The 72,089-nt window shown below is 38.9% G+C and overlaps 3 protein-coding genes and 1 pseudogene across 5 annotated transcripts in view; 2 read left to right on the top strand and 2 right to left on the bottom strand.

Annotated features, from left to right (window-relative positions):
* Positions 1 to 10,516: 10,516 nt before the first annotated feature.
* LOC123779642 (large ribosomal subunit protein eL39-like) lies at positions 10,517 to 13,613 on the top strand. Its single transcript, XM_087860069.1, has 2 exons — positions 10,517 to 10,685; positions 13,534 to 13,613. The coding sequence occupies exons 1-2, from the start codon at positions 10,517 to 10,519 to the stop codon at positions 13,611 to 13,613; spliced, it is 249 nt and encodes an 82-aa protein (XP_087716195.1).
* A 1,738-nt stretch (positions 13,614 to 15,351) lies between these two features.
* LOC123796748 (cytochrome c oxidase subunit FA4 pseudogene) lies at positions 15,352 to 15,647 on the bottom strand (annotated as a pseudogene).
* Positions 15,648 to 33,944: 18,297 nt separating this feature from the next.
* On the top strand, positions 33,945 to 35,521 carry BEX4 (brain expressed X-linked 4). Its single transcript, XM_045804239.2, has 3 exons — positions 33,945 to 34,072; positions 34,473 to 34,550; positions 34,928 to 35,521. Exon 3 carries the CDS (start codon positions 34,933 to 34,935, stop codon positions 35,293 to 35,295), a length of 363 nt encoding a protein of 120 aa, XP_045660195.1. The 5' UTR covers positions 33,945 to 34,072; positions 34,473 to 34,550; positions 34,928 to 34,932; the 3' UTR covers positions 35,296 to 35,521.
* A 35,856-nt stretch (positions 35,522 to 71,377) lies between these two features.
* Positions 71,378 to 72,089, bottom strand: part of TCEAL8 (transcription elongation factor A like 8) — a 2,223-nt gene continuing 1,511 nt past the window's right edge. For all 3 annotated transcript variants that reach the window (XM_045804244.1, XM_045804245.1, XM_087859543.1), the window contains one exon: positions 71,378 to 72,089. This exon is cut by the window's right edge and continues 266 nt beyond it. In XM_045804244.1, coding sequence (XP_045660200.1) covers positions 71,962 to 72,089 — 128 coding nt within the window. In that variant the 3' untranslated portion in view covers positions 71,378 to 71,961.

Raw genomic sequence — 72,089 nt, 5'->3', positions numbered from 1 at the left:
CCTTTCAATAACCTTTATCCTATTTGGTTTTATTTTTTTCTCAAGGCATTCCAGGTATGCAATGAAATCATCTAAAATTATAATGTTGTTTTATACTATATCGTGGCTAAATGTCTCATCTAAAAACATTCTCTGATACACCATAATTAGACAATGTAATAGTGCTTGGTATGATCTGGATGGTTGTGTCCCCGCACAAATGCATACACCATAACCCCCAACTGATGGTGTTGGGAAATGGGGTCTTTGCAAGGTGATCAGGACACAAGGGCAGAGCCCTTATTAAAAAGGCCCCAGAGAGCGTGCTTGTCCCTTCTATCATGTGAGGACACAGCGAGAAGTTGGCAGTCTGCAACCCAGAAGAGGGACCTCACTAGAACCCAACCATGCTGTCAGTGTGAACTTGGACTTCCAGCCCCCAGAATTATGAGAATAATTTCTGTCATTATAAGCCACCCAGGCTGTGGTTTTTGCTATAGCAGCCTGAATGGACTAAGACAGTACTGAAATACACGGTGGTGACAGGGAACTCCTCTGCAGGTTCTGGAATCTTAAGCCAAAATACTTATACTTCACAACAGAAATCATAGTGCTGGACTTTTGGGATGTAGTCCATTCAGTAAAATGGGACACATCTTTTGGGATGTGTCCACTCAGTAAAATAACTCAGCCTATATAATAAATACCCATGTATCCACGTTAATTAAGCAAATGTTTGAATTAATGAAGAGATGGGTGAGAGGTGTCGAGTTGTCTTCTTTCAATAATTTCAGATAGTATATGTGGATATGCTCCCTCCACGTGGTGTATGTCTTACTTTACGTGTCAACTTGACTGGGCCATGGGATGCCCTGATATCTGGTTCAACATTATTTCTGGGTGTTCTGTGAGGGTGTTTCTGGATGCAACTAGCATTTGAATTGGAAGACTAAGTAAACCAGATCACCCTCCCCAATGTGAGTGGGCATCACCCAATCCACTGAGGGCCTGAACAGAACACAAAGGTGGAGAAAGGGAGGATTTGCTCTCTCCTCCTGACTCACTGAGCTGGACATTCGTTTTCTCCTGCCCTCAGACTGGGAATCACACCATCTGTGCTTGGTTGCTCAGGCCTTCGGACTTGGACTGGAGCCACATCATCAGCTTTCCTGGGTCTCAAGCTAACAGACGCCAAATCACGGGACCGCTTATTCTCCATAATGGCATGAGCTAATTCCTCATAATCAATCCATCTCAGCCTCTCTCTGTCTCTCTGTCTCCCTTCCGTCCTTCCCTCCCTCTCTCCCTATACATATATATAGGGCAGGGCAAACTTAATGCCTCACTGCTAAAGAATAAGAGTAGGCAAATGGAAAACAGAGAAATTCAGCAAGCACCACCTTAACCCAGCAATGAATATCAACATCTCCAGGGATGTTATGTGGGTATCAAGTCCCCCCAGGTAGGTTGTGACGAGAAGGGCTCTGCAACTGTGTGGTATTCTTCCAGAAAACCCTTAATCCTCATCCAATTATGAGAGGGAAAAAAAAACAGACTAAACCTTTATTCCTTAACGCTGTCAGGGTCGTGAAAATAGTACGGCAGTCCCTCAGAGAGTTAAACACAGCTACCGTATGACCAACAAATTCCACTCCTAGGTACATACCCAGGAGAAATAAAAACACACGTCAACATAAAAATTTGTAAACAAACGTAACATATCACCATCACTCATAGTAGCCAAAAAGTAGAGAAAACCTACATGACTATCAGGAGATGAACAGATAAACAAATGTGGTATATCCATGCAGTAGCATATTATTCATTCAAAAAAAGTAATGAACTACCGGCACATGATACGATAGGCATGAACCGTAAAAACACTACGTGAAGTAGCCAAACATGCAAAAGACCACATTTTGTATGACTCCATTTAAATGAAATGTCCCGGGGCGCCTGGGTGGCACAGCGGTTAAAGCGTCTGCCTTCGGCTCAGGGCGTGATCCCGGCGTTCCGGGTTCGAGCCCCACGTCAGGCTCCTCCTCTATGAGCCTGCTTCTTCCTCTCCCACTCCCCCTGCTTGTGTTCCTTCTCTCACTGGCTGTCTCTATCTCTGTCAAATAAATAAATAAAAAATCTTAAAAAAAATAAATAAATAAAATAAATGAAATGTCCCGAATAGGCAAATCCATGGAGACAGAAAACACATCTCTGGTCCCTTGGGTTGAGGGTGGGTGCGAGATTTAATGGAATTCAAGCATAATGGGACTTTGGGGGGTGATGGAAAAGCCTACAGCTCACTTATGCTAATGACTGCACAACTCCATGCATTTACTAAAATCATTAAATTGTACCCTTAAAATGTGTGAGCTTCATTGTCTAAATTATATCCCAATAAAGTTGTTTACAATGTGATGTTGGCCTGGTCTTCTGTTGTACCTCAGTGAACACCAGCCTTTTAATAAAAAAGTCTTGGGGCGCCTGGGTGGCTCAGTCAGTTAAGCGTCTGCCTTTGGCTGAGGTCATGATCCCAGGGTTCTGGGATCGAGTCCTGCATTGGACTCCCTGCTCAGCGGGGCGCCTGCTTCTCCCTCTGTCCCTCCCTCCGCGCCTGCTTTCCTCACACTCTCTCTCTCAAATAAATAAATAAAAATTGTTCAAAGACCAATGTACTGTACGGTGACTAACATGACACAATAAAAAAATAAAATAATAAAAATAAAATAAAAAAGGTCCTGATGCATGTGTTTTGTATAAAAATGGATCTATATAAAACTGTCATTGTATCTCGGGCCTGCTGATGTCCTGGGCTCCTCCAAGCAGTGACCTTCCCCCCACACATGCCACCGCGGGCTGCTCTTGTGTGCCAAGTGTGATTTATTACTTCCACATCTTCCGACTGTGGTGGTGGCTTGAGAGTTGGTCCAGGACAGAGTCCAGGGCCTGGCCTGTGTGACATGACCTTAACGTGACTACTTTCCTCTCCGCTCTGCGGCCTTTCTCAGGGGACTCCACTTTGGGGGGACAGAACTGTAACTGGCTTTCCAGGTGTCGGTGTGGCAGGACTTCTCACAGGGCTACATAGGTGCACACTCTTTGCACCAACCATTTCCCTGTTACAGGTTTATCTTCAGGACATAGTTAAGGATGGCAGTGAAGTATTGGCTATATGGATTGCCCTCCCGATATTTTCTCAGTTTCACTCTGGGCCTGGATTCAGGAAGGAAGACCAAATGGGAAGCAACACCATGAAGGGGCAGAAGGAAACAGAGGGAAATGTAATGATAAGGAATATAAGAAACACTCGGAATTCCAAAAAACATGGGTTGTGACAATTGGTTATGTGACATCCATAGGATAGAACTCTAGTCAAACATTCAAAAACAATGATAATGAAAACACTGACGAGAAGTGATTTATTGCCTATCAGATTAGCAATCATACATGTTCTTTCAAAGTGTGGAAAAATGGAAACGCTCATGCCATTTTGTTAGCAATGCGCGTTAGTGGTAGTATTCTGAATATATTGCGTAATATGCAATTTTCTAGATTTCATAGTTTGGAAAGAATCATTTCAGGAACTGAATAAAGAGATGCTCACAAAGATACTTACATATATGTCAGCAAAGTTTCTAAGTATAGTATAGTTTATAACAGAAAAAAATGGTAAAGATAAAAACAAAATTTTTGTCACTAGGATACTGGTGAATTCAATTTTGTGCCTTCCGTAAGATGAAACACGCAGGGGATGTAAATAAATAAATAAATAAATAAAATAAAGATAAAAAATTTTGTTGTAAAGTAATTTAAAATGTCATCTTAGAAATGCATTTACATGGAAAGATGGTCATAATAAGAGCAAAGGTGGGTTATAAAGATAGTAAGTGGAAAGGATCCCTTTTTGCTTATACAGGTCTCAGCTATTTATCTAGAAGTCTCAAAAGATAAAAATGAACATCATCTTTTTCTTCTTCTCATATACAGCTTTCTCTTGAGCAAAGAAGGAGTTAGTCAGTATCCCTGGACCTTGGGTACGCTGCTTTTCCACCAGACTTCCAGAAAGCTCTGTCTTGTGGGTTTGGGCCACAGCCCCTCGCTCCCACCCTCCGGCTCCCTGATGTCCAAGCTGCAGTTCAGGCTTCTGTCAGGAGGTGGCACCAACGTACCACCTCATTCAAATTTCTCTACAAAGACGTAAAGAACCAAAAAAAAAGAAAAAAAGAAAAAGAAAAAAAACAATACCCTTTCTGAAATTTCAACTTATGTACCTATGTACAGAATGATTCTAATCCTGTCCGAAAAAACTGCTGGGTCTACAAGAAGACTGGAAAAACATTTACGCGGGGGGGATCTAAATCTCATGAAACACCAGGTGGTGATAGTATGACTTGGCAGTCAGCAAGGGCTGGCAACTGGCAACACAGGGCAGACAGGTGACAAGAGAGGCTGGGGCGTCAGAGCAGGGCCTGGACAGCTGTGCCCTGTGTCATAGACAGGGGATGACAGACAGGGGGTGGGAAAAGGACTGGACAGCCCGGAGAGCGGTGGGGTAATGGAGGGTGAACGAACGCCTTGGCCACTAGGAGGGAAACTCCACAGTGATGTCAACCTACACTGATGAGGGAAGAGAGAGATCCCTGAACAGGGATGAAGATGTGGGGACAACAGCAAATGGAACTGCTTTTCAATACATAATGAGTTTTCCAAACAGGACTGGTATCCTATTAAACAAACCATCCCTAGACATTTGTTATCCTTTGCCAAACATACTCTTTTCCCTAGGAAGAAAAATGGAGATGGATGCCACCCGGTAGCCAGATTCGGGATGTTAGCTGAGAGTCTCAGACCTGAGGGCTCGGCAAGGGAAGAGACAGATGGAAGTCTGGATATTGGCTCCACGGCCCCACCCAGAGATAGACGGAATTTGTTTCATTTAATTTCAAGTTATTTAACATACAGCGTGACTCTGGTTTCAGGAGCGAAATCAGTTTCATCACTCACATACAACACACAGTGCTCACCCCAGCACGTGCCCTCCTTCATGCTCGTCATCCATTTATCTCATCCCCCCACCCACCTTCCCTCCAGCAACCCTCTTTGTTCTTTACAGTTAAGAGTCTCTTATGGTTTGCCTCCCTCCCTGTTTTTATATTTTTCCTTCCCTTCTATGTTCCTTTGTTTTGTTTCTTAAATTCTACATATGAGTGAAATCATATGATGTTTGTCTTTCTCTGTCTGAATTATTTCTGATTTTAGGTTGATGTTTGCCTTGTAATCTTAGTTCCCTATGGATTCAAAAAACTTGTGAAGTTGCAGATTGTCTTTTGTCATAAGGGTGAGAGGTACATTCTTTCCAACTTTCTACCCTAAGTGGAAGCCAGCAGCTCTAATTTGTTTTTAATTTGTTATACTTAATTTGAAGTATAATTAACATCAGTGTTATATTAGTTTCAGGTATACAACGTAAAGATTCAACAATTCTATACATTTCTCAGTGCTCACCATTCTAAATGTACTCTTAATCCCCTCTATGTATTTCCCCCATCCCCCCTCCCCCCCTCCCCTCTGGTAACTATCTCTTTGTTGTCTGTAGTTAAGCGTCTATTTCTTGGTTTGTTTCTTTCTTCTATTTTCCTTTGCTCATTTTTTCCCTCAAATTCCACATACAAGTGAAATCATATGTTATTTGTCTTTCCCTGACTGACTCACTTCACTTAGCATAATACCCTCTAGGTCCATCCATGCTGTTGCAAATGGTAAGATTTCATTCCTTTTTTATGGCTGAGTAATTTCCATGGTATATATACACCACTTTTTCTTTATCCATTCTTCTATAGATGGATACTTGGGTTGTTTCCCTATCTTTGCTATCGTAAATCATGCTGCAATAAACATAGGGTTGCATATATCTTTTCAAATTAGTGTTTTTGTTTTCTTTGGGTATATACCCAGCAGTACATTACTGTACCATATGGCAATTCTATTCTTAATTTTTTGAGGAATGTCGTTACTATTTTCCACAGTGGCTGCACCAATTTGCATTCCCACTACTAGTACACAAGGGTTCCTGTTTCTCCACATTCTCACCAACACTTGTCATTTCTTGTGCTTTTTATTTTAGTCATTCTGATAGATGTAAAGTGATATCTCATTGTGATTTTAATTTGCATTTTCCTGATGATGAGTGATGTTGAGCATCTTTTCATGTGTCTGTTGGTCAGCTGTATGTCTTCTTTGAAGAAAATGTTTATTCAGATCCTCTGCCTATTTTTTTAATTGGATTGTTTTTTGGTGTTGAGTTGTATAAGTTCTTTATATATTTTGGATATTAGCCCCTTGTTGCATATGTCATTTGCAAGTATCTTATCCCATTCAGTAGAATACCTAGCTCTAATTTTTTAAATTGAAATTTCAATTAAAGTAATTATAGATTCCCATGCAGTTGTAGCAAAATAAAACAGAGACGTTCCACTTACATTTTTCCCATACTCCCCCAATGGTAACATTTTGTAAAACTATAGTATAGTATGTTGACCCAAATATGAACATTAATTCACCTATCTTTTCATATTTCCCCAATATTACTTGTACTTATTTATGTGTGTATGTGTGTGTGTATTAACTTCTATACAATTTTATCACCTCTGTACGTTCGTGTATCCACCACTATATTCAAGATAGTAAATGTTCCAAAACCACAGTGATCCCTCTTGTTGCCCTTTAACCCCACCCACCTCCTCCCACCCCCACACCCTTATCACTAACAACTGGCAACCACTGAGATAACCTTCATTTCTAAAATTTTGTCATTTCAAAATGTTTATATGAGTGGTATCATATAGTATGTAACTTTTCGGGGATTGTCTTTTTTCACTCAGTATAATTACCTGGACTTCCTCCAAGTTGTTGCATGCATTAATAGTTCATACCCTTTTATTACTCAGTAGAATTCTGTAATGTATATTTTCTACAGATTGTTTATTCACCTGTTTAAGAACATCTGGGCTAATTCCACGTTTTGGCTAAGATAAATAAAGCTTCTATGAATTTTAGTATACAAGTTTTTGTGCGAACATAAGTTTCCTTTTCTCTGAGATACCCAAGATGCCCGAGAGTACAATTGCCGAATGGTATGGCAATGTATTGCAATTACCTATTTAGTTTTATAAAAAAAACCGCTCAACTGTTTTCCAGTGTGCCTGTACCAGTTCCACACCAGCAATATATGAATGATTGAGTTTCTCTACATCCTTGCCAGCATAGGTGTTGTCACTACTTTTTTTTTATTTTAGCCATTCTGATAAATATGTAGTAATGACGCAGAGTGACTTTAACTTACATTTCCCTGATGTTTAATGATGTTAAGAATCTTCCTGTTTGCACACCATTTGCATGTATTTTTCAGTGACATGTCTGTTCACATTTTTTGCTCATTTTCTAATTGGATTGTGTGCTTTTATTTAAATTTTGAGTATTTTTATGTATTTTAGATATTATTCCTTGTTAGACGTATGTTGTCCAAATACTTTCTCCCACTCTGTAACTTTCTTTTCATCCTTTTTATGTGGTCTTTTATTGAACAAAAGTTGTTAAGTTTGATAACGCCCAGTTTTTAAAATTTTTCCTTATATAGATCATCCTTTTGCTGTAAAGTGAATTTGGTGAATTTTTTGCCTAGACGTTGATACAAAATTTTACTTCTATTTTTCCAAACGTTTTTTAGTTTTAGATTTAATGTCCATGATACATTTTCAGTTAATTTTTAATATGAAGTGTGAGGTTTAGGTCAAGGTTCATTTTTTTCTTATGATGTCCAATTGCTCCAGGACCATTTGTTGAAAAGGCTATTTTTTCTCCATTGAATTACTTCTGCGCCTTTGTCAAAAACCAGTTGAGCATATTCGTGTGGGTCTGTTTAGGGGTTCTTTGTTCTGTTCTTCATTCTGTTGATCTATGGGTCTTTCCCACTACTAATATCACACTGTCTTGATTACCGTAGCTATACAGTAAGCCTTAATATCATGTGGAACTCCCACTTTCTTCTTCCCTGTCAAGATCATTTTAAGTATTTCAAGGGCCTATGCCTCACCGTATAAATTTTAGAATAAGCTTGTCTATGCCCATTAAAACATTGCTGACATTTTATCATATCATATTAAACGTGTAGATTAATATCGGGAGAACTGACATCTTTACTATGTTGAATCTTCCAATCCACGAACAAAGTATGCCTCCATTTGTTTAGGTCTACTTTGAATTATCAGTATTTTGTAATTTTCATCATATGGATCCTGTACATGTTTACTAATTGTATAGCTAGGGGCGCCTGGGTGGCACAGCGGTTGAGCATCTGCCTTCGGCTCAGGGCGTTATCCCAGCGTTGTGGGATCAAGCCCCACATCAGGCTCTTCTGCTATGAGCCTGCTTCTTCCTCTCCCACTCCCCCTGCTTGTGTTCCTCTCTCGCTGGCTGTCTCTATCTCTGTCAAATAAATAAATAAAATCTTTTAAAAAAAATTGTATACCTAAATACTTTATTTTCTTTGTAGTGATTATAACTGGTATGGTGTTTTTAAGTTTGGTTTCTTCATGTTCATTGTTAGTATGTGATTTTTGTGCATTGATTATGTATTCTGGGAACTTGCTCAACTAATTTAATAGTTCTAGGAGTTTTGTTCTAGATTCCTTGGGATTTTCTACAAGACAATCATGTCATCTGCAAATAGGGACAGATGTTTTACTTCCTTTCTAATCTGTATGCTTTTATTTCTTTCTCTTGCCTTACTGCATTGACTAAACCTCCCAGGACTATATTGCATTAGAGAGGTGAGACTGGGCATCCTTGCCTTGTTCCTGATCTTAGAAGAAAAGCATTCAGTTTTCCACCATTGAATATGATGTTAATTGCAGTTTTTTCTAAATACCCTTTATTCCTTGAGGAAGTTTCCCTTTATTTCAATTTTTTAAGGTTTATTGTTATGAATGGGTGTTTGATATTGACAATTGCTTTTTGTACATGAATTGATATAATCATATGATTTTATTATTTGGCCTGCTGATATGGTGGATTTTAGTGATTGATTTTTGAAAAGTTGAACAAGGTTTGCATACGCAGAATGAAGCTCACTTCACCATGATATATAATTTTTAATACATTTTTGGATTAGGTTTACTAATATTTTGTTAAGGATGTTTGGATCTCTGTTTATGAGAGATACTGAGCTGAAAGTTTCTATAATTTCACTGTGCCTTTTTCTGGTTTTTTTTAAAAATTGGATTAACACTGGTCTCATAAAATGACTTAGGAAGTGTGCCCTCCTTTTCTATTTTCTAGGAAATATTATGTAAAGTTGGTGTTAATTCTTCAAGTGTTTGGGTAGAATTCTACAAGGAAACCATCCGGACCTCGAGATTTCCATTTTGAAAGCTTTTAAATTATGAATTCATTTTCTTACATGGTTATAGAATTATTCAGATTGCCTGTTTCCTTTTGGTTGTGTTATGATAGTTGGTGTTTTTTAAGGAATCAGTCTGTTTCATCTAAATTGTCATATTTATTTGTATAGAGTTATTTGTAGTATTTCTATTTTTTTATCCTTTTACTGACTGCAATAAATAGGGGATATCTGCAGTGATATCCCACTTCCATTTCTGATTGGTGATTTGTGTGTTCTCTTATCTTTGTCAGTCTTGCTAGAAGTTTATCAATTTTATTGAATTTTGTTAGAACCAACCTCTGTTTGCTTGAACTTCTCTAGGGTTTTCTTGCTTTCAATTTGATCAATTACTGCTCTTATCTTTATTACTTTCCCCCTTATGCTTACCTTAGGTTTATTTTACTCTTTCTTTTTCTAGTTTCTTAAATTTGGAACTTAGATTATTGGCTTTAGAAGTTTTCCCCTTTCTTTTTAAAATTGAAATGTAATTGACATTGTGTAAGCTTAAGGTGTATAACATGTTGATTTGATGCATTTATATATTGCAATATGATTCCCGCCATAGCATTAGCTAAAACCTCAATCGTGTTGCATAATTATCATTTCTTTTTTTGTGGTGGGAACAATTAAGACTAGTTTCTTAGCAGCTTTGAAGTTTATAGTACAGTATTGTTGGTTATAATCACAATGCTGTGGATTACCTCTCCAGAACTTATTTATCTACTAGTTCCAAGTTTGCGCCCTTAAACAATACCTCTCCAGATCTCCAACCTCCTTTTCTCTTTTCTTTCTTTTTCTAATTTTAGATTTTTTATTATATTAAATAAAATTACAATTTTTATTTACTTTATCACAAGGTATATTTTTCTTTATTATGTATTTTTATAGAAAACTAGTAACATTCCTGTGGATTGATAGATTAATTTTACATATGTCAGTCTGGAAAAAAGAATACTACTGTAAGATATGAGTGAAATTTATAAAATATATATTGCAGTTACTATGCTAATTACTTAAATGCCAGGTTAGGGAGTATATATTCTATATAGAGTTTTAAATCAAACAGGAGAGGCTCTCTCCTTTTCTCCACCATTGTGGTATATGTGGTCGACTGTTCCTGCCATGTGTTCCCACAAGACTTTCAGGATCAAGCAGTTCCTGGCCAAGAAACAAAAGCAGAATTGTCCCATTCCCCAGTGGATTCAGCTGAAAAATGGTCATAAAATCAGGCACTACTCCAAGAGGAGGCATTGGAGAAGAACTATGCTGGGTCGATAAGAGATCACACGTGAGATGGCACATATATTTATGCTGTATGAAGGTCACATGCTCATATCCTATCACTTTGTAACATCACTACTACTTGAACGATGACATGTTTTATCGGGGAAATGATTTTTCTGTTACTGTACTTCTGTGCCAGTTGGTTGTTGAGTAATAAATATGTGAGACCCTTTGTTTAAAAAAAAAAAGGTGAAGAGGGGCGCCTGGGTGGCACAGCGGTTAAGCGTCTGCCTTCGGCTCAGGGTGTGATCCTGGCGTTATGGGATCGAGCCCTGCATCGAGCCCCACATCGAGCCCCACATCGAGCCCCACATCGAGCCCCACATCGAGCCCCACATCGGGCTCCTCCGCTGTGAGCCTGCTTCTTCCTCTCCCACTCCCCCTGCTTGTGTTCCCTCTCTCGCTGGCTGTCTCTATCTCTGTCGAATAAATAAATAAAATCTTTAAAAAAAAAAAAGGAGAAGAAAAGAGTCATAAATAAAAATACGTTTATACTTTCATATTTATCTATGCAGTTACCTTTACTGGTTCTCTTTATTTTGTGTGTGTGTGGGTTTTAGTTACTGTGTGGTATTCTTTTATTTCACCCCAAAGGAGTTCCTTTGTTTTCTCACAGGGCAGGTCTGTTAGGAATGAATTCTCTCCTTTTGTATTTACCTAAGGATACCTTGATTTCTTCTTTATTTTTGAAGGACAGTTTTCCTGGATATCAAATTCTTGGTTCATAGTCTTTCTTTCAGCACTTTGACTATGTCATACTATGTCTGACTTCCGTGCTTTCTGATAAGAAGTCAACAGTTACTCTTATTAAGGATCACCTTACGTGATGCATCACTTTCTTCTTGGTACTTTCAAGATTCTCTCTTTGTTTTGGGTTTTTGAAAGTGTCTATGATGTATCTAGGTGTGCGTATCTAGGTGGTTTACCCTACTTGGAATTTTGTGAACTTCTTGGATGTTCATATTGATGGTTTCCATCGAATTCAGGAAGTTTGGAGCCATTATTTCCTTAACTATTCTTTCTACCCCTTTGTCTTCTCTCCTTCTGGGACGCTCATTATGTAGCTGTTGGTACAATTGACTGTGTCCCATAAGTGTCTTGAGGCTCTGTTGATTTTTTCATCATTCCTCTTTTCTTCATGTTCCTCACACTGGAGAATCCCAATTAACCTATCTTTAATTCAACAGATTCTTTCTTCTGCCAGCTCATTTCTGTAGCTGAACTCCTCTAACATATTTTTTCTTTAAGTTACTGTGTTTTTCAACTTCAAAATTTCTATTTGGTTGTTTTCTAAAATGTCAATCTCTTTATTTATATTCTATATCTTACAAGATATTGTTTCCATATTTCCTTTTGGTTCTTTAGACATATTTTCCTTCAGTTCTTTGAACACATTTATAATAGCTGATTTAAAGTCTTTTCCTAGTAAGTCCAATGTCTGGGTTTAATTTGGGATAGTTTCTATTGATTGCTTTTTTTTTCCTGTGTAAATCATATTTAACTTGTTCGTCTCATGTTGCATAATTTTTTTGAAAACTGAATGTTTTTGACAATGTGGCAACTTGGGAAATCACATTTGCTCCCCTCCCCAGAGTTTTCTTTTTGTTGTCGTTAATAGTTGTTTATTGTTGCTGCTACTGCTATTGATAAAGTTTGTTTTTTGAATGACTTTCCAAACTAATTCTCTAATGTCTGTATTCTTTGTCATGTGCCACCACTAAAGTCTTTGGTAGGTAAGCTTAATGGACATCTAATGATTGGACAGAGATTTCCTTAAATGGCTTACACCTGTGAATCTCCCAGTCTTTGCCAAGGTGCTCTGTGTGTGTGTGTGTGTGTGTGTGTGTGTGATGAAGCATGCCTTCACTCCTCCAGAAGGCAGTTTGCTAAACTAGTTTTTCCTTCACTTTCTGTTTGCGCAAAACCTCATGATCAGCCAGAGGTAATAAAATACAGCTTTCTCAGATCTGTCTTGGGCATTTACACAGCCCTATACCTATACGTGGCATTCTAATTCCTTTAGAATATGTGTGAGCTTGTCAAAGCCCCCTACAAATGCCACAATACATGATTTTCCTCTCAAGTTTTTTTTAAGGAGACTCCTGTTTGTCCTAAAAGGCACCACCTCCTTGGAAAGCTGTGATACTACACTATTACCATGGATGTATTTGACAGATACTCTGGGGATAAGGTTTTTCTCACTGAGCAAGCTAAGTCAGGTCCAATAAAGACAAGCATTTTGAATGCAGCTTGATTTTTCAGGAAGCTGCAAGACTGGTCAAATAGTAATAGCAAAATAAAATGCCACAAAGTTCACAGTTCTTACTTAGATGTGACTGATTTTCTTGGCTCCTTGAATTGTTACAGACTTTTGTTAATTTCCAAAGTTCTGGAAATATTGATTTTGGTAAGTTTTTCAGTCAGCATTCTCATTGTTTGTATAAAAGGAGTAGATTTTCAAAGGTCCTTACCCTAATAGGGTTTCTTACCAGAAGTGCTTCTTTATGGTGTACTATTAAAATACATAAATGTAAGACTTTTGAAAATAAGAACATGCATTTAATAAGATGAATTAAACAGATATTACCAATATTTAATTAAAAAGTAACAATGACATGTTCTTTCTGTTCCATGATACAGTTAGATATTTTTGTCCTTTCTGTTCATTTTCCATAATACTTGTCTGAATGATCTGAAGTCTCTAGGACACACTTCTTTTATATTATGTAGTGGAAAAACTGAATACAATCAACTTAGAAGACGATTAAAGACCACACAATGGGGAAAAGAAAGTCTCTTCAACAAATAATGTTGAAATAACTGGATCTCCATAGGTAAAAGAATGCAGTTGGACTCCTACCTGAAGCCATATGCAAAAATTAATTCAAAATTGAATATAGACCTAAATTTATAAAGCTAAAAATATAAAACTCTTCAAAGAAAACATGAGAGAAATCTTTGCATCCTTGTTTTTAGGCAATGTTTTCTTAATATGACACCAAAAGTACAAATGACAAAAGAAAAATAGCTAAAGAGGACTTCATCAAAATTTAAAAATTTCTTTGCAAAAGACATCAAGAAAATGAAAACCCAACTCCCAGAATGGGTAAAATATTTCCAAACCACATATCTTATAAGAGACTTGGACTTATATCCAGGATATATAAAGACCTTTTGCTCTCAACAATAAAAAGACAAATATTCTAATTTAAAAGTGGTCAAAGGATTTGAATAGACACTCTCCCCAAAGAAGATATACAAATTACCAACAAGTACATGAAATAATACTCAACATTATTAGTTATGACAGAAATGCAAACAAAACCACAATGAGATACCACTTTATTTCCACTGGCATGTCTATAATCAGAAAAGCAGACAATAACAAGTGTTGAAGAGGGTGTGGAGAAATCGGATCCATGATCATGCACTGCTGTCAGGAACATAAAATAAAAGTCCAGCCTCTTTGGAAAACAGTTTGGCAGCTCCTCAAAATCTTGAGCATAGAATTACCATATGTGCAGCAATTCTACTCCTAAGAGAAATGGAAACATTTGTTAACACAAAATAGGATACTTAAGCAGGATATTTAAAATAAATATTTAATCGCTTCTCAGCTTTTTGGCTAAGATCAAGTGCACTAAATATTTGAAACTTATTTAAAGTAGCATTACTAATAATAGCCAAAACGTAGAAACCACCAAATTTCCATCAACTAGTGAGTGGATAAATAAAATGTGATATAGCCACACAATGGAGTATTAATTGGCAATAAAAAGGATTAAAGAACTGATACATGCTACAACAAGGATGAACATTGTAAACATCATGCTAAGTGAATTAATCATGTCACAAAAGATCACATATTGCATGATTCCGTTTATATGAAATGTCCAGAATAGGCAATTATCTAAAGACATTGGGTTAGTGGTTTCCGTGGGCTGGGGGAAGGGGGGATAGGGATGGGTAAAGGGTTTCTACGTAGGGTGATGCAAATGTTCTAAAACTAGATAGTTGTGATGGTTGCATGACTCTGAATATTCTGAAAAAAACACTGATGTTTATTTACACTTTAATAAAGTTTACACACAACAAAGAATATTTTGATATGTAGAATTATATTTCAATAAAACCTTTTTTGCTAAATACAAGTCAAACATAAAATCCACTTTGCCTTGCAGCTCTGTTCTTATCAAGCCACATTAGACTAACTCCTCATGTCAGTACAATGTTATAACATCAAGCTAAATGTTCTCCCTGAAAAATCATTTGATCATTTAATTTGGGGGATTTTACTTACTAGCAGCACAGGGTTTTTAGGCTTGTAGGAATTTATTTCCAGCTCTCTAAAAATGTCCATCCATTTTATATCACATTGTTTTGGGGGACCCGCTGTTTGTCAATAAGGTCCTTTTCATCCATAAATTACTCATATAGGCTATCCATTTCTAAAATATCCATTATTTTTAAATACTGCATATCATATTCACTGTCATCATAAGTTAAATCTTTCTCAGGGAAAATGGTTTTATTTTTTTTCATGTTTCAGATATTTATTAATCAGGGTAAACCCCAACACAATACACCAACATGATTTTGTTCATTTAAAGGGGAAATATTTCCTGGATAAGTGGAAAATTGTACATATGGCTTCTGGAAGACCTTCGTTCCAAGCAGCTTTATAGTGAAACATTTCGTTTAAAAGTCTGGACCTTCTTTCTTCGCCTTGCTGTAATCTACATTCACTGAGTAGAACTTGTACTGATCCCTGGGACCCAGTTTGTTCCAGGGTTCTGGGTTATTCTCCCTATCCCAACTGACATCTGGATTGAACAGCGCCAGGCACAGGACATACAGAGATGCTCCAGTACCTCCTGCCCCAATAATTACGAAGAGGGGGGATCAAGTTCTGATGCTTCTTGGTCTGACCAGTGATCTGATGTAACATGGTTTTGGCAGAGGCCTTCTGTCCAGGAGAAGAATAAATCAAATCTGCAAGGCCCAGCACTAAGTAATGCCTATCAGGAAAATGGTTTTAAAGCACAGGGATTATCTGAATTTGTGGAACTGAAGTTGGATTCCAAATAAATACAGTTTTAGTAACAAAACTGAGTAAGTTCTGTTTAACTTGATGATCTTTTCTGGTCACAGTGTTGCTGGGAGGGGCCAGGGGGGTGGTTCTGAAAGTCTTATTTCCAAAAGAAAAATTTTTTTTTTCTGCGTGAATTGTCACAAAGTCACACATAACATTGAACAACTCAGGTGCAGTCAGTTTATCCTTTTCTCCACTCCTTATGGTCTCTTCAAGATCATCAGAATGATTTTGGAGAAATAGCATGTGAATTTCTTTTTAGTCTAATCCTTTTCTCCATTCATATTTTCAATGTATCTCCAAATTACAGAAAGGCATTCTTCTTTTTTTTAATTTAAAGATTTTTATTTCTTCATTTGACAGAGAGAGAGCACAAGCAGGGGGAGCGGCAGGCAGAGGGAGAGGGAGAAGCAGGCTCCCTGCCAAGCAGAGAGCCCGGGGCTGGATTCCCAGATCCTGGGAACATGACCTGAGCCAAAGGCAGACGCTTAACCAGCTGAGCCATTCAGGTGCCCCAAAACACTCTTCTTCTATTACACTTTGAAAATATGATTTTACGTCTGGCCAATATTTTAATGTATTTTCTATGGCCAGCAACAGTGATGGCTATCTCATAGGTACATGCCTAAGAAAGCTATCTCCTTCTATTTTCATAGAGTCAAAAATCTCATTGAGAACACTGTTTGCTTTGAGGAAACTGAAAAATGATCAGAATTTTCATTATGAAAGTCTCAATGCCACAGGTAAGTAAATCACACCTCTTTGTACCAGGGTCGTGTGCAACTAGTACACCATATTTAACAGGTAAGATCTTCTTGTTTGGTAGGAAGTTTATAGACTGAGTTCAATTTACCAAAATTTACATTTGTACTATCTCCAAAAGTGCACCTAGGTGAATAAAATCTAGTTGGAATTTAGAGAAGGTATAAAATCTTTTGCTCTATCTTTTCTGTGGTTACATTTAAATCTTTACAGAAATAAGAAAAGCTAGTAGAATTTCCATTTTTCAAACCAAAATACCTAAGAACTAAGGGAACTGGGGTTTTTTAAATTTTTATTTAATTTTATTTTTTAACATAGTGGTATATTAGTTTCAGGTGTACAATATAGTGATTCAACACTTCCATACATCACCCAGTGCTCATCACCACAAGTGCACTCCTTAATCCCCTTCACATATTTTACCCACTCACCCTCCCTCTCCCCTCTGGTTGCCATCAGTGTATTCTGTATAGTTAAGATTTTGTTTGTTTTTTTTTGGTCAGGATTTGAGGCATCACTTAATAACTGTAGAAAGCATGACTGTTTGGAAGATCTAACAGAATTGGTTCCACGCTATAAGAACCCTTCACACTTGTTATCAAATTTGTCAAAATTTCCCCTTTTGTTCATCCACAGGACATTTTAGTTATATCCTCTAGATCATAAAATATAATTTTACTTGCTTTCCTAGAGCTGTTGAGAGATCTGTAAGGTAATGCAATTTCCCTTGTTCGGTATATCCCAGCTAATTCAGCCGTCATTGTTTCTGACTGAGTATGGTGTCTTTTAATGGAATGCAAAAAAAAGATTGATTTAGAAAACCCTGTGTCATTCTGTAATTATGAGATTCAGTCTCTGTGTGTACTTTCATATCACCTTCTCCACCATGCTCTATTCCAAATTCTTTTCTGCATATTTTGCAGGATGTTCTGTTTTAGTGTTTACCTTCTTAGACCAGTTTTATATGTTCTTTGATCTGTCATTAAAATGGCAATCATTTAGTCTTCTTTTTTAGTGATGTCTTGGTCATGCTGCCTGTGGTATTTCAATTGTTCCCATTTTCATTATCTGAATTCTTAGAAAACAAGGTCACTATATTCACAATGTTAACAATTAAAATAGTACTATTTTGATTAAAAGCACAATGGTTAATCTACCAGCCAAGTGAAAGACCAATGTTCTCACTCACTATTACGACGCACACTTAAGCACTTGGAGTGCAGCAACAGGAAATGATCCATTATCATGAAGCACAAAATACAATTTCTAACATCAGCAGCAGAGAAAAACTAGCCCCAGGGTCTATGGAAGATGGATGCTCGATGCCTCATCCATTGACACTAAAAACAATGTTCCTTTCATCCCCTAATCTTTTTGCCACCTTAAAGATTTTGTATTTCTGTCTTTTGCACACGTTGCCAAAAACATAACTTTTCCCATTCTGAGGAGGGATTTCCCAGCCAGTAAGGATTTCAGCGCTAACACAGAGATAATTTTCAGGAAAACTGCAATGGTCAGTCACCATTGCTCAGAGCCCAAGTGGAGAAAGGAGGAGGGCCTTCATGCAGGCAGCAGGCTGGCCTGGATTGTCAGAGCCCAGGAAATTTGAGGAGGGGGCCTTCATGGTGTGGGGGACAGCAGCAGTGGTCTGTTCAAGGTATAGGTGAGGAGGCCTTCAGGATAGGAGAAGGGATGGTGCCTGCAATGAGAAAGTATCTACTTCCAGGTGATTGTGATTGCATAAAGAAGGATTGGTCAGACAAGTAAAGGTATTAAGGAAAATGGGAGCCAGTTTCCTCACTGTTGGGAAGGGAGTTACAATTATGAAAATGGAGAAAAGTGGAGTGAACCCAGTAGTGTTGAATTGATATTGAAATTATGAGTGAGAACCAATAATTTCCAAGGTGTTTAAAGAGACTTGGAAAAAATGTACATGTAAAAAATGTGTGTGTGAGTGTGCGTGTGTGTTCCCTAGCTCTGTCCACTAAGAGAACATGGAAGCAGCAATACTCCAATAGTAGTTGGGCCCACCTAGTGCTTATCTTGCTCTAAATACTTTCACTCACTAAAAGGAACCAGGGCTTCTTGAAAAAATGTTTAATTCCAGGTCTGGGACAGGGAAAACACAAAGTGACTCTGGGATATCTTGTGCCAGATAATAAGGAAGTGCTCAAAGAAGATTGAGAGGATATCCAAAGACACACACACAAAAAATCAGCCTGAAGAGGAACAATTTTGAGCATCAAAACACGTAACGGTAGGCTATATTATAGCCAATTCAATTACACAAGAAAACATGAGTTCATGATATAAATACATTTAACAAATAAATTTAAATAAATAAATTGAATTAAATAAATTTAAATAAATAATTTAAATAAATTTAAAGCTTGATGAGGAACAGGATATTTGTGTAGCATCAGATTCTTATTGATTGCAGAGAGAGTATTTTTACAGTGAGCAAAGTTGGAAGACAACACTAATCGCATGATCGAAGTACAATATCTAACTAATTGAAAAATCCAAATTACGCCCTGCCCGCTGGGATGCAATGAGAAAAACTCAGCATCATTTCTATAATATCACTACATATAATCAGTAGCAAACATCAGATGTACCCAAATCAAGATGAAGGCTACAAAATAACTGGCCCACAGTCTTCAAAAATGTCAAGGTCCTTAAAGTCAAGGCAAATTGAGGAATTTTTTTAGACTATAGAGAACGAAAGAGACATGACAACTGTCTACAGTACAAGATTCTGTCCTGGATCCTTTTGCTACGGAGGATTTTATTAGGACAACAGGGTCTGAAGATTAGCTTGTGGTAAATATTATTAATGATAATTTCCTGATTTTGATGGTTATCTAGGAGAATATTCTTATCTGTAAGACATACACACTAAAGTATTTAGGAGCTTTGGAGCATAATGTTGGCAGGTTATTCTCATATGGTCTAGGTGGGGGGCAGGGGGATTCCTTGTTTTATACCCACAACTTTTCTGTAAGTGTGCAATTTTTTTCAACAACAACAATAAAAACAAAGGGCATTTACTGTTTTCATCAGAAATGATAAAAAATAAATATGGGCTCACACTATAGATAAAGGCTGAAAGGAACCCCTTTCGGTTTTATAACATTGTTGCCATCGGTAACCTCCTCGAGTGCAGATTCAGCAGAAAGGAGAGGCAGTAAACAAGGGTGGGTTGAGGAATGATAGGGAGATTGGGAAGTAGAGACAGTGACTACATTCTTCCCTTTCAGAAGTCTGTTGCTTGTGAAAATGAGAAGAAAGAAGAGAGGGTGGAGCTTGGTGGAACTGATTTGTAGAGGATGTTTGGTATGTTTGTCTACTTATTGGAAGGAGAGACATAAGCCGGTTTATATTAATGATGCAAAAGGATGGCCTAGTAATGAAAATAGAGGATTCAAGTTTTAACAGTTCAGATGAAGTTGAGGAACGCTCAGCCTTTAGTTTTTCTGACTCTTCTGCATTGCCAGGACAATGAGCAAACACTCTCCATTCAGTATTTTCAAAGAGCTGGCTGTGAAGGATGCTCTCCTACAAAAGACCCTGCTTTAAATCTCTTCAAATAGGGGCACCTGGGTGCTCAGTCGGTTGAGCATCTGCCTCTTGACCTCAGCTCAGGTCATGATCTCATGGGTCATGAGTCTGACTCCTCACTCAGCGGGGAGTCCGCTTGAGAGTCTCTTCCTCTCCCTGTGTCCCTCCCCCGACTTGTGTGTGCACACTCACATGCACTCTCTCTGTCTCTGTCTCTCTCTCTCAAATAAATAATAAATCTTTAAAAATAAATAAATAAATAAAAATATGTCTGTTCAAATAATGTGTAATTTAGACATTAGTACTGGTATTAATATATTAATATAAATTATATCAATATTAACACTTATATATTAATAAAGTGATATTATGTTAATAACGGATGGTATGTTGATATTGATATAATATTCACCTAAATGTATCTGGCCAAACATATACCAAACTACAGAAATGGATACCACCAGGGCTGTGGGGAAGTATAGAAGTTATATTTTTCCATGTTGTTTGAATTTGCCTACAACCAGGATTTACCACTTATGTAATTATAAGAAAAATAATATTTTTAAATGGGCGGTGGAAATCTGCTCTTAAATGTATTTGCAGAATTGCTGTAGAGAGACTTACTTATTCTGAAAATACCTCTGCAACTAATGGTGAGTTGGGGCGGAAAAAGGCAGATTAGAAATCATGTATAGCATCATCCCAAATGTTGCTGATCAGAAAGCTGTCACAAGGCTCAGAGACAGCAGTGACAGCACTGGGTGTTGTGTCACGTTTCACATCTAGAAAGGTCTATCTGGTGGGTTTAAGAAACCCCTGGTCCTCCCTCATCCCCTCTTAATAACTGTGAGGTTCAAGTTGCAGTTCCAGTTCTTGTCGCTAGATGGTGAAAGACCTCTACTTTCTAAATTTTCTCCGGCGTATCTTTTTAGCAAGGAGAGAAAATCAAAGCAAAAAACATTAGTTTAAGTAGACCTTATTTTGTAGAACAGTTTTAGATTCAAGGTAAAAATGAGCAGAAAGTACGGAGATTTCCCATATACCGCTTGCTCCCATACTCCCACTCTTCCCCCACTATCAACATCCTGCCTCAGAGTGCTACATTTGTTATAATCAATGAACCTACACTGATACACCCATTATCAGGCAAAGTCCATAGTTTACATTGTCAAAGCAAAACAAAAATTTTAAAAATTAACTTTTACAAAGCAGGTTCTAAAACAAGAAGTATGAAATGAGCCTCCATCTCATACACTAGGAAAAGTTTGGAAGGATGTATGATCAATGTCGGAGGCTGATCATTCCAAAATCAATATTGCATTCATTTATCCTTCACTACTTATTTATGAGCAACCTCTATGTGCCAGACACTGGCAACCTGCATCAATACTCCATTTTCACACCTCTGCGTTCAGCCTCCAAGTTATCCATACAACTGCCTACTTGGTGTACCTGTCCTCTTAAACCAAGATTCTAGCACTGTTTCCATATCAAATAAGTTGACACAAACTGGACTCAGCCCTGGAAGGTGACTGTCTGTGGGGAAGACAATGTGGTAGCAGAGGGTGAGAAAAATCAGTATCACAATCCCTGTAATGCCTCTTTCCAGGCTGTGGAGCCTTGAAAAGTATACCTGTCTTCTCTGAACTTCAGTAGAGCTCAAAAGTATCTACTCAATTACCTTCTCTGACTATGACTCACTTTGTTTCAGGACCCATTTTGTTTCTTTCTTTTTTTTTTTTTTTTTGAAGACAGATTAGTAGGAGAGAAAAAAAACAGAAGTTTAATAGCATGATAACTCCTGTAATCATGGGCAGGACTGAGGAAAATTCAATAACTCATTTCAGGAGCCATTTTGAAAAAGAGACCCTGAGTTTGCTTTGAGTGACGTGTGTAACAGTCACAAAGCATGCTTGGACCTGTCCACCTTATATAACGTATGGGGTTCTGGGAGGTGGGGATACCCTGTATCATGTCCCCACAATATTTTAATTTTTAATTTTTTTTATTTTCATTTCTGTTATGGTTTTTCTTATTTCTATCACTTCCTTTTTAAAAAAGTTTTTATTCAAATTTCAGTTCGTTGGCATACAGTGGTATTTTATGGCACCCTGCCTGCAAAGGCTGCATTTGTATCTTTTCTAAAACTCTAAAAACAGTCAAGATCTCTCCTTTTGGTTTATTAGCATAAGCCAAAATGCATATTCTTTGAGTTCCAGTCTGGCATATAAAGAGCTTGGAAGTTGTCGTTTTGGTTCTCACAACAAGAAAAGAGCTGAACAAACTGAAAATCAACAACTTTTCCTAGATCAAGCAGACAATTGAGGTCACAAGACAAACTGTTGCCCCCCAAAGTTTGGAGAAACATACAGACAGATACAGAGGATCAGAGCTCGCCAGAGCAGAACACAGGAGAAAACCACTGCTAGAACCAGTACTGACAAAGGAAAGCACAAATTTTAATTGACAAATTGACAGAAGCTTAGCGTGGACGAGTCTGAGAATGAACAACCCAAGGAGTGCCCAAACTTAGGAAGGGGCCCCAAAACTTTCATGAGTTTACCTACAGATGATCTACCAAGTTCCCACAGTGAAGATGAGAGAAAAGTCTCCTCACACTTCTGGCAGGGGAAGAGAAAAGGAGCCACTTTGAAATGTATTCAGAGCACTCTATTCTTCTTAACAAATGCTCCCCTCAAGGGAAACTATTTTACCAGAGTCCGTTGTGGTTTTACTGGAACTTAACTGACCTGAGGGAAAGGAAATACCCAACTCCAGCACCCCTTAGTATTTGACATGCAGGCGGGAAATACCCTCTAGCCTTTCATGGGAAGGAAGGAAAATACTGAACTCCAGCCACCTCTGGCCTTCCCATCTCTCCTAACAGGCAAAAACTGAGAAGCCCTTGTGTAGGTCACAGCCCAGGATCACAGCCTCACTAAACTCTGACCAAATCAGAGAACTATAGAATGCTTAGCCTCACCCCACCTCTTACCACTACATCAATAAGGCTCTTGTATAATTATAGAGGACTACAACTGAAAGGACTGCATGTCTTAGATTTTATTTAAGAGAAGCCTCTAGGGAAGCCCAAGTACAATAGGGGAGACAAAAACAAAGATGTTTTTGGCAATTTCAGCCTCTGAAAACTATAGGAACAGCAAACAGTAAACAGAGCCTATGCCTATCCAGATAAACATAAAACCTCTCACTGAAGGCTTATTTCCCACAGCTCCATTTATCCAGAACATCATATCTAGCTTTCGACAAAGTACAAGGCATAATAAAATATAGAAACGCAGTTTGAAAAGACCGAGCAAGCTTCAGAAGCAGACTCAGATTTAGCAGGGATGTTGGAATTATCATATTGGGAATTTAAAATAAGTATGATTAATATGTTAAGGACTCTAATGGAAAAAGTGGACAACATGCAAGACAGATGGGTAATGTAAACAGAGAGATTAAAAAACTCTAAGAAGGAATCGAAAGGAGATGATAGAATGGAACAGAGTAGAAAATCCAGAAGTGAACCCACAACTTTAAGGTCAATTAATCTTTGACAAAGCAGGAAAGAATATCTAATGGGAGGGGCATCTGGGTGGCTCAGTCGGTTAAGCATCTGTCTTCTGCTCAGATCATGATCCTGGCTGGGGTCCTGTGATGGAGCCCAGTGTCAGGCTCCTGCTCAGCAGAGTGCCTCCTTCTCCCTCTCCCTTTGCCCTTCCCCCAACTCACGCCCTCCCTCTTTCTCTCTCTCTCTCTCAAATAAATAAATAAAATCTTTTTTTAAAAAAGGAATATCCAGTGGGAAAGACAGGCTCTTCAACAAATGGTGTTGGGAAAACTAGACAGCAACATGCAAAAGAATGAAACTGGACCACTTTCTTACACCATATACAAAAATAAATTCAAAATGGATTAAAGACCTAAATGTGAGACCTGAAACCATTAAAATCCTAGAGGAGAACACAGGCAGTAACGTTTTGACATTGCCATAGCAACTTCTTTCTAGATTTGTCTCCTGAGGCAAGGGAAACAAAAGTAAAAATAAACTATCGGGACTACATCAAAATAAAAAAACTTCTGCACAATGTAGGAAACAATCAACAAAACTAAAAGGCAACCAATGAATGGGAGAAGATATTTGTAAATGATATATCTCATAAAGGATTAGTATCCAAAAGATATAAAGAACTTATATAACTCAATAACCAAAAAACAAATAACCTGATGAAAAAATGGGCAGAAGACACGAATAGATATTTTCCAAAGAAGACATCCAGATGATCAAAAGACACATGAAAATGTACTCAACATCACTCATCATCAGGGAAGTACAAATCAAAACTGCAATGAGATATCACCTCGCACCTGCCAGAATGGCTAGAGACAACACAGGAAACAACAAGTGTTGGTGAGGATGTAGAGAAAGGGGAACCCTCTTGCATTGTTAGTGGGAATGCAAAGTGGAGCAGCCACTCTGGAAAACACTATGGAGTTCCCTCAAAAAGTTAGAAATAGAACTACCTTGTGATCCAGCAATTGCACTACTGGGTATTTACCCAAAGGATACAAAAATACTAATTCTAAAGGGATACATGCACCTCGATGTTTATAACAGCATTATCTACAGTAGTCGAGCTATGGAAATGAATAAAGAAGATGTGGTGTATATATATACAATGGTATATTACTCAGCCATCAAAAAGAATGAGATCTTGCCATTTGTAATGACATGGATGGAGCTAGAGAACATTCTGCTAAGCAAAACAAGTCAGTCAGAGAAAGAAATATACCATATGATTTCACTCATATGTGGAATTTAAGAAGCAAAACAAACTAACAAAGGGAAAAGAGAGAGAGAGAGGCAAACCAAGAAACAGACTCTTAATTATAAAGAACAAACAGATGGTTACCAGAGGGGAGGTGGGTGGGGGGTGGGTGAAATAGGTGATGGGCACTGAGGAGTGCACTTGTGATGAGCACTGGGTGATGTATGGAAGTGTGGAATCACTATAGCGTACACCTGGAACTAAAATACCACTGTATGCCAACGAACTGAAATTTGAATAAAAACTTTTTTTAAAAGGAAGTGATAGAAATAAGAAAAACCATAACAGAAATGAAGAGATTCTTTCTCTCCCTCTCCCTCTGCCCCTCTCCCCCCCTAAAAAAAGTGATGGATTAGAGAAAGATGCATCATGCCAACAATAGTCAAAAGAAAGCTAAAATAGCCATATTAATTTCAAACAAAGAGGACTTCAGAGCAAGGAAAATTATCAGGGATAAAAAGAGGTATTGCATGATGATAAAGGAGCCAATTACCCAGGGAGATTTGTCTTGTTTTTCATTTCCATGTGTGGAGTGGGGAAGGAGAGCCAGTACCAGAGTATAGGAGTCACTTGTATACTCTACTTTTATCTTATTTGTTCTTTTTTTAAAAGTTTTATTTATTTATTTGAGAGAGAGAGACAGAGAGAGCCCAAGCAGGGGATGGGGGTGGGGCAGAGGCAGAGGGAGAAGCAGACTCCCCACTGAGCAGGGATCCTGACTCAGAACTCCATCCCAGGACCCTGAGATCATGACCTGAGCCGAAGGCAGATGCCCAACAGACTGAGCCACCAGGCGCGCCTATCTTATTTCTTCTTGATGGAAATTGTACATATCTCTTTCTCTCTCTCCACACACACACTTCCAAGTGTTATGTGTCTAATCATGAAATGTCTGAGTCTTAGGATACGATAAGCTCTGTTTGAAATTATAAAATTGTGCCCCTAAACTTTTCTGTTTCTACCTTTTTAAATTGCCGCCAGCGGTAGATGAAAATTCTCATTTATACATCATACTCATAACAACAACAACAAAAAACCCAGAACTTTGTTTGGTATTTAGAGAATTCTAAAATAAGTCTTGCTAGTTGATGGCTGTGAAATAGTACTCTTTGTTATTTTCAACTCCATTTCCCTAATCACTGTTATAATGAACCATCTTTCCTGATATTTACTGCTCCTTATGCATTTAGGATATTAAACTTTCCTTGGTAGATGGCCTTGTTTATTTATTTATTTATTTATTTATTTATTTAGGCATGCCCTTTTTGAGCAAATATTGTGTGTCAGGCAATGCCAGTCAAAATCATCAGAGACTGTGGACTTGCAGCTAAATTCTTACAGAAGGAGGAGGCTTGTGAAAAGAGATGGATGCATACGCGGACATTCCTGGCTGTACAAAGGCACGGAAGTGAAAACCTACCCGGTGTGCTTGAGGTACACGGTCAGGAGACAGTCTGATATGGCTGGAATGCAGCCTGCATGGAGTGATGGAGTGACTGATGAGATATTCTGACTCACTTTGCAGGATCCCAAATCTAAGTGGCCATCTTTAGCCTTTACGAAAACAGAGCAGAAAGAGACCTTAACAGTTACCTAGACCTGCAGCTCCGGTTTGCACATCAGGTAATGCGGCCCAGAAAAAGCAAAGTACCACGTGGCCACCATGCATCTTTTATGCGCCTAATGGGATTGAGGGACGCAAACTCCAATCTATAGCTTTGTCTCAGACTTCTCATGGGAGCTCCAATCCTGTGTATCTATCAGAAATCTTCAATTGGAGGAAGATAAATATTAGTACAAATCCCCTACTAACCTGTACCACCCAACATGAAACCCCCTTCCCAGAAAGTATAAACTCATTCCTTCCTCATCCTCACAAGGCCACCATCTAAAAAGGAGGTCCCAATGGGAGAGTGGTGAGATTATGGTCCCTGGAGTCAGACAATCCTTGGTGAGATCTCAGTCTTTTACTCACTGTGAACACTGGGAATGATATTTAACTGCTCTCGCTCTCAGCCTTCCTCATTTTTAAAGCACCAGTGTTAGGAACCTAGTGAAGAACTTCACGAGTTGCCAGTTCCCATCCCACTGTGCCTCTTCCATTCGTTAAAAGAGGTATCCTGGACATGAAATGAGAAGTTTGACCCCCAGAAGGAATACTTGAAAAGGTGACAGCATAAAGGGATAGGCATACAAAGTCATTACATGCTCGCAAGAGTCTCTGTGCCAATTTATTATGATAGGATTGGCTGCCTGATAGACCCCTGGAGAGCGTCATTACATCATTTCCGTTTAGTTGAATGATCCTCTAGGTGAGTCTCGGGGAAAGAAAATCTTCCCCTACCTTCCTGTTTCACAAGCTTTTCAGTTGTCTTATTTTGACTTCTAGAGTAACATGTGAAAAGTCTGTGAACTTCAATCTTGAGACGCAGAAGGTGATAGGGAAGCACAAGGTGTGAGATTGACTCGGCTAAACAGAACATTGAAATGAGAGTCAGGAGGTCCTATCATGAAGGCACTTTGGAGCGGTCACTTCTGTCATCGGGCACTAAAATTAAGTTCTCAGACACCATCTGAGCGGCCATGCAGGGCTGCCTCTGCAAGGGAGAGCAGCAGCAGCTGAATCCTGCACATAGCTCTTACTTTGTTTTTTATCAGAAAAGCAAGGACAGATGGCTTCAAGCGTGGGAAAGGAGTACAAAGGGATGGCAAATATCTTGAAGCAGGCTTGCATTCTCCCCTACGCATAGGCACGCAGGGAGTCAGTCATGAGATCAGGGAGGAGCGGGATGTTTGTCGTTAGGTGCAGAAAGGGGGGACTGAGGGTTACATTCTTTCATAGCTCCTAACTTAATGCCCTGCCCCTGGGGATTGTGGGATCCTGCTCTTATCAGACCACTGCATTCAACAGCCCGAGAACAGGAACGCTGCTGACGTTTCAGCTGCATCCACAGTCACTCCTTAGGGCTTATAATATATTGTCTAAGAATAACTCCACAACTTCCCCTACACCAGCCTCATCCATTAAACAAGATAAAAATACTAAGTTCTCCCAGCCACTCAGGAGTACTTAGGATGTTAACCCTTAGAATACCGGGACCAAATCATCATCACCTTCTGTGTACAAAATACCCATTTGCTGTTTTGTGTATTAAGTGACTTTATGAATAATTCACAGAAGTAAAAATAAAGACATAATGGACAATTAAATCAGATAACTTAACAAGAATTTAAATATATCAAACCAGAATTGTATTCCTCATTTTCCTCGCTTTGAAAATACGTATACTCAAGGCATCAGCCTTTGAATACGGCTCACTCATCAGTTTTCATGCCTGAACCTGGAATATATCCATCTGTAGGTGTTGGTTTCTCACTTCTTGCTCTCTTGTATCCCCAATAAGTTCTGCCTTATCTTATTTCTAGTTCTTCTTGTACTTGTATCATCAAAACAGAAATCTTTTCAAAACATTGACAGCTCATAATTTTGTTGAAGGAAGGATAGCCATCTTCTTTGCTCCATAATTGCAAGATATTTTCATTTTTAGATTGATAAACACCAGTTAGAATGACCAGTCCAATGACTTCTTTTTTCATTTCCACATGATCTATTTCCTTCTTCTTACCTGAATTCAACATCTGTTCACTTAGAAAACTTATTGATTAAATACTGGACACATATTAAATATCCAATGTTATAAAAGATGACAGAAAATTGTCCAATGTCCTTTGAGCAAATTGGGATGTTCCTACTTCTTGTTGTAACATATCGTATGACAAGTGACAAACTGAGAACACCATTTATCATTTTGGTCCTTAGAAGCACACTATTCACTAATTGATTTTTGGGTTTGAAAAAATTCATTTAAGATATCATCATTTGAATACTCATAGTTTGAGATATCAATTTCACTATCGATAATGGCATCTAGAGTATTGCTGTCACTGTACTTTTGTCTTCTGATCTAATCATTGTAAAATGAATTCCTCTGTCAATTTACTTTTCTTTGCCAGTATGGGAAGAAAAATGAAAAAAAAATTCTCATTAGTGTTCAGTGAAAGCTGGATTAAATAAATGCAAAGATGGAGTCTCTTAATTTCTTTTGTATTTTTTGAAAAATGGTGTAATACTTTGGACTGTGCAGTAAAAAACTAAATGTGATGTGGTATTATTTTAGTATTGCCTCATTCCTGATGTAAGCTATTCCATCATTCTTGCTTTTTTCTCTTATTTTTTAGTCTTTTTAGTAGAGTTAGGAATAATTAACTAATAATGAAATAATTCTTACATTGAAGAATAGCAAATTGTTTTAAGATACAGGAAAAATAAAATCAATGAGATCCCACATGTTAATTTTACAAAGGGGCCCCTTTCTCCCATGTGGTGTGTGCAAGATAGTATGGGCTTATGTCTATTTAAAAATAAGAGATTAATTTTCTCCTTGTTCTGTGGAAGACTTCTAAGAAAGAGTAGAAATCATAAAATAGCAATCCTTACAAATAGTTTGAAAAGCTCAAAAACAAAAACTGGATCCAATGGACCCTGACTGCTTATCAAAAGTTAAATGAGATCCCATCTGGAAAAGCAATCTGAGGTCCTAGATGATTGGTTTCCCACTAAATACTCCAGCCGTCAAATTAAGATATCAGAACTCTGCACAATAGATAATAGATTAATGGTATAGAAGCAATTTTCCCTAGGAAAACACCATTTTTAAAGGTATGTGTTGGTCTAAGCATGAGCTGCAGGCTACCTTTAATAGAGTCACCTGGATCTTGTTAAAATTGCAACTTCTGAGACCTTACCCCAGACCTGCTGAATCCTTTCGCTGGGGTTTGAGGATCAAGAATCTGTATTTTGAACAATTTCCCTGGTAGATTCTGATGTTTCCTATAGTTTAAAAACAGCTGAATAGATCACATCCAAGATTTCTTTAAGTATTTTGCATACGGTGATCTCTGATTCCATCAATGGTTTTGCCATTCAACTTCAAGTACCTAGTTCTGTTTTGGTGTTTTTGATGGATAACAATCCATACATGCAACACTTGTTTATTGAGTGTTTATTCTTTGCCTACCAGGTTGGCTGCTAGGCAACAAGAGAGGAAAGGCCCTTCCCCTTAGGGGGCTTACATTCTCTTTTGGATACACATAAAGTTAACAACAACCAATGTGATTTCAGTGGGTGAAGAGTGCCCCAAAGAAAATAAAAAAGGGAAATGGGATAGAAAATAACATTTACAGAGAGGGCAGTGAAGGATGTCCAGGGCCACCCAGTTTAACAACTTCAAAGACCACCATGTACTCAGACTATGCCCGATGCCCGGGATCCCGGGAGTTGCACCATGCTTTATCACTAGAGAAGGCCATGCTATGGACATGACTTTTCATCTGAGAACTGGATGACAAGAAAGAGCTGCTGTGTGTAAAAAATCTTTTGACGCTAGACTAGGGAACAGCAGACTCTGAAGTGGGAGTGAGCATGACTTGTTCCCAAAAAAGACGAAAAAAAGCCAGTGTGGCTGGAGCCTGGTGGAAATAGTAGGAGAATTGTGGGAGTTCGGGTTGAAGGGAAGCTAATGCAGGATAAGGAGCAGTACTCAGACCTGGCTAGTAATCTCACTATATTGTCATAGTCAATATACTTTCTCAATATGTGAGAACACTATGGCACAACAACTATTCTCTGCACAAACCTTCAACACTGTCTCACACCTCAACATTCTCAACTGCTCTTTAGGCTTCTTGTTTCTTTGGAAAAGTAGATGCTATCACAGAAGAGATTGCGTATATGCTCCCACTGCCGAACCTACCAAACTACCCACATCAGCAACTATGGCTCCTACTTTCTCTCATATGACAAATCTTACTAAGGCAGCCCCTTCTCATTGCAATAATCACCCACGCTAGGACTGTGATTGTGTAATTATCCCCCTTCTCCCCTGATACATCAATATTCCTCTACCAGATGACTGAACATATTCATGAATGAACAAAGAGATGAACTCATGAAAGATGAAAATTGGGTAGTGGGGGTATAAAAGGAAGTGTTAGTGGGATTCTCAGATGATTCACCTGATCGTCTGGGTGATAGGTAGTAATGTTAGCTGGAATGGGCAACACAGAATGAATCTTTTCTGGAGGGAACATAATGGGCCATCTTGATTTCTCTATACCTTTGTATACCCCAGTGTGGATGTTAAGAATATAGCAAGATATTTGGATCAGAGACTGAGCTAGAGAGGAAAATGTAGGAATCATATATGGGTGGACGGTGATTGAAAATACAGGTATAGATGAGATGGCTACTTAATGAGAGATCATGGCATGAAAGGGTAAGGTGGCCAAAAAACTAGAACCAAGGAGCCCCCAACATAAGAGTCTTCAGTAAATGCATGGGTTGGGGGAGGGGCAAAGGGAGATAATCTTCAAGCAGACTACCCACTGAGCACAGAGCCAGACAGGGGGCTTAATCCCACAACCAATGAGATCATGACCTGAGCTAAAACCGAGAGTTGGACATTTAACCAACTGAGCCACCCAGGTGCCTCTTAAAGAGGATAATTTTTTAAAGTAATTGTATACTGTCATTACGTTGTAGAGAACTGAAACATATAAAGAGAGAAGACATCACAAAAAATGGCAGAGTAGGGAACTCAAAGTTTCCATGACAAAAATGGTCAGAGTCAACTTTTGCAGCACTCTGGAATCTAATAAAAACTTACAACAATGAAAGGAAAACTAGTTGGAGAGAGAAACTCCGGAATTGCCGTAAGAGAGTGCCATGGCATTTTAAATTGCCATCCCGCCATCCCCAACACCCTAGATCAGGTAATGAAGGTTGCTAGTACCAGAAGAAACCTTACGGACCTTATTCTCAAAGAACTGTGTCTGTGGGTCTCTACCATCTGTCAGGTCCTTCTCCCTGAAGGCACGAGGTTTATCTTTATTTTGCCTCAGAGCCTTCCCAGGAGTGGAGAGGCTTTTGTCAAAAGCATTTAAAGGCCTCGTTATTAGACACAGCAGTTTAGAGCAAAGGACAGTGCTGAGAACAAACAATAAATAGAATAAGAAAGCTGGGAGGAAGAGGCTGGAAAAAGGAGGTACATGGGAGAATAAGGGCTTTTAAAAGTTCCCCAATATACAGGGAGATTGAGAAGACCACACATATGCCCAGGATGGGAGGCAAGTGCTTCCAAGGCCTGAGGAGGCCTTCCACCTCTGGCTGGCCTTCAGACTCTGTGCAAGTAGGAAGTGAACACAAATGCAGAGTTGAAAGCGGTCTGGCTAAGCAGTGAATGAGTTCCCCAGCACAGACCAGTCTGCAAAGACTGAGAGTGTTTCTTCTTCTTTTTCTTTTACTGGCTCCAGGTATTAAAAGTAACTGTCAAAACACCAGCTGATCACTAAGCTAAGGCAACAGACTTTAGTGGTACACATGATAAAAGAATACAGACTTCATAAAAACAATTTAGAAAGGTCACTAAACAAACAGTAGCCCACAACAGCTAGCAACAAATCCTGAGGAGAGGGAAGAATATGATGCCCCGAGGTGCCACATCATAATATTCAAAATGTCCAGTTTCAACAGCAAAAAATTATAAAACATGCAAAGAAAGTATGGCCTATTCACAGCAAAAAGGAAATTAGTAGAAATTGTCCCTGAGGAAGTTGGACTTACTAGGGGAAGATTTTAGGTCAACTGTCTTTAATGTGCTCAAAGAGCTAAAGGAAACCATGGACAAAGAAGTAAAATAAACCAGGAGAATAATGTCTCACCAAATAGGGAAAATGAATAAACAGGAAGAAATTATTAAAAGGAACTAACAAAAATGCTGGAGCGGAAAAGTATAGTAGCTGAAATTAAAAATTCAATAGAAAGGTTCAACATCAGATATGAACTTGCAGAATACACTCAGCGAGACACATTGTAGTCGAACTGTCAAAGCCAAGGACAAAAAGAGTATCTTGAAAGGAGCAATACATACTAGGTCTTATTTAGAACCTGATCCAAACAAACTATTGAAAAAAAACTATGACAGAATTGAGAATTTGAACACGGATTGGACATAAAACAGTATTAAGGAATTATTGTTAGGTGTGAAAATGTTATTATGATATAAATACACATATATTATATATATAAATTATATAAATATATGAGAGTCCTTATAGACATGTACTTTGAAATACTTATGCACAAAATGATATTACGACTGGGATTTGCTTCAAAAATAGTTTCTAAGAGTAGGAAGTGGGTAAGGATACACATGAAATATTACTGGCAATGAGTTAACTGTTGGAGCTAGGTGATGAGTACAGTGGCTTTCACTATACTATTTTATTTTTGCATATGTTCGAAATTTTCCATAACAAAAGTTAAAATAAAGTCAGTGTAAACTATAAAAGAACACAATTCTAATCGAAAAAAGAACAAAACAAAAAGGTACTAAGAAGAATTAGAAAAAATTCCATCTATTTCTTGCCCCCTCCCCCCACATACACATTTTGGTGTAGAGAAAACGGTGAACATTGGTAGCCAGGAGGACCACAGGTTGGGAGCAGGGTGGGTGGGACATCTTGCTCACAGATGTTCTTGCATTAATTTTGGTTTTTTTTTTTAATATTGCCTTAAAATGCAATTATCTTCACTACTGAGGTTTTCTGCACCCCCTTAAATTTTGTGCGGGCGTCCTGGAGAGGGGAGGGATGTATTTCGCGAGCAGAAGAGAGCAAGAAGCAAGTCCCCAGGGAAGAAGTGGGAATGGCCAACAGGTCCCTGAGAAGATACTGCCCTTCCCCAGCAGGCAGAGAAAGGCCCAAGAATATGCAAAGAAGGGAGAGCCACAGAGCCCAGGCCGGTGCTGTTAAGAAGAACGCGGCAGCAGGGAGGTGCCGGGCGGGCCAACCGGCTGGGCGCCACCTCGCGGGCAGAAGCCTGCACGGGCTGGGGGCGGGGCCGCTCACGGTGACGAAAGCCTCACGTGACACGCCGCCGCTGACTCCCGCGCCCAGCTGCAGCGTCAGACCGGCCCTCGCTCGCTCACTTCTCGCTACCTGCTCCCGGTGGCCCTGAAGACGTGCGCGCCAGAGGCGGCCCCAGAATCGGAGGCGAAGGGGAAGCAGGTAAGGGACCGGGAGGAGGGGGAGCGTTCCCTGGGCTTGCTGTGGGACAGCCCACGCGGCTCGCGGAGCCCTGCTGGGGGTCCGGCTGCCCCAGGGCGAAGCGGCGCGAGGACCGCAGTCCCCACGCCCCACAGCAGCCCGCGTTTGGCCGCTGCAAAAGGTAGGCCGAGGGCTGGACGGCGGTGAGGCGATGACCCTTCGGAAACACCTGCCTGGTGCACGCCGCGTCCCGCCCCCGTCCTTCTTGGTGTAGGAAATGGTGATCAGCACGGGGGATGGGCCGGCTGGGTGTGGGGGCGAGGCGGCCGTGGGGGGTCCGGGAGGGGCTGGGTAGCGTCGGGTGGGCGCGGAGCGCTCGGCTGCAGCAGCCCCGGCTGCCCCCCACCCCGGTCCTCTGCAGGTGTGCAGGTCTAAGTGTCGCGGCGGCGCACTCTCGGCGAGAATCGGGAGGAAGAGGAGACTGCAAGGATAGGCCCAGGTCGGTGCGGGGCACAGTGGGGCCGGGAGGAACGTGTGGAAAGCCTGAGACCCCAAATTCCCTTCCCACCCCCACCCCACCCCGGCCCCAGCCGGTCCTCCATCTTGGTGCCTGCAGAGGCCTGGGCAGGGATCGGCAGGGAAAATGGTGGGCTTTGGGCGAGGGAGGGGAGAGGAGCGACAGGGAGGGAAGGGGCAGGGCTCGGCCCGGGAGCCCCCTGAAGAGCGTAGAGAGCCTTCCCCGTGCGAGAGTAAAATTTTAAAAAGCCTTTGAGATGCCGGGCTCTGAATTTTGAAAGGTGCGTAGTAGGGCCTCTGTCCTCGGTGCTGATCGTCCCACCAACAGAATAGCCCTTTTTCCGGTCCCTTACCTCCTAGGAGCAATGGCGTCCAAACAGAAACAAGCGGTGAAAAATATCAACGTCGAAAATGCCCAGCAGGAAAACGAAGGAGAAGAACAGGGCCCCGTGAAGAATGAAGAGGAATCACGCAATTTGAGAGGGGGTGAAGGCCAGAAGCATGGAAAAAATGTTAGGCTGGGGCGAATGAGACGACTTGTCCCTAATTTTCGGTGGGCCATACCCAACAAGCATGTTGATCACAATGAAGTGGGAGATGATGAGGAAAAGTTTGTAGGGCAGATGATGGAAGTCAGGAGAAAGACTAAGGAGCAGCAGATGAGGCATCATAAGCATTTCCAAACTCCTGAACCTGATAATCATTATGACTTTTGCCTTATTCCTTGAATCCTAAGGTTTTCTGCGAGGTTAATAATGTGGCCTCTGCTCTACAAGCTTGTAGTTTTGTGATTTACTTTCTCTGTAAACCTTTTGGTGTTTCCACTTACCAGTTTGTAATTAAATATTGTTTTGTCTCTGTTAAACTTTCTGTCCAATAAGGCAATTTCACTCAGTTTTAGGAAAAACTATTCCTTTCATGATATGAAATTAATAAAGCAGTTTAAAAAAGCAATCTTCCACTTTTACCCTCGTCTTTATTTTTTAATACTACCTTTCCTCTCCTAGCTACCTGGACTCAAGATCTCTGGTCTTTGTTTGTTGTTGTTTCCATCCAATGAGCAAGGAAGGATCATACTCATAACTTGACATCTGATATCATTTTAAGAATGTATGTCCTTAGCATAATCTCCTCCAGTGCCGTCCATGTTGCTGCAAATGTTGGGTAATTGTTCTTTCTGATGGCTGAGTAATATTCCATTGTATATATGGACCACATCTTCTTTATGCTAAGTGAAATAAGTCAAGCAAAGAAAGACAATTATCATATGGTTTCACTCATTTATGGAACATAAGAAATAGCAGGGAGATCGGTAGGAAAAGGAAGTGAAGAGTGAAGTGGGGGGTAAAGAGAAGGGGGAATAAACCACGAGAGACTATGGACTCTGGGAAACAAACAGGGCTTCAGAGGGGAGTGGAGTGGGGAATTGGGATAGGCCCGTGATGGGTACTAAGGAGGGCACATATTGCATGGAGCACTGGGTGTTATACACAAACAATGAATCATGGAACACTGAATCAAAAACTAAGGACGTACTATATGGTGACTAACATAACAAAAAATTCTTTTAAAAATGTAAAAAAAAAAAAAGAATGTACGTCCTACTGTTTTTCAAGGAGTGTGAGTCCACCACCTGCATAAAAACACCTTGGGAGGGGAGGTTTTTGAGAATGTAAAACATCTGGCTTCTATCCTACATACCCACAGATGGGCACTCCAGAATCTCCATTTTTTTAACAAGCTTTCCAGGTAAATCTAATGTACACCTTTAATCTGAGGCCACTGTTGTATGTAGGTATGTATCTGTCTATGTACATATGTGTGTGTGGTCATATTAATGTGAACGATAAAGTAAAATAACAGGATGAATGCTTACCTGAATTTGATGGACAAAAACATTAGAAAAGTACAAGACCTTAAAATAGACTGATTATAAGAGTGGTAAGGATAGTGGTAGATGAGGGTACTGGAGTACAGAGATGCTAAATGCCAAGCTACCCCTTCCTATATATCTGTCCCGGGCCATTTTCTCTAAGACTCCGTCATCTGGAGATAACAGGATTTTTGACTTTTGTAACTGGTAACAGTTTGAGGAAGGTCTAAGAGAGATAAAGATTGAGGCTATTTTTTTTTTGTATATTTTCAATGCAGACACTTTCAATTTTTAGAAAAGAGCAGAAAGAAATCTGAAAAACCTGACAATCCAGTATTCTTCAAAGTGACAATTGCCACCCATTATGGCTCTTGAAATTAGTTTTGTGGGTCACAACAAGCAATTTTAAAAAACAAACAAAAAAATCATAGTCCATTGCCCATGAGTAGCATTAAGGATTATTTTGAGGGGTGCCTGGGTGGCTCAGTTGAGCGTTTCAGTCTTCGCTTTGGCTCAGGTCGTGATCTCATGGGTCCTGAGATCAGGCTCTGTGCTCAGTGGGGAGCCTGCTTGAGATTCTCTATGCCCCCCCCCCAGCTCTCTCTAAAGTAAATAAAGAAATTAAGTAAATTAAGAAATTATTTTGCAGAACTTGTTTTAGTTTTACATGTAGGAAATATTGTAGCCTTATAAAATGTATTTCTAAATTCAGGTTGCAGGGTAAAAGAATTGAAACTCATCCAGCCACTGTAGAAAACAATATGGAAGTTCCCCCAAAAGTTCAAAACTGACCTACCCTACAACCCAGCAATAGCACTACTAGGTATTTATCCAAAGATACAAATATAGTGATTTGAAGGGGCACATGAACACCAATGTTTATAGCAGCAATGTCCTCAATTGCCAAAATAGGGAAAGAGCCCAAATGTCCATCGACAGATGAATGGATAAAGAAAATGTGGGGTGCACCCCACATATGTGTGTAATGGAATATTACTCAGCCATCAAAAATGAAATGTTGGGGCTCCTGGGTGGCTCAGTCGGTTGGGCATCTGCCTTCGGCTCAGGTCATGATCCCAGGGTCCTGGGATCAAGCCCCACATTGGGCTCCCCACTCAGCAGGGAGCCTGCTTCTCCCTCTCCTCTGCTTGTGCTTTCTCTCTCTAATAAATAAAATCTTTTTAAAAAAGAAAAGAATGAAATCTTGCCATTTGCGATGACATGGATGGAACTAGAGGGTATTATGCTAAATAAAATGAGTCGGAAAAGACAAATACCATATGATTTCACTCATGTGGAATTTAAGAAACAAAACATGAACATAGGGGAAGGGAAGGAAAAATAAATAAGACGAAAACAGAGAGGGAGGCAAACCATAAGAGACTTAACTCTAGGGAACAAACAAGGCTGCTGGAGGTGAGGTGGGTAGGGGGATGGGGTAACTGGGTGATGGGCATTAAGGAGGGCACTTGATGTAATGAGCACTGGATGTTGTATCCAAGTGATGAATCACTGAATTCTACCTCTGAAACTAATAATACAGTATATGTTAATTAAATTGAATTTAAATAAAATTTTTTCAAAAATAACAAATTTTAAAAGTCACTTCTTCAAACTTCATTTCACAGATGAGGAAACTAGGTAGGGAAATGGCTTTCCCAAGGTCACATAGCCAGTTAGCGGTAGGGACCACGGTTCCCAGTTTAGGGTGCTTATCTCCTTACCACAGTGCCTCCACAAGGCATGATTTGGAAATATGTGTATGCTGATTGCCAGTGGTGTACATTAACAAATGTACAACTTATACAAAATCACTGTTCATTTGTTGTTCACACTTCAGTCATCAGAATCCCTGCATGTTTAATTGGCAAACATTTAAGGAGAGCTCTGTGCCACTTGTAACATTTTGGAGCTGGAATGATCTTTCAGCTTCTGTCCAAAGGGGATGATGGAGAGTCTGATCTAGAAATGCAAGGTGGTGAACTCATAGGCACTTCATAAAGGCTAGCTGATTGAGTGATGTTCATGAATGGCCTTCTGGTCCCTCTTAAAATCAATACTATAACTTTCCATACACCAATCCCAGATTTCTGAAGGCAGCCTCAATTTTTAAAAATCTGTGGGTGGGAGATGAGATCAGAACATGATTGGTGGAAGAAGAACTGAAGGAAGCCTCCCCATCAGGGTTCTTTGGGGGTGGTGGGAGATGAGGACAGACTTTGCAAAAGAAGTAAAGGTCAATGTTGAGGTTCAGAATAAGATTTTATGAAGAACTGAAATAAATCCCCTCTCCTTGGTGTTTCTGAGGGAGTGGGATGATGAAGTCAGAACTTTCTGTAAGTGGTAAAGGTCAGGGAACAAGGTCACAATGTGATTGATTGAAGGAGAACCAAATTAAGACCCTTCTCCTTGGAGTTTCTCTGGTGGTGGGGTATGACTACAGAACTTTCTAGAAGCAGTGGAGTACAGGGACCATGATCAGAACATGACTGAAGATAAACAAGGAAGCACCCTTTCCTGGATGTTTCAGCAGGGGTGGAGGAATGAAAACAGAACTGTCTGATAAAAGTAATAGCCAGGGGAAAAAGTAAAAGTCACCGAGTCAGAAGGTGATTGAAGGAGAACTGAGTTACTTTTTTTTAGACTTTATTCATTTTTTTGTCAGAGAGAGAGAGAGAGAGAGCGCGCTCACAAGCAGGGGGATTGGCAGGCAGAGGAAGAAGCAGGCTCCCCGATAAGCAAGGAGCCCAATGTGGTACTCGATCCCAGGACCATGGGATCATGACCTGAGCTGAAGGCAGACACTTAACCGACTGAGCCACCCAGGTGCCCCAATATTTTGCTAATTTTTAAAATTTCATTGTTCATCCTCTTACTACTGAGTTGCAAGATTTCTTTATAAATTTTATATTCAATTTCTTTAGTATATATATTGTAAATTTTTCTCCCAGTCTTGATTTGCCTTTTCATTTACTTAATGGTTTCTTTCAAAGACCGAAAGTTTTAAATTTACATGAGCCCATTTAATCCACTTTTCCTTTTATAATTGTTTTCTATTTATTTTTTATTTTTTCATTTTATTTTTTATTTTTCATTATGTTCAGTTAGCCAACGTATAGTACATCATAAGTTTTTGTTGTAGCGTTCAACGATTCATTCATTGCTTTATAACACCCAGTGCTCATCCCAACAGGTGCCCTCCTTAATACCCACCACCTGGTCACCCCATCCCCTCACCCCCTCCCTTCTGTAACCCTCAGTTTGATTCTCCGAGTCCAGAGTGTCTCATGGTTTGTCTCACTCTCTGATTTCTTCCCATTCAGTTTTCCCTCCCTCTTCCTGTGGTCCTCTGCTTTATTTAAATAATGTGTTGCCTAATCCAAGGTTATGAAGACTTTTTCTTATATTTTACTCTAACAGTTTTATAGTTTTAGGCTTTTCATTTTGTTTTATGAACCATCCCATGTTAATTTTTGTGTAAGGTATGAAGTAAACTCTGGTGTTCATTTTGTTGATATTCAACTAATATAGCACCATTTGTTGAGAAGACTTTCCATTCTCCTTCCTGTAGCCTTTGTACCTTTGTCAAAAATCAAGTACTCATATATATGTAGGTATACTTTTGTACTTTCTATTCTGCTCTATTGATCTATATGTCTATATTTTCACCAATATCAAACTAACTTGATCATTGTAGGCTTATAGTAAGTCTTGCAACCAGGTAAGGAAACTCCTGCAACTCTGTTCTTCTCTATTAAAATTGCTTTGGATATTCTTGGTCCCTTGAATTTTCTTATAAACTTTAAAATCAACTCATTATTTTTTTTAAGCCTGCAAGAATTCTTATTGGGATTGGTTTGAATCTGTAGATCAATCTGGTGAGAATAGCTGTATTAATAGTTGCAAATAGAGACAGTGTTTCTTGTAAGGAAAAACACAAAAGCAGGTGTCTTGTCACAGCACTCAAGGACAAAGCCCCTGGGGTGTCCATAAACTGAAAGAAGCTGAAAACTCTGTGAGTGTTTCACATAGGGTGTCTTCTCTCTTTTTCTCATTTTTGGAAGTTTCCCACACTCATCACAATTAGTCAAGTAGAGCTTCATGTAAATGACCTATTCAGATCCTTTCTGATAAGGATATCTGAGAAGGATGCCAGGGCCCAGGACTTGCATTTGGAAAGCAGCAGGATGTGTATAGAGAACAATGTAAAATATAAGTGGCTTCTGACCATTAGGCCAAACATTTTCAAGTGAATGGCAGAATCTGGTCCAGTAGTAAACCAGTCACGAGGACCAATTTCTGCAGAAAGGTTAGACAAGAGCAGAACCACTGGAGATGTGTCCCTTAAGCACTTTGCATCCACTGACAAGGCTATTATATTTAAAAAAAGACAATAACAAGTGGTGATGAAGATGTGGAGAATTGTAATGTTCATACATTGCTAGTGGGAATATATAACCACGCAGTTGTCATGGAAAACAGTTTGGCAATTCTTCCAAAAGCTATACATAGCGCTACCATGTGACCTAGCAATTCCCTTGTAGGAATATACTCAAGATAATTGAAAACCTATGTTCACAAAACTTGTACACAAGTATTCATAATAGTGAAAAAGTGTCAACAACCTGAATGTCCATGAACTGACAAACCAATAAACAAAATGTGGTATATTCATACAACAGAATATTATTCAATATGCATAAAAAAGAATGAAGTCCTGGTAAATGCTACAGCATGGATAAACCTTGAAAACATTATGTTAAATGGAAGCCAAACACAAAAGGCCACATATTGTATGATTCCATTTATATGAAATATCCAGAATAGACAAATCTGTTGAGACAAAAAGTAAAATAGTGTTAGTAGCTGGCAGGGGATGGGAATGAGGAGTGACTACTAAGGGGCATGGAGTTTCTTTCTGGAGTATTATAAAGGAAAACATCAATAGCCAGATGGAACAATTTACTATAAATAAATAACATAGTTTGGTCATCTCCCAGTAATAGAAAAATATATAAATAGTAGCATGGACATATTTAGATACGAAAGTCTTTTAATATATGATAAAGTTGGTATGTCAAATCTGAAAAGAAGAGCTGCATCATTCAATATATTTTCTCATTTATTTATGTTATGCTAACTTGGGAATCAGCAAATTAATGTGACTTCCAGAACTAGACCTCTCAGCCCCAAAGGGAAGCATTTTATCTCCAACATCCCTCCCTATTAAGAGGTGTTGCTGAATGAATTTCCACCTATGCATGACAAGGTATGGATATCATATGACAAAAGTTTATAACAATCAGTCTTGTCATCTAAGAATAAGGAATACAAGCTAGAATTCCAGGTCTGCTATTTACTATGTGTGTGATCTTGGAAAACTTTTCTGAGTCTCAGCTTTCTCATCTATCAGTTAGGATCAATGATATTCAACTGTGGCTGCAAGACCTTTGGGGAAGAAGAATATTCATAGTACCTACTTGTGATGTTATTGCAAGGTCCTGCCTGACTCAAGTTCTGAGAATAATATTTCAACTGATTCAGGTCTGGTAATTAAGAGGGAATCCAGACTATCTAGTGGCTCATATCAGCCCTCTGTTTGCCATACCTAGGATTTTAAGGTAACACAAATCAAGTACGAATTTAGTGGGCCACCTATCCATGTTCTCTTAGTAATACTTACATGTCAAGATAAGCTAAGTACTTTTTTTACCTAAGTAGCTAGAGTTTATTGTTCTGGAGAGTCTTTCTTTCTTTCTTTCTTTCTTTCTTTCTTTCTTTCTTTCTTTCTTTTTTCTTCCTTTCTTTCTTCTTAGTTCTTTTAAAATTCCAGTATAACTAATGTACAGTACTTTATTAGTTTCGGGTTTAGAATATAGTGATTCAACAATACTATACATTACTCAGTGCTCATCACATAGGTTAAGTACTTTTATTTTTATGTTTATTTTTTTATTATAGGCTAAGTACTTTTAAAAACATTTCCCAAATCTCAGGGGCTCAGCTAGCAGTGCAATACAGACTGGAGGGAGTGGGATCTGTTCCATGTAATCATTCAGGGAGAAAGGTGGCAGGAACCTGGCAGGAAACGCCACCATCTTCAGTGTGTGACTTCCAAGACTGTCTTGGGTGCTTACATCCAGCTGGAAGATAGGAGAGAGAAGGCTCATGGGAGATTATGCTGAAGTTTACTACTCACATTCCAGTGACCACAAATCAGTCAACTGCACAGCTGTCTGAGGAAGGCAGTCCATAAGTATGAACCTAGGATGAAATGCAACAGAATTTGTTAAACGTGTATACACACTCTGCCATAGTTTCACAGGATCAGTTAGCTACTGACAAAAATTCCTAATTCAAACTATCCTGTCTACCATGACATTCTTGATTCATGTAAAGGTAACTAAGCTTTCCTTGTCTTTGGTGGTTAAATGCAGCTTCTTAGTTTATCCTACCCTGAGATCCTGGCATCACTACTGAAACTAAGAGGCTGTGTCAAGTTTCAGAATCACTCCCAGCATCCTCAGCCTAATGATAATAGCCATTATAAGATTTTCAAAATATGCTTGCTTATTTATTGCTCAATTTCCTGTTAAAGATAACATCTTCTAGCCCTCTATTTAGACATAGTTAGGGAGTAGATGAGTATGTAATACATGATAAGCACATTCCAACATTTCCTTTTCCATAACTCTTAAGATTATTTACATCATACTAAGCAATTTCCTTTTTTTAAAAAGATTTTATTTATTCATTTAACAGAGAGAGACAGCCAGTGAGAGAGGGAACACAAGCAGGGGGAGTGAGAGAGAAAGAAGCAGTCTCCCAGCGGGAGAGCCTGACGTGGGGCTCGATCCCAGAACTCCAGGATCACGCCCTGAGCCGAAGGCAAATGCTTAACGACTGAGCCACTCAGGCGCCCCAAGTGATTTCCTTTTTTAAAAAACATTTTATTTTTTATTTGAGAGAGAGAGAGCATGATGGGGGGACGGGGAAGGGCAGAGGGAGAGAGAGAAGCAGACTCCCCACTGAACAGGGAGCCTGACATGGGACTGGATCCCAGCACCCTGAGATCATGACCTGAGCTGAAGGCAGATGCTTAACCGACTGAGCCACCCAGGCACCCCGTTAGCAATTTCTGATATACCTCCTAGATCCTTGTACTGCTCATTCCTTGAGGCCCAGCTCTGACCACACAGCATCTGAGACCATGTGAGCTGGAAGTGAACTGTCCCATCTCTGTCACTAATGGTCATTGAGGCACATGGGGTCTCAACCACTCTTATGTTCCTAACAAAGGATGGTTTGTCCCTTTCCTCTTTCTAGTGTATGTGTGGAAGGGAAGGGCTACTTTCTCAGGAAGTTAGGTGCTAGGATAGCAGGCAGGTGCCCACCCTCATTCTGTCACAGTGATTTCTGTTCATGTTTAATTGTGCATCTCCAGAAATCTTGGAAGCTCAGAAGAAACCATTTGTTTACTGGCTTACAGATACACTTTCTTTCTGCCCAAAGTTGGGAGCAGGTGTTTTTAAAAAGATTTTATGTATTTACTTGAAAGAGAGTGAGGGAGCGTGCACGTCGCATGCAGGAAAAGGGGGAGAGGCAGAGGGAGAGGGAGAAGCAGGCTCCCCACTGAGCAGGGAGCCAGACACAGAGGCTGAATCCCAGGACCCCGGGACCATGACCTGAGCTGAAGTCAGGCGCTTAACTGACTGAGCCACCCAGGCACCCCAGGAGCAGAAATTTTGTTGACTCCTGCTTATTCTGCTTACATATAGTCAGAAGCTACCTTAACCCCACTGTAATGGAGTTATTGACAGAGGATATCCTCACCCGCTTATGAAGATGGTGATCAGTTTGTGATCAAGTGCTGTTTCCTGAGAAGCTTCACAACACACAAGTTCTATCTACTTTTGAATTTAACTTAAACACAACATATTTTATACTTTTTAGCTTGGTAATATATTCACACAAGTCAGTCATAAAAAAGAATTAAAAGGGTGGTTCAACATTTGTGAAAAAATCAACATGATACGTCACATCAATAAGACAAAGTGAACATCATACTGAATGGGGAAAAACTGAGAGCTTTTCGCCTAAGGTCAGGAACAAGACAAGGATGTCCACTCTCACCACTTTCATTCAACATAGTACTAGAAGTCCTAACCACAGCAGTGAGACAACATAAAGAAATAAAAGGCATTCAAATTGTTGAAAAAGAAGTAAAACTTTCACTATTTGCAGATGACATGATACTCTATATAGAAAACACTAAAGACTCCACCAAAAAACCACTAGAACTAATAAACGAATTCAGTAAAGTTGCAGCATACAAAATCAATGTACAGAAATGTGTCACATTCCTATACACTAATAATGAAGTGGAAAGTGAAATTAAGAAAACAATACCATTTATACTTGCACCCAAAACAATAAAATATCCAGGAATAAACTTAACCAAAGAGATGAAAGTTTTCTCTGAAAACTATAAAACGCTGATGAAAGAAATTCAAGATGACACAAAGAAATAGAGAGACATTCCACGCCCATGAATTGGAAGAACAAATATTGTTAAAATGTCCATACTGCCCAAATCAATCTACACGTTTAATGCAATCCTTATCAAAATACCAACAGTATTTTTCACAGAACTAGAACAAACAATTCTAAAACTTGTATGGAACCACAAAAGACCCCAAATAGCCAAAACAACACCAAAAAAGAAAAGCAAAGCTGGAGGCATCACAATTCTGGACTTCAAGTTATATTACAAAGGTTTAGTGATCAAGACAGTATGGTACTGGCAGAAAAACACATAGATCAATGCAACAGAATAAAAAACCTAGAAATGAATCCACAACTCTATGGTCAATTGGTCTTTGACAAAACAGGAAAGAATATCCAAAGGAAAAAAAAACAGTTTCTTCAGCAAATGGTGTTGGGAAAACTGGACAGCAATAAGCAGAAGAATGAAACTGGACCACTTCCTTATACCGTACACAAAAATAAATTCAAAATGGAAGAAAGACCTACATGTGAGCCCCGAAATCATAAAAATCCTTGAAGAGAGTACAGGCAGTAATTTCTCTGACATCAGCCATAGCAACATCTTTCTTAGATAGGTCTCCTGAGGCAAGAGAAATTAAAGCAAAAATAAACTATGGAGATTACATCAAAATAAAATTTTCTGCACAGCAAAGGAAAAAATCAATAAAACTGAAAGACCAGCTACTGAATGAGTGAAGATATTTGAAATTACATATCCAATAAAGGGTTAGTATCCTAAATATGTAAAGAACTTATATAACTCAACACCCAAAAAAACATATAATCCTATTCAAAAATGGGCCGAAGACATGAGTAGTAAAAGAAGACATCCTGATGGCCGACAGACATATGAAAAGACCCTCAACATCACTCATCATTTTGGAAATACAAATCAAAGCCACGATGAGATACCACCTCACACCTGTCAGAATGACTAGAATCAAGAACACAAGAAACAAGTGTTGGCGAGGATGTGGAGAAAGAGGAACCGTATTGCACTGTTGGTGGGAATGCAAACTGGTGCAGCCACTGTGGAAAACATTATGGAGGTTCCTCAAAAAGTTAAAAATAGAACTACCCTATGATCCAGTAATCACACTACTGGGTATTTACCCAAAAAATGCAAAAACACTAATTCAAAGGGATACGTGCACCCCTATGTTTATAGCCGCATTATTTACAATAGCCAAATTATGGAAGCAGCCCAAGTGTGCATCGACTGATGAATGAATTTAAAAGAAATATATATACGTGTATATATATATACACACACACACACACACACACACACAATGAGATAAATATATATATACACACAATGAGATATATATATATATATCATTGAATATTATTGAATATTATTCAGCCATAAAAAATCATGACATTTGCAATGACATGGATGGAGCTAGAGAGTATAATGCTAAGCGAAATAAATCAGTCAGAGAAAGACACATACCATATGATCTCACTCATATGTGGAATTTAAGAAACAAAACAATCAAAGGGAAAAAAAGAGAGAGAGGCAAACCAAGAAACAGACTCTCGAATATAGAGAACTGATGGTTACCAGAAGGGAGGTGGATGGACGGATGGCTGCAATAGGTGATGAGGTTTAAAGAGTACACTTACCTCGATGAAAAAAATTTTTGTTGACTTTTTTTTAAAAAGCTATTTGTTTTCCTTTTCCTCAGCCCTTCTCTTCCTGAACAATTCAGTCATAACACCATTAGATGGGGAAAAGCATGGTAGGAGAGAACAGAATTTTGTTGGCCTGAGCAGGGTGAAGAAGGCATCCATCTTGGGAGAGTGGCTTATTGTAGAGTTATTTCTAAGAATTGAAAAGCGGGCTTCCTGGGTAGGAGACTAACCAGGTGAGGAGTATTGGGTTCTTTCTATTTGGTTGAAGGGAGTGTCCATGTGGAGGCAGTGTGTGGCAGACTGGAGCAGGATTTTAAAATCAGAACAGGGTGAGAAACATGTCCATGCAGAAGGTTGCCAGCAATCTGAAGAGGGCACCTACATGGCTTTCAATGGATATATATAGAAATATACTTGTAAGTGTGTAAATGTATATACATGTGAGTACCTATATATAAGTGTGTGTGTCTGTGTGTGTATACACACAAATATTGCTTAATTCTTTCCACTGAAAGAGCCTGGGAGCTCAGTATCTCAATAGCAGGAAACATCCCTAGTGTCCATAGCCCGTCTTTTAAATAGTATTTTTGATCGAAAAGAACAAGAACTCCTTGGAGAAATGGCTGATTACATGGATGTGGCAGGTAAAGAACACAATGGGCCTGGAACATCTTGATGTGCCAGAAAACAAAGTGCTCAAAAAATTATGGAATACCAAAAGGACACAGAAGCCAGTCTGAAGAGGTTCCTACAAATCACATGGAGGACAATATAAGTATCAAAATAGATAATGATAGAACATGGTGTAATTGATTGAATTAAAAAAAAAAGAAAATATATTCAGTATCTAAATTAATAAATACACAAATAAACATTTACATAGTTTCAAAATACCTACCCATAAAATGCTTAATAGTTACAAAGGAAAAAGACATTGAAATGGCCTAGAATGCACCACCTTAAACAAATGGACAAAGAGGTCGTTGTAAGTAATGGGACCAATTGAGATTGTGTCACCTGATAGTATAAAAAGAGAATATCAAAGCAATGCTTCTGTGATATTGCTGCCAAAGATGCATAACCTGAATCCATTCAAGAAGAAATATCAGGCAAAACCAGATTGAAGGACACTGTAGAAAATAACTGAAAGATAGCTTCATTAAAGTCAAAGAAAAACTGAGGGCATATTCTATACTGAAGGATAATAAGGAGATCTGACAGCAAAATGCAATACATGATTCTGACTGGAATGTCCTTTTTCTATAAAGACGTTGAATAACTGGTTAAAAATTTACTGGGATCTGAGTTTAGATGGTAGTAATATGTCAGTGTTAATTTTCTGATTTTAATAATTGTATCTTGGTTATGTAGGAAAATGTCTGTGTTTGTGGGAAATGTGCACAAAAGGTGTTTGGGGTTATATTCATTTTCTACTTCTGTGTAACAGATTACCATGAATTCAGCAGCTTAAAGCAACTCCCCTTTATAGCTCATAGTTCTATAGATCAGTAGTCTTGGCTAGTTTCCTGTTTAGGGTCTAATAAGCCTGAAATGAAGGTGTTGATTGTCCTGGGCTCTTATCTGGAGGACCAGGAAGAATCTTCTTCCAACTTTATTCAGGTTGTTGGCAGAACTCAGCTCCTTGCAGTGATAGGATTGTTATCCCCATTTCTATGCTGACTTTTGACAGGACATTGCTCTCAGCTCCTAGACGTTCCTTTGTGCTCCTTGCACTTGGCCCCTACCATCTTCAAAGCCAACAATGGTAATTCATCCAAGCATTATCATGCTTTGAGTTTCTCTGACTTTAACTTCTGTCAACAGCCAAATAAAGCTTTCTCCTTTTCAAGGGCTTGTGTGATTAGATTAGGCTCATCTGGGTGATATCCTTTTTGCCGTATAATGTAACATAATGGTAGGAGTAAAACCAGGAGGCGAAAGTTGTAGGGGCCATCTTAAAATTCTGCCTACCATAGGGTGGATGGGCCATTAAACTAGCAATTTACTCTCAAATAATTCAGGGAAAAATTCTTTACACTGTCTTTGCAATTTTTCCATAATTTTGTGATTTTTCTTAAAAAATGAAAAATTAAAAGTAAACATAAAAATCTATGCAGTGTAGTTTTGGTTCCAAGTAAGATGGAATACATTCTAACTCTTTCTAGTACTAAACACAGATATGAAAAACAGAGAGAATGCATGGTGCAGCTATTTGAGGTCTCCGTAACATAATAAAAAATATTTAATGTCCAGTATACAAACCAAAATTACTCAGCATGTAAGAAATCATGAAATTCTCAAAAGCATGGAAAAAGGTAATCAACAGACACCTATGATAAGATGACAGATGCCATAAATATTTGATAGACTTTAAAATGATTATTATAAAAAATGCCCAAAAGAGTCATCACTCTTAAAAACCTAATTAAAACTGAAATTATGAACCAAGAAACAGAAGATATAAAAAAGAATTTCTTTATGAGCAAAGAAAGAGATGTTCCCCTAGAGCCTCCAGAAAGGAATAGAGCTCTGCCAACACCTTGATTCTTGGCAAATGAGATCTATGTGAGACTGACCTAGAGAATGGTGAGGTAATATAAAATTTTATATTTAAAATAATATACTAAATTTGTGGCAATGTTTTATGGCGGCAATAGAAAACTAATACAGAAGAGGAGGAAATACGTCCCAACTCATTTTACAATAACCAAACCAGAGAAATACAGTACAAATAAAGAAAACTAAGACTAGTATCCCTCATATTACAAGATTAAATTTCTCTCTCTCTCTCTCACACAACCAAGTGAGGTTTATCCCAAGAATGAAAGGATAATTCAATATTTGAAAATCAATCAATGCAACCCACCACATTAAGAATCTAAAGGAAAGGGTGCCTGGGTGTCTCAGTGGGTTAAGTGTGTCTGCCTTAAGCTAAGGTCATGATCCCGGAGTCCTGGGATGGAGCTCCCTGCTCATCGGGGAATCTGCTTCTCCCTCTGCCCCTCACCCTGCTCTCATGTCCTCTCTCACTTTCTCTCTCTCTCAAACAAATAATGAATAAAATCTTTTTAAAATTTTTAAAAAGTGTCTAAAGAAAAAATACTACATGAGCATCGCCGAAGATGCAGAGAAATCTTTTGACGAAATACAACATCTATTAACTATGAATAGAAGTCAACTTCCACAACCTGGTAAAGGGCTTCTACAAAAACACCCAGTCAACACGTTTAATGGTGAAGGACTGAATATTTTTCCTCAAGACTGGGAACAAGGTAAGTACATCCACTCTCGGCAGTCTCCTTCAACATCATAATGGAAGTCTTAGCCAGTGCAATAAGGCAAAAAAATAAATAAAAAGCATACAGATTGGAAAGTAAAAATAAAATTTTCCTATTGTGTGTCAACTATACTTCAATAGTAAATAAATAATTAAATAAAACGTTCCCTATTTGTCAATGACATTATCGTCTATGTAGAAAATCCCAGGGCACCTGGGTGGCACAGTTGGTTGAGCGTCTGACTCTTGGTTTCACCTCAGGTCATGATCTCATGGGTCATGAAATTGAGCCCCACATCTGTCTCCCTGCTCAGTGGGGAGTCTGCTTGAAGATTCTCTCCCTCTGCCCTTCCCCTCACTTGCTCACTCGTGCAAAAAAAAGGGGGCGCCTGGGTGGCACAGCGGTTAATCGTCTGCCTCTGGCTCAGGGCGTGATCCTGGCGTTCTGGGATCGAGCCCCACATCAGGCTCCTCCGCTATGAGCCTGCTTCTTCCTCTCCCACTCCCCCTGCTTGTGTTCCCTCTCTCGCTGGCTGTCTCTATCTCTGTCAAATAAATAAATAAAATCTTTAAAAAAAGAAAATCTCAAGAGACATATATTGGAAAAGAAGAAATAAAACTAAAACAACTAGAAATACATAACCAAAAATATGAACTTCAATACCTACTTCACAACTTACAGAAAAATTAACTCAAAATGCAACATATAAGCTGACATTTAAATAAATTTTAATGTATTAAATGTAAGACAAAAATATATAAATTCTAGAAGAAAACATAAGAGAATATTTGTGTGATCTTGATTTTGGCAATGAGTTTTCAGGTATGACAATGAAAGAAGTTTTTAGGTATGATATCCATAAAAGAAAAAAATGATAAACTGAACTTGAACAAAATGACAATCTTTGCTCTATAAAAGACACTGTTAAGAGAGTGAAAAGACAAGCCACACTGGAAGAAAATATTTGCAGATCACATATCTTATAAAAGACATATATCTTGAATATTTAAAGAACTGCTAAAACACGCTAAAAGAAAAAAACCTCAATTAAGAAGTCAAAATATCTGAACAGTCACTTAACCAAAGAAGATATCCAGATGGTACATAAGCACATATGTTTCATATTGTTAGTCATTAGAGAAATGTGTATTAAAACCACAGTGATGGAGCACCTGGGTCGTGCAGTCAGTTGAGCATCTGACTCTTGGTTTCTACTGAGGTCGTGATCTCTGGGTCATGAGATTGAGCCCAATGTGGGGCTCTGTGCTCAGTACAGAGTCTGAGATTCTCTCTCCCTCTCCCTCTGCCCCTCCCACTCATGCTCTCTCTCTCTTTCTCCCTCTCTCTCTCAAAAAAAAATATTTTAAAAAACCACAATGAGATACACCTATCAGAATGGACAAAATTTTTTTAAAAAAAACCTCCACAATTGCAAATGCTGGTGATGATGTGGAACAACAGGACTTCCCATGCATTGTTTGTGGAAATGCAAATGATACAGCTGCTTTGGAAAACACACTCACAGTTTAATATAAAGTTAATCAGATGTACACTTACCATATGACCCAGGAATCCCACTTGTATATATTTGTCCAATCGAATTTCAAATGCATATTCATACAAAAACCTGTACACAAATGTTCATAGTAGCACTATTCATAGTCACCAAAATCTGGAAACAATCCACCTTCAACAGGTGAATATATTAATAAACCTTGGTACATCCATAAAATGGAATACTACTCAGCAATAAAAAGAAACTCTTGTTTTATGAACAAATTTGAAGCATTATGCTTAGTGAATAAAATCAGATCTTAAAGGCTACATATACTATGATTACAGTTACATGATATTTTGGAAAAGGCAAAACTATACAATCAGAATCAGATCAGTAGCTCCCTGGGATTGGGGGTGATGAATGTGACTAACAACAAAGGGTCTGCACAAGGAAATTTTTAGGGTGGTGGAATTCTTCTATATGTTACTGTGGTAGCTAATGTACATACTAAAACCAATAGAACTATACACCACCACCAACGGTGACTACCTCCCTATGCCAGTGGTTCTCATTTTTTTTCACACTAGGAGATATTTAGCAATGTCTACAGACATTTTTTTGTTCTCACTCTATGGAGGTGGGTGCTGCTGGCATCTGGTGGATAGAGACCAGGAATACTGATAAACACCCAACAAGGCACAGGACAGCCATCCCAAGAAAGAATGATCCAGCCCGAGATGTCAATAATGCCAAGGTTGAGAAATCCTGATACACGGAAAATTTTTAAAAATCATCGCGAATGTCGGGAGAATTCAGAATGGAATACAGACTGTAACAAATACATCTAACTGTATTAAAATTGTTGCTTAGTCCATTTGAACTGCTATAATAAAATACTACAGACTGGGCAGCTTATAAATGACAGAAATTTATTTCTCACAGTTCTGGAAGCTTGAAGTCCGTAATCAGGGTGCCAGCATGGTCGGGTTCTGATGAAGGCCTTTTCCTGGGTTGCAGATGGCTGATTTCTCACTTTGTCCTGTCATGGTGGAAGGGACTAGGGAGCTCTCTGGAATCTCTTATGAGAACACTAATCCCATTCATGAGGGTTCCACCCTCATGATCTAAGCACCTCTTAAAGGTCTTACCTCCTAATATGATCATATTGGGCATTAGGATTTCAACATGTAAATTTGGTGGTTTGACCTAAGTAACTTTGGAAAACAATGTTTGGCTACTGCAAAGCTAAAGACAAAATGAACTGTATGACAGTTGGTGTATTTGTTTCTCACAGAGCATAGCATAGCAATTTATTACATGAATAGCAATACATTGCATCTATATGAGGGTTGAACAAGTAAGTTAATATATATAACCAGAGCCAAGTTTCCCACTGTCAGAGAAAGACGTAGCACAGAAGAAAAGATTTAGAGTTAGAGATAGCAATATGAGCCTCTGTGTGTGTGTGTGTGTGTGTGTGTGTGTGTGTACAGAGATTAGTATAGATAGATTTACTAGCTCTGTCCTCTGAGAGAGCCTAGACACAATGATGCCCCTTTAGCAATGAACACACATAGGGCCCAGATCTTGGTTTCTAAAATACTGTTTTCTAATAAAAGGAACCAGGACTCCTTAAAGGAATAGCTGATCCTAGGGCCAGAGCGGGGAAAATATAGGATTAACCTGGAACATCTTATAGTCCCAGAAAGTAAGGAAGTGATTTAAAAACAGTGTGAAAGTGTTATTAGTTTTCTATTGCTACATAACAACAAGAATAACAGCTTAAAACAGAAGTCTAGGTGGGCTCAACTAGGTTCTTTGCTTACAGTCTCAAAGAAGCTGAAATTGAGGAGCCAATCAGCTTGGGCTCTGATCTGGAGACTATGAGAAAGAACATACTTCCAGTCTCATTCAAGGTGTTAGCAGAATTCAGTTCCATACAGTTGTAGGACTGAGATCCCTGTTTCCTTGCTGGTTGTCACCTGCAGGTTTTTTCAGCTTCTACAGACTTCCTCTGGTTCTGGCCACCTCCATTTACAAAGTCAGCAATGAAAAATTGAATCCATTTCATGCTTTCAATATCTTTGACTTTCTCTTCTCCTTTTCTTTTCTGCCTTCCTCTTCTGCCACCAGCTGGAGAAGTTTCTGTGCTTCAACAGCTCATGTGGTTATTTTGGGTCAGCCAGGATAATCCAGGAAAATTTCCCAATGTTAAAGTCAGCTGACTGAGTGTTAAATTACATCTGAAAAGTCCATTTACAGCAATACCTGGATTGGTGTTTTACTGAATAACCAAAACACAGGAATCTTGAAGGTGTCTTTAAAATTCTGCCTAACACATTGTGCATATCAGAGGGACATGAGCCAACCCAAACAAGCTTCTAATGGCCAAAACTGGATCCATTTGGAAAAAAAGATATCACTGAATTATACCCCAAAGAATAAAAACATCCATACTGATATAGATAGATGATAGATAGATAGATAGATAGATAGATAGATAGATAGATAGATAGAACTTTCTTACAGAATAATTCCAGGTAATCCAGTCAGTATGAGGAATATAGAAAACCACATTAGAACACCAAGGTAGTAATTATTGCACATTAGACCCACTGATGGATGCTAAATTTAATGAGTAAAACTTTAAGAGGAAATATTTAAGAAGAAATATTTGCATAGCCTCAAAATATCTCCCCTCCAAATTTTAATTAATCACTATTTTTTTTTAAAAAAACACCCACAAATTCTTTGATACTTCTCCCCACAGGAGGTGAAGCTTAATTCCCCTTCTCTTGAGCGTGGGCTGGACTTAGTGACTCACTTCTAAGAAATAGAGTATGGAAATGGAGAAAGATCTTACGGAGGAAGAACTTGGCAGACATCATTTTAGCCAAGGAATCAAAGTTAACACCACCGCTAACAAATCATGCTGATACCATATCACATGAATCACATCACAGAATACCAGAGAAAAGGGCATATCACCTCTGTGCTATTCTTCCCTAAATCCTGTAATCTCAATAATCATGAGAAAACATCAGACAAGCCCAAACTAAGGGACATCCTACAAAATAGCTGACCAGTACTCTTCAAAAAATGTCAAGGTCCTGAAACAAAAGAAAGAGCAACTGTCAGAGAATGTAGAAGAATAAGGAGACGTGATAACTAGATACAGTTAGTATTCTGGACTGAATCTTGGAGCAGAAAAAAAGGACTATGGGGAAAACTTGTTGACATGTGTATAAAGTGTTTAGTTTAGTTAGTAATATTGAACTAATGTTAATTTATTAATTTTTATAGGTGAAATATGTTAATATTAGAGAAATCTGGTTGAAGGGTATACAGGAACTCTCTTCTATAAAATTCTCTTCTTCTCACAACTCTTCTGTAAAATTATTCCAAAATAAAAAGGTTTTTTTTAATGTTATTATCAGTTTACTTAATTCTTGTGAGATCTTATTTAAAAAGGAAGATAAAAGCTTGTAGTCAATTTACAACATTTAATCAGAAGTCTCCTTAATTTTTTTGATTTGCCACATAGTGTTTCTTTCCATATGTGTATAATAATGTATTGAGCCAATACTCTATTCATGCCTATTTGTGTTGTTTTCAAGTTTCAGTATTATTATTATTGCTGTAATTGACATTCATATGCAAACCTCCCCTTTATAAAAGTGTGGCTATACATTACTCCCATCAGCAAAATATGCTAGTTCTATTTACTGACACCCAAACACAGAATCTTATCAGTCTTTCTAATCTTTTCTGATTTGATAGGCAAAGGAAGGGTTTAATTTTGTTTTCATTTATATTTCTTCCATTATTAGTTGAGTTTCCATTTCTTTATTGGTCCTTTATGTTTTCCTTACTGTAAATTTCCCATTCATATCCTTAGTCCTGACAATAAGAAGAATAAGATGAAGTAACCCTTTCTAAGAGAGTTATTTAAAATGGGACCAACCAGGAAAACATTGAAGAGGTGGGGCTTATGCACATCTTCTGTCTCAAATTCTCAGAATTTTTGCTTAACTCCGCTAAAAGCCAAGGCATCTGTTATATGTTAAAATGGACATAAACGGACTTTCTGCCCAACACTAGCCCTAGCAACCAATCATACATGGGTTAGTATAACTGTAGCAATACCAGCACCAATCGCGTTTTCTTCAAAACAATTTATGTAAATCCCCTCATTTCTCTTTAAAAACTCTAACCTTCTTTATCTCTCTGGAACATGCTTTTGATTTTAGTCAAATCTGTGTCTCCTGGATTGCAATCCCTAGGACCCCAAATAAGCACACATATTTTATTTTGCAGCTTCCATTTTTATTTTTTGTTGGTTGGAAATCCATTTTGCTATTGAGTTGTAAGAGCTATTCAAATATTAAGGTTAACTCCAAATCCGTAATATATGTTGAAAATATTGCATTGCATTGTATGTTTTTTGTTTCATTTTGTTTTGAGTTTATTTGTATTTTAACATGCTTTATAATATTATTTTGTTTTAAAGCATTTATAATAATGTTCATGGAATTTTCTGATTGTAATGATGCATGTAGATAGCAGAAAAAAAGAAAAATAATTGGACATGTTAATAGTAAAAAACATTCAGACACTGGGAGTGGTAACAACTTTTTAAATATTCTACTTAGAAGCCATTGAATTGGCACTGAGGATGCAACACGACATAGTTGTTAAAAACTGCAACTTTAGATATAGGCAAATTGGGTTAAATCCTTACATTGCACATGAAGGGAAGGAACAATTCCTCTCTACCTGTAGGGTTCTTCCAGCTAGACTAAGAATTAAATTTTCATAAGACAGATCAACAGGAGAAAAAAAGTTTTATTACATGTGCACAGAGACCTCATAATGAAATTGTGACCTAAAGAAATGACCAAGGGAGGCAGTTGTTATACTTTTTAGACAAAGAGCCAATAATTCTGTGAGGGATTGACAGGACAAAGAAAACAATTTTGGGAGCTTCAGTTAGTAAGGAATTCTAAGCAGAATTTGGGCAGGGATAATTAGTTAGTAAAAAGTCACAAGGGCTGTTCATACAGCCTTCTCAGCCAACTGGGTGGCTCAGTTGGTTAAGCATCTGCCTTTGGCTCAGGTCACATCCCAGAGTCTTGGGATCCAGCCCGCATTGGGCTCCCAGCTCAGCGGGGAGTCTGCTTCTCCTTCTCCCTCTGCAGCTCCCATTCCTTGTGCTCTCTATCAAATAAATAAATAAAATGTTCAAATAAAATGTTTTAAATTAAAAAAAAAGAAATTGCTCCCAGGGTAAAGAGTGGTATATTCTTGCCATGATGGTGTGTTTGCTTAATATGTGTAAGATATCTAAGTAGTAATGTACCTTATCAGGCACTAGGCATGTAGTAGGCCAGGATAAAAAAAAAAGTCTCTGTTTTAACTGAGCATAATATATGGGGAAATAATGATGCTTTACACAGTACTTCGCTTTAGAGACTGATCTGTGGGATATAGATTGTGTGGGATAGAGTGAGGGATACAATGTTTTAGCGTGGACTTAAATACGGTGCCACCCTATAACTACTACGTTCAGGTAAGTCTCCTGACCTGTGTTAAAAAACAAAATTCAGCCTAGTAAATTTGAAGATATAATCGGCTTTAGTAAGCAGGATGGTGGGACAAGGAAGTTATTAGCAAAAGAAAGGATCGGTTCAGCCAACATCACCTTCCTTTGGGGGTAAAAACAGAGGGTCTTATTAAGCGGATTACTTCATCTTTCTTGAAGGGATGGAGAGGGCCCATGTGACAAATTACCTCTTTGCTGCTGACCAGAAAATTCCTGACTGACCAGTTAAGACTACATTACTACATTTCTGAGGAAGGTTGAAACTGCAATTAGGTTAGGTATTAAGCCCCAGTTTGGTGACCTGGCCTGGCATAATTGACTCTATTTGGGGCCTGTGGTTTTCTATTAACACCTGGAAGAGTGGCCCTAATAGGGGAATATGTAATGATTTCAACTTAAGGAAACAGGAAAATAGGGCTTTGTGGAGAATAAGGAACAATCCTTACTACAGCACGATACCTGTTGCTCAAATTTGCCCCTAGCCCCCAGTGCATTCATCATGGAAAAAAAGGGCCTGTAAGTTAAAATGGCTTCTTCTGTGTATGTGTGGCATCAGTGCCCAAGCCATGCTGGGGCAGTACCCATCTGGGTAAGTGTAATATTGAAGTGGAAGGAAGCATATTCTCCACATTTACTTAGGGATATAGAAGGACTTTGGTCCACCAGGGACTCCAGATAAATCAGTAAGATTTGTACTATCTCGAGGACTCTAAAACATCCTCAGCAGTGCGAAGCAGAACATGGCAGTTTCCAGGGTAAGGCCCATGGTGGATGGCATAGTAGCAGAAGAACGGAAGAGTGGGCAACCCCCTCTGCTGTCTGGCCTTGTTTCTCAGCAAGGGTGTCGTAAACCTTGGATATTACCTCCATCAATAACGGAAGGAAATCTGAAGAGATCTGAGGTTCTGCATGTGGGTGGGGTGAAGGAGGTAGCCAAACACAGCAGCTCATTTCATACATATTACTTCATTTGATCTACTCAGCAGTCCTGTGAGACATTTTCCCCATATTGCACATAAAGGGCTAATTACGAAATTAATATATCTGCAATAATGGCCTAGCTGATACTTCTAGCTAAAGGATTCAAATGTCACTTGAAATTTATCATCCTTTGAAAAAAATTTTTCAAGTATTTGTTAGCTGTTCCATACTGTCTTTATAAGTAAACTGACCTGCTATTTTGATAATTTTAATTTTATTTCTATTTAAACTTTTTATTAATTTTTGTGATACAACTAAAACATGTTCTTTTGGAAAAATGAGAAAGTACAGATATGCAAAAAATACAAAAGGAAATTAAAATTTCCCATGAGTCTGACCCTTAGAGAGGAACCAGAATTATTAAGCTTTTTGTGTACATCTTTTCCAACTTTTTCTGTGTGTATATGGAAAGTACAAACATACTTATTTTAAATTGGGATATCATATATATGTATAGATACAGATAGTCATATATATATATATTTACACATATATACACTATTTTTCAACCTACTTAATTCACAGTACAATATGTAATGACTTTTTTTCTATGCAATTTAGAGAAATCCCCTACTAAAATGCAGGCTTGTGTAAAGAGTCACAAGACAAAATCCAATGAGATATTGGTAACAAAGGAACATCTAAAACCAGTACCATCAAAAGGTTAAAAATAAGATGAGCAAAGTTATATGTAGAAAATGCAACCAAAATAAAAGTTGGGCTCTAATTATATAAGAAAAAAATTGAAGGTAAAAAACATTAAATGGGATAAGGCTGCTTCCTGGACTGCGTTTCCTTCCAGTGTATTATTCTAAATTTATTTCTTAATCTTTTTATCTCTTCCAGATAGCTTTCTATCTCATCTCCTCCTCCCCCTCCTGCCCCTTCATCATTATTGGCATGTCTATTGGGTGCTTGCTCCTGGCTATTATTTCCTCTAGCTTCCTGGCCTTCACCTCCTTTCAGAGGTAACTCTACACTCAACCTTTCCTTCATTGCTCAGTAGGTATTTTCCATGTCAAGATTTGTTTTTCCTTTTTCTTCTTTGAATTAAATTACTGTTAGGGAGGAAACGTTGAATGTGTATTGTTCATTCCAGCACCCATCTGCTTTCTTGAATCAAGGAAATGGGTGCAAAGGTCTCACCCTTCCTCTAATTCACTCCTCTCTTCAGATTCTTGTCTTTCTCCCACACCTGAAAGGCCAGTGTAGATTTCCTCATTCTCTTGCAACAATTTCCCATTTAGTCCTTTCTATGGTCCTTTCCCTTGACTGAATGAGATACAAGTAGGAGCAGTGTGGCGGCATCATCATGTTCTTGCCTGAGACGTATCCAGCCTTTCACCCCTCACCCTAGAGCTCCAGGCCAGATCACTGTGTCATACCAACCTGCCCAAATTCTAAGCAGTTCCTCCTCCAGTTTCGTTTCTTGGACTAAGACAGGCCTAATGGATATTTAGACCTGCAGACAGATGAGAGTGTGCAGTACTGAAGTGCTTGGTGGACAGACCAGAATACAAGACAAAAGCCCCTTTCAAGATTAGCCACCCCATCTCCTGAAATCTCAAAAGTCCTCCTTCTTGTCCTGCCTCACCCTCATCCCCAGCCATGAAGTGCCCACCATATTGGAATAGGGAACTTGTTTTAATGATTTCTTAGTCTCCATTTGTTCACTGTGTGCTCTCTACATAACCACCATTTGTTTTATCTCCTCCATCTTCATCTTGAGGCTTATCTCCTTGTGTTTATCTACCGTTTCCCTGTAGGCAGGTTGTGAAAGAAGCAGATTATTTTCAAACTATCCCCAGGTCTCTATGCCCCTCCTGATCCTTCTCCAGCCCTTCCTTCTATCCCCAGTCCCGTCATTTTTATTCCAAAAGGTTGAAGAGGCATAGAGCATACAGGCCCAAAACAGCTTCAGTCTTTGCCCTCCTTCCCTTTCACGCACACCCTTTACACCACATCCACCAACACAGTGCTGGTCCAGTTGCCTACACAGACCTGCTTTGTTCTGGGGAAGTGTGTTCCTCCCTGTCCTGCTCTGCACCAGATGCCAGCCTGCCTCAGTGGAAAAGCGGGTATTGCAGACAAAAAGACCTGGACAAGAGGGATTTTTGCTCCCCTTAGCTCCTGGTCATATGAGGGTCTTACATCACTTCAGAGCTTGCCCCCCACCCCATCTCACTCCTAGCCTCCACCCCACCTCTCATCTGGCAGGCAGTGCAGCTGGAACCCCTACTGTAGCCCTGCCAACATACATACTCACAGAGCACCCCCCCATGCATGGAGCGTCATCATGAACTTCCCTATCATTCATTTCTGTCCATGCTAATCCGAGGGGCTACTACTGGATTCACTGCCTTAGGTTGGAGTTTGCTTTTCTCTGGTTGCTAGTGAATGTCTCCATCCACTCCCCATCCCTGCTTTAGCCAGGCCTTGGATTTTCTACTTTTCTCTCTTCTACCTCTTGTTACCTGCCTCTCCTGCTACCTCCCACCCTCCCCTATCATCCCCCTCAGCCACCAGTGCCCACCTTGCTTTTGTCATGCAAGGTGGCGGGGATCTAAAGTGTGGTTTTTGCTAATTCTCAATATCTTTCTGCATAATTGCTTAATCATTAATACAGTAAAGCTATTTTTATTTGGGAAGAGAATAGTTGTTTGTTTGTTTTTTAAGATCTTTAACATTCCACTAGGCCAGCTTCAACTTTAGCTTAACTTTTTTTTTTCCCATTTCTTGGTCATTGGTTGTTTTAAATTTTACTTTAAAAACTTTAGAAAGATGGAATGCCTGGCTGGCTCAGTTGGTAGAGCGTGTGACTCTTGAACTCAAGGACATGAGCATGAGCCCCATGTTGGGCATGCAGCGTACTTAAGAAAAACCACAAGGGATTTAAAAAACAGTTCAAGTTTATGACCTACTTAAGGGTAGCTTATCATTAACATTGTAACTATAATTCACTTCCATGTAAATGATACCTGAAATTTTTTAAGAGGACCAGGAAGGAGAGAGATCTTAATGGAAATTAAACACTATTAAAGTAGAAGAAGATTTTGCTGCCATCTCACATCCTCAACAAGTTGCATATTGACCTGTTTGTTCCCCAAAATATATATACAACACACACATACACATACAGCAGTCTGAACAGACACATTTTTTATTAAGAGTGCAAGCTTTAGAACCAAGCTTCCACATGCTCTCAAAGATTGCTGAACTGAGCTGAACAATCTAATACAACTCCTACAAAAATTAGCAGTGTCGGGGCACCTGGGTGGCACAGTCGTTGAGCGTCTGCCTTCGGCTCAGGGCGTGATCCTGGCGTTCTGGGATCGAGCCCCACATCAGGCTCCTCCACTAGGAGCCTGCTTCTTCCTCTCCCACTCCCCCTGCTTGTGTTCCCTCTCTCGCTGCTGTCTCTCTCTCCATCAAATAAATAAATAAATAAATAAAATCTTTAAAAAAATTAGCAGTGTCGATTCATCTCCACATTAAAAATGTTTATTAATTAAACAATAATAGTTGTAAATTATACTTACACACGTGGATCTCCAAAACTACCATTTATGAAGTACTTACTAGGTACCAGAGGCATTAATTAGATATTTGCCTTTAATCCTCACAACCATTCTTTGATGGATGCTCTGTTATTGTCTCAGTTTTACAGATAGAGAAACTTAGGTATATCGTTTAAATAGCTTGCCCAAAGTCACACTGCTACTAAGGGTAGAGATGAATTTGAATCCAAATCTGTTTGACACCACCACTTGTCCTCAAAGCCAATAAGCTCTAAGCCCCCTGAAATATTGGTATCCAGAGTTCTTTCACAGACCTCTTATTCTCAGAATGAGAAGGTTTTAGTGTTTAGTTTCCTATTGCTGCTGTAACAAATTGCCACAAACTTAGTGGCTTAAAAGAACAGAAATGTATTTAATTACAATTCTGGAGGCCAGAACTCCAAATTTTGAGATCTACAGGGCTAAACTCAAGGTGTTTTCAGGTCTGATTCCTTCTGAAGGATCCAGGGGAGAATCCATTCCTTTCCTTTTCCAGCTTCTGTTTGCTGCCAACATTCCTTGGCTTGTGGTTGCACCATTTTAATTTCTGCTTCCATTATCACGTTGTCTTTTCATCTTCTGACATCAAATCTCCCTCCCTCTTATAAGGACTCTTGTAATTACATCTAGGAGCCACCTACATAATCCAGGATCATCTCCCCATCTCAAGATCTTTAACTTAATCACGTCAGCAAAATCCCTTTTACCATATCAGGTAAAATTTACCTGTTCCAGGGATTTAGGACCTTGATATCTTCAGGGAACAATATTTGGCCTACCACAATGGTCAGATTTACACTGTCATATAAACATTGGCTCCCAAGTCTGTGTCTCTACCATATATCTTTCTTTTGAGCTCTTTTGCTATTTCATCTGACTTACTTTTGGACTTTGCCACCTAAATGCTCTACCTTGAACTAAATGCCTTCTCTTTCAGTTCTTCTTTCTCCACACCCAAAATCTCTCTCTCTTGGACCTTTATCTAAATTAATGCATAAATGAAAAGAATTTCCATGCTCATGGATTGGAAGAAAAAATATGGTTACAGTGTCTATACTACCCAAAGCAATCTATACATTTAAACAAACCCTACCAAAATACCAACGGTATTTTTCACAGAACTAAAACAAACAATCCTAAAATTTGTATGGAACCACAAAAGACCCTGAATAGCCAAAACAATTCTGGAAAAGAAATGCGAAGCTGGGGTACCACAATTCTGGACTTCAAGTTATATTACAAAGCTGTAGTAATTGAATCAGTGTGGTACTGACACAAAAATAGACACATAGATCAAAATGGGTTAAAAAACTATGTGAGACCTGAAATAATAAAAATCCTAAAAAAAGAGCACAGGCAGTCATTACTCTGATATCAGCCCTAGCAACATTTTTCTAAATAGGTCTCCTGAGGCAAGAGAAATAAAAGCAAAAAAAAACAAAAAACAAAAAAAAAAAACAAAAAAAAAACAACTATTGGGATTACATCAAAATAAAAAGCTTCTGCATAGCAAAAGAAACAATTAACAAAACTAAAAGGCAACCTACTGAATGGGAAGATATTTGCAAATGATATATCCAATAAAGGGTCAGATCCTAAATATATAAAGAACTTATACAACTCAACACCCAGAAAACAACCCAACTGAAAAATGGGCAGAAGACACGAGCAGACATTAAGCCAAAGAAGACATCCAGATGGCCAACAGACACGTGAAAAGATGCTCAACATCACTCAACAACAGGGGAATGGAAATCAAAACTACAATGAGATATCACCTCACACCTGTCAGAATGGCTAAATCAACAACACAAGAAACAACAGTGTTGGCAAGGATGTGGAGAAAAAGGAACCCCTGTGCACTGTTGGTGGGAATGCAAACTTGTGCAGCCACTGTAAGAAACAGTATGGAGGTCCCTCAAAAAGTTAAAAATAGAACTACCCTATGACCCAGCAATTGCACTACTAGGTATATACACAAAAAATACAAAAAACACTAATTCAAAGAGATACATGCACCTTTATGTTTATTGCGGCATTATTTACAATAGCCAAATTATAGAAACAGCCCAAGTGTCCGTCAATACATGAATGGATAAAGAAGAAGTGATAAATATATTTATGTATATATATGAATATTATTCAGCCATGAAAAAGAATGAAATCTTGCCATTTACAACCACATGGGTGGAGCCAGAGAGCATTATGCTAAATAAAATAAGTCAATCAGAGAAAGACAAATATCATATGATCTCACTCATATGTGGATTTTAAGAAACAAACAAAAAAGAGCAAAGGAAAAAGAGAGAGAGAGAGAGAGAAATCAAGAAACAGACTCAGAGCTATAGAGAACAAACTGATGTTACCAGAGGGGAGGTAGGTAAAATAGGTGATACAGATTAAGAAGTGCACTTGTGATGACCACTGGGTGATGTGTGGAATTTTTGAATCACTATGTTGTGCGCCTGAAACTACTATAACACCATATGTTAACTATCCTGGACTAAAATAAAATAAAATAAAATACCAGGATTCAACTAGTTCCCTAAACCAGGCTTTCTTTCTTATGTCCACATCCGAACAGTTACCAAGACCTACTGTTTATACCTCCCTTAAACTGCTGTAACAGCCTCCATTCTGGTCTTTCCACCTAAAGTATTGTCCTTATCCGATAAAAAGATGATTCCTGAATCTCATATGGAAAGATATCACATTTCATAATCCTTAAAACAGCTCTATGAAGTCAGCATACCTTTGGGAAATCCTCATTCTACTTTTTACCGAATTCTCGAAGACAAAAAAAACCCTGACAAGTAGAGAACATTTTTATATATTTTCATATCAGCCTTTAGCTGTTATTGGAGATGAACTCCATTTGGGGAGTGTTTAGAAGATTGGTATAAAATGTGGTTCTTGGAGGGCAACTATACTATAGTCCTGATATGTTTCTAGTCTGAATCCAGTTTCACCTTTGGCTTTTGTGTAAATACAGATTACATTACTCTTATTTTGGATTATTTTGCTTTACTTTCATCCTTGCTGCATCCTCACACCCCCTGTTACTCCATTCCTACCATTGTTATATTTCCTTCCTCACACTGAACACTTGCTCTGGGGCTCCTGACCACTCTTTTCTTCCTGCACTGGATGGTGATTGAACGAGACAGGCCCAACCTTGGTCTCTGTGACTCTTTTTTTTTTTTTGATACTTTCCCTACTGGCAAAGCAGTTCACATAAGTCTTTCTACATCAAGATCTGATATAATACCTTCAGGTTTTCTTATTAAACGATATTCTTCTTTTTGTCTCAATGTCCTAAGGTCATTTCCAGTCCACTTTTATTGGATACTTAGATGTTGTCAAGCTCCTCTCTTCTTCCCACAAGAATCTGATCATATCTATAGTGTGTAGATATTGCTATTTTAACTTTTAAAAAAAGGTTTGCTGACACATGGTGATCTGTCCCAACAAGTTGGCCTCTGGAATGGTTTCTTAAACTACTGCCAGAACTAGAGTTCAGCCAGCTGCCCCTGTCTTTATGTTCCTCTAAAGTTGTTTGCATAATCTATCACCTCATGTTTGCCAATAACCAAATCTGTCGATCTTGATTCTAGAGTCTCATTTAGCAACCTTGTCTTCTGGAGGGCTGAGCAGATATCTTTGCCTTCCCCCATCCCACTATCACTAACTTTTTATTTTGAAAAGTTCAAACCTAGAAAGTATTCTGAAAATAATAAACTGAATGCCTATATACTCTTAATCCCTTCACCTAGATTAGATTCACCAATTAATACTTTGCCAATTACTTTCTCTCTCATGTTGTATATTTATTTTCTTTCTTTTTTCATTGCCGAACTATGTTAAAGCTAATCGCAGAATGATAATACTTCAACATTTTATCTCCTAACAATAAAGACAGTCTCCTAAACAAGCACAATACAATTGTTGCATTCAGGGAATTCAGCACTGATGTAATACTATTTTCTTATCTACCATCCTTATTCAAACATTGTATTTAGTTGTTACATCTTTTAATCTCTTCTAATCTAGAATAGTTCTCTCGCCTTCTTTCTTTCATGACATTGACATTTTGGTGAGAATGTGGAGCAACTGAATTCTCATACATTGTTTGAGTACAAAATGTTACAACCAATTTGAAAAACTGTTGGCAATTTCATGTTAAATCAAACACTCGCCTTTTCTTTGCCCCAGCAGCTCTACTCCTAGATATTTACCCAAAAGAAGAACACATACATGCAAAAAACTTACACAAGTATATTCATAGCAGCTATATTTATAATAGACCAAAAAATGGAAACAACTCAAATGTCCAAAATATCTGAATAGATAAACAAATTGTTGTATATTCACACTATGGAAAAGGACAGGAAACTTTTTGGAGTCATGGAAACCTTTTAGGAGTAATGGAAATGTCCTACTTTACACACAATTATATACACTTAAGATCTGTGCATTTCACTGTATGTAAATTTTACCTCACATTTTTTTTAAAGAGTGTAAATCAGAATAGAGACATCATAAAGGCAGGAACTTTCTTTTGTTCACCTGTGTCCTGGGGCGTAGCCAAGGGCCAGGGCACTTAGTGGGAGCTCAATAAACAATAGGGGTAGGGGGATGGGGGGGTGAAGGAAGCAGACCTTGAAAACCATCTACATCAATAGTTGTCAAATGTGTAATGTAGACTTTGACTTTCAACCCTAGATGTATAGGTATGTCTTGTACCTGAAACCTTATATCATTAATCCACTTCCTAGGTTACTAAGAATCCTTTTGATCAATTACAAGTGTTCTGAAATTTAAAAATAAAAGTCTATTACAACAAAACTTTTTCTGACTCTAAACCTGTGCTTTCCCAGTTTTTTCATACTGCCTCTGCTTTACATGGTGTGCCTCAGGATTAAGGGATAAACTGGCTAAGTGATGAGTACGGGTCCACGCAGGGTTATGCGCGTGTAGTTGGATAACATTTATCTTAGCCCATATGGCCAGTATCTGCAGACTGTTGAATATAGAGTCTCAGGAGAAAAGTCTGGGCTGGATAAACAGATTTTTGGCTAGCACAGTCTGATACACAGTAAGCATCCAGCGAATATTTGTTGAATGAGTCAATAAATGAAATGCAAATTTGGGAGCTCTGGCAAATACAGCTGAGGGTACATCCTGCCAGTATTTTTCTATAATTGTGTATTTTTAAAAACAGAATTAGGAATCCGTTTCATAATGTTCTTTGAAAATTATGTTTATTGTTATTTTATTTTTGAGAAATTAATATCACTTTGTAGGAGAATATTTAGAAAGTAGTTACGAAATGCCACCTTGTGACCAAAGACAGAAATACAGCATTTCTCACAAGGGAGAGGGGCATAGACAGGGGGTAACTTCTCAGCTAGTACCCTCAGAGGTCTGACACTTACATCAGGTTCTTCTCAGAAGTAAGATGGAACAGAAAGAAAACAAGGAACTGGAAGAGTCAACAGGCGCCATCTCAGCTAAAAGGATAGGAGGAATAGAATTACACTACTTTCACCTTTATGATCCTTTTCTAATTATAAAAACCCCAGATGGGGTGCCTGGGTGGCTCAGTCAGTTAAGTGTCTGCCTTCAGCTCAGGTCATGATCCCAGGGTCCTGGAATTGAGCCCTGCAGTCCCACCCCCTGCTCAGCGGGAAGTCTGCTTCTACATCTCCCTCCCCTCCCCCTTTGTGTTCTCTGTCTCTCTCTCAAATAAATAAATAAATAAAATCTTTTTAAAAAAACTCCACGTGTTCATTGAAAAAGTTAAAACTGGAAATACAGAGAGGGATAAAGATGAAGTTATAAATTTCCCATAATAATACCATTTAGAAATATTCATTTCAGTTTCATATTTCTCTTTAACCTGTGTGTGTGTGTGTGTGTGCGCGTGTGTGTGTGTTGCAGTTGGCTTTTTCATGAAACAGTATGATGGTTAGAAACAGCTTTCCATGTCAAAGAGCTGTTTCTACATCATATTTTGTAATTCATGAAAGTAAGATTTTCTTCTTGATTTCAAATTTTCAGGCAGGTAACTAAATAAATTGGAAATGTGGAAGAAATTTCTTTTTTCGTCCTACAACACACAAAAGGGACCAGAGTGCATAAATGCTGTAAATGTATATAGGATTCAATTATTTCTTTTATAATTGCAAATGAACGACAGTTATTCCATTTAGTTTATGTACTATATGCTTCTTTCATGCAGGGGATAAGTTTGAATGAAAGAAACGAGAATAGACTTTTCCTTTGGAAGGATGATATGGAGTCAAGGAAGCACAGACTTTCTGAGTCCATGTATTAGTATTATCTCAGGATCATCTGATGATGATGGTGATGATGATGATGATGACACTTGATAATGATGATCAAAGATCTAACATTCTCCGAAGGTCTGTTGTATGCCAGGAATTTCATATAGTTTTCTGCTTTTACTTCCCACAACAGTCTTATGGGTTTATGCAGGGTTATACTCATTTTGAGGACGAATGAACCAATCCGGGCTCACACTTCTTATAAGCAGAGAATCCAATTCTAGCCAGTGCTTTCCCATTAAATTGGTCTCACGCTTTCAGAGGATGGGTTTCCAGGGCTTGCCCACTGATCCTTAGAAATCTACATAGTCTGGCCTGGGCCTAACAGGAATCCTTTGAATATTCATTCACTACCATCCCTTGATGATGATGATGAAGATGATGATGACGATAATAATTATGATGATGATAACAGCAATGATGGTGGTGGAGAGGAAATTTTTTCTTTGATCTAAGAGTTCTATTTCCATGAATGGCCCATTTCAAAGATAGTAGGTGTCCTCCAAGAAAAAAAAATAAGTGATTAATGCAACGTTACATGTTGTAAGGGGAAGAGCCCACATAGGAACGCAAGTTTTTCTGGCTCTAAGACCTTACACTTAACCACTTTGCCTTTCTAAACCCAAGAATTTGAATTGTGTCTTCACCTTATTGCCCAACCAGTCTTTCAGGATATTAAAAAAAAAAGTAATAATTCCTCAGATAACAGACCTAAAGAGAAAGGGTCATAATTGCTTCCTCCACCATCAATGCCTTCAAAAGCATCTTCCTACCAATTCACGGATTGACTGCCCTGGCCCCCAAGTTGGGAGCTGGGTCTGCAGTGCAAGGGTGTTGTTCAAACAGAAGGTGACACGCCCTTTCTCCTGAACTATAGGACCACATGCTTTTGCAAGCTTCCTTTACCTGGGGTTTCCAATAGCCCTGAGCCTGGGCTCTTGCGGACATCAGAAGTACTGCACCGGGCACGCACAGAGCTAAAGCTATCGTAGAATCACACCAACAGAGGCACTTCTGGGAGTCTGAGCAAGGTAGGTGGGAGAGGCACGAGGGAGGTCTTGTCTGAGATCTGTCCCCGTTTTCACTTCAATTGTTTTGGGAGCTACTTCATTGGACTCTGAGAGAAGGGTCAGCCTCTTCTGCTTTATCTCCAAGTTACCTGGTCAGACCCAGTTGAGACAATTGCTTAGCCAAAGACTATCATGACCCACGTTTCCAGTTAGGAATCTTTGGGGCTTTATCTCTTCCCTCACACAAAGTTCTCCAAAAGAGAAAGGGAGAAGGAAGGAAAGGCAAAGTGCTCTGACCTGCAGTGAGGACAGTTTTTGTCCTCCAAGTATGTCCAGGACAGCCCAGTCATCCACTTAGGAGAGTCCATGTCTGCTTCAGGCTGGAGCGGAGAAACCATAGTCAGACCCACCCTGAGGAGGAGTGTGACTTAGGTGAGCCCTTCCACATCCTACCTGAGGTAGGATCCTACCACAACACCTACCACAACACCACCCCTCTGAGCACCAGGAGAATGGATTCATCCTGTCTTGTCAAACAGGTAGGGTTAGCCCCTAGAAGTTCATCTCCAAACAGAGTCCAACCCCACTGGCATCCATCAGGCTGTTGCAACCTTGAAGAATGGTCTTGAGACATGAAGATCCCCCAAAACGACATCACACAATGAAACAACAAAAACAAAGCCAAAGGGCATAGGACCAGCTCACCATTTCGTGTGCTGATCGCAAAAAGAGAACTTGAATACATTTTACACATATTGGAAGGAGTGAACGCATGGCCAGACATGGTGTTCAGTCAAGAGAAGTGCACGTAATCTTACATTCCCTCGTCTTTTAATCTTGTATTTCTTTATTAAAGGACATCTTTCAATTTTTATGTATTAATCTGTCAGTCTTTTCATCGTTAAAAAGATAAACACGGTTATAGACCTCTCCTTTCTGAATTTCAATAAACATTCTCCAAAATTGTCTTCTAATTAAAGTTTGTATTTGTAATAATGGAAAGCATACTGTATATACCAGTCATCCTCATGCTGCAACGTGTATCATAATCACCTAGAGGAGCTTGCTGTTACTTCCATAGCTCACCCCCAGTGAGTGAGTCCTAGGGTGGGCCCCAGAAATCAGTATTTTATTATTTTATTTTTTTAGATTTTATTACTTTATTTGTCAGAGAGAGAGAGCACACAAGCAGGGGGAGGGAGAAGCAGGCTCCCACTGAGCAAGGAGCCCCATGAGGGACTTGATCCTGACTTGAGCCGAAGGCAGACCTTTAACCGACTGAGCCCCCCAGGTATCCCCAGAAATCAGTACTTTGAAGATGCTCCCCAAGGCGGTTCTAATGCAAGTGATTATGCAAGACTTTGGTGAAACATTTGGAGTGCAATCTATTTCATGCACTTTCTTTTTGGAATTGCTTACCATAATACTAGAGAAATAAAAACCTTGTGGAAGACTATTGAGTCAACAGCAGAATGTGGATAACACCAGCTCCTTAGTAACAATTAAATCAAGAAACCAATTAAATATTAAAACATGTCTCAGTTAAACACAAGCATGTAGGACTATCAGGAGGAAAAGTTGTTCTGTAGGGGAAATAAATACAATTCCTAACATTTACATATTAGCCTTTCTACTAGCAGATTTATAGTTCATAGTGCCTTTGCAAGTTTTTTTTTTCATGGTTTAACTGGGGATGGGATAGGGTGAAGGGAACTATTCCCTTAGATCGGTTTCCTCTACTGCTGTGTGCAACTTATGGATATTTAGTCTTCTGAACCAGGGCAGGCCTGCCAGGAGTCTTCAGCGAGAGATCATCTCACAAGAGAAGGAAGACAAAACCTTAGTCCTTAGACCTAAGGCAACTCTGACCACAGCTTTTTTTATTCAAACTTGTACCTTGGTCCAACTCCCAAAATGGCCTCATCATGTCTGACTCCTACTTAGAGGAGGGGTCCTGGGTTTGAAAACAGAAGAGGCTGTTTTGCTAAGAACCCTGCAAGGCATTGTGGCCCAAGCAATCCTAGAGTCTCACCTGTGTTAAGGGTCACTAATGAAGCAGGGAGGCTTCAGAAGACAGAGTGGGGGTTTGAACCACTGGGGACTCTAGGAAAGTGAGTGGGTTTTGGCACCCGAGGACTCCGGTGCACCAGGAGCAGTGAGGGCCAGCAGAGAGCAAAGGACCTAGCAGAAGAGGAAGCAGTGCCCAGCAGGTGTGGCAGAAGCCAGGGGAGGAGAGTGGGGCTCGACAGCAGAGGACTGGCATGAAGCCCCCACCGCCCTGCCTACTAATGGACTTGTTCCTGAGCACCGGTAAGTCGTGTCAGGGCACTCCCTCAAATAACTGATGCTGTAGTCGGTTGGGGTTCTGCATGCATAGACGGTAACCAAGCACAGCTCAGGAACCACCTCCTTTCTTCCTCACAGCAGCCCTGTGAGGCAAATGTTTTCCCCATGAAAAAGATGGAGTCTTAAGCAAGTATATCTGTAATAATTGCCAGTTTTATTCCTCTAGCTAAGAGATCCAGAGGTGACTTGAGGTTTACATTTTTTAATAGTTCTTCCATCAAGAGTTTAGATGCCCCCATTGCCCTTATAAGCTGGTTGCAAATTATTTAACTCTTACTTATAAAAGTTTTCTTTTTGTGTGTGACATGTGTTCATGAAAAAATACACATAAGCAAAAAGAAAAAAGCTCACGCCACAGAAATAAGCAGTTACGTTTTTGATATATGTTTGTATGTACACACACACACGCACACACAAATTTGGGATTAAATCCTACATATGTGAGCTGATACTAAATATACTGCTTTGTAACCTGTTATGTTTTACTTTACAATATAGAATGAATATATTTTCATGCAAATGTGTGAAACTTTCCAATTGAAAAACGGACCTGGAGAATGGGTCAAAATACAAAATCCAGTGAGATGCTGGTAACAAGGAAACTACCTAACAAAATTCCACCAGATGATTAAAGTAAAACGAAGGTCAAAGATACATCAGAGAACGCTAACAGAAAGAAAGCAGGGGCCAGATTTTAATATCAGACAAAAAAAGAATTCAAGGCCTAAAGCACACAGGATAAGGACGGCTGCGTGAATGTCTTTGCTTCCAATGCATCATCACAAACTTGTTTCTTACTCTTCTTATCTCTTCCCTAAGCCTTTCCAACTCATCTACTCCTCTAA

Source organism: Ursus americanus, chromosome X (genome assembly GCF_024610735.1).
Source record: "Ursus americanus isolate L20-20 chromosome X, mUrsAme1.1.p, whole genome shotgun sequence".
NCBI classification, from domain to species: Eukaryota; Metazoa; Chordata; class Mammalia; order Carnivora; family Ursidae; genus Ursus; species Ursus americanus.
The sequence above is the reverse complement of the archived record's forward strand: the minus strand, read 5'-3'. Positions and strand labels throughout refer to the sequence as shown.

What these genes read in the sequence shown, in the direction of transcription:
- LOC123779642 (XM_087860069.1), top strand. Translation starts at nt 10,517, where the DNA reads ATGTGGTCGACTGTTCCTGCCATGTGTTCCCACAAGACTTTCAGGATC. An exon ending in TTGGAGAAGAACTATGCTGG is followed by an intron (nt 10,686 to 13,533) that starts GTCGATAAGAGA and finishes GGATCTCCATAG; the next exon opens with GTAAAAGAATGCAGTTGGAC.
- BEX4 (XM_045804239.2), top strand. Translation starts at nt 34,933, where the DNA reads ATGGCGTCCAAACAGAAACAAGCGGTGAAAAATATCAACGTCGAAAAT.